The sequence below is a fragment of the Chiloscyllium plagiosum genome, unplaced genomic scaffold (genome assembly GCF_037043375.1).
Source record: "Chiloscyllium plagiosum isolate Xiang-an unplaced genomic scaffold, Cpla_swu_hap1 HiC_scaffold_19, whole genome shotgun sequence".
NCBI classification, from domain to species: Eukaryota; Metazoa; Chordata; class Chondrichthyes; order Orectolobiformes; family Hemiscylliidae; genus Chiloscyllium; species Chiloscyllium plagiosum.
This window is the reverse complement of record NW_028270157.1, coordinates 45,372,010-45,428,515: the sequence shown is the minus strand read 5'-3', so window position 1 is coordinate 45,428,515 and position 56,506 is coordinate 45,372,010. Positions and strand designations below refer to the sequence as shown.

The 56,506-nt window shown below is 40.7% G+C and overlaps 1 protein-coding gene across 2 annotated transcripts; it reads right to left on the bottom strand.

Moving 5' to 3' along the window:
- Window positions 1-1,277: 1,277 nt before the first annotated feature.
- On the bottom strand, window positions 1,278-47,192 carry slc23a4 (solute carrier family 23 member 4). 2 transcript variants are annotated; one of them, XM_043709380.2, is made up of 12 exons: window positions 47,049-47,192; window positions 40,712-40,858; window positions 39,379-39,536; window positions 37,785-37,944; window positions 32,133-32,314; window positions 21,371-21,491; window positions 19,388-19,544; window positions 16,231-16,484; window positions 9,002-9,166; window positions 4,885-4,993; window positions 3,142-3,237; window positions 1,278-2,245 (listed from the first exon to the last, which is right to left on the bottom strand). In XM_043709380.2, the coding sequence occupies exons 1-12, from the start codon at window positions 47,049-47,051 to the stop codon at window positions 2,019-2,021; spliced, it is 1,779 nt and encodes a 592-aa protein (XP_043565315.1). In that variant the 5' UTR covers window positions 47,052-47,192; the 3' UTR covers window positions 1,278-2,018. The 2 variants fall into 2 exon arrangements, with proteins under 2 accessions (XP_043565315.1, XP_043565314.1); XM_043709379.2 differs by lacking the exon at window positions 47,049-47,192 and adding an exon at window positions 46,101-46,480.
- Between the last annotated feature and the right edge of the window lie 9,314 nt (window positions 47,193-56,506).

The following is a 56,506-nucleotide window of genomic DNA, read 5'->3' as shown; positions in this document are numbered from 1 at the left end:
TAACCCTCCCTGTTAGTACTTGCAAGCTTTCCACATGAATGTCAGAAAGAGACCACAACTGCTAATGTTATCCATCTCGAAAACCCATCTCCTGAAATACCCCGAAAATACTTTGTAGTGCGCAGTGACGTCTTTCATCCAGAAACCTAGGATTCACTGTAATAATTTGGAGATACATCTGTGTCTATAGAAATGCTTGCCTTTCCTCAGACTATATCATCCCTTTTTGATACTACTAACTGTTCTTGCTCCTGGTCCCTACACAGCTGACAGTTGAGATAGTTAGGTTGCAGAGTTAGCTCTGACTACAGTCCCCAGAAAAACAATCACTCTTACCCATATTCAGACTTAAGGCCATGAATGTTCCTTCTCAACTACATGGTGGTCATGTTTTCCATTGATACTGCAAGGTTTCGAGCTGCAGAGATGTTTTCTACATGAAGCCCAGGCTCTTAGTTACACACAGCGGCACTAACTGCTCCTCAAGCTTCAGAACCTCCACACATGGTTGCCAAGAATAGAAGAACTATTCGCGAGTTTTGAAAAGATTTGTAGCTTAGGTTGGGGTTTTGGATGTAGGTTTGCTTGCTGATCTGGAAGGTTCATTTCCAGATGTTTCGATACTCTACTAGGTACGTCTTCAGTGGGCCTCCGGTGAAGCAATGCTGAAAATTCCTGCTTTCTATTTATATGTTTGGGTTTCTTTGGGTTGGTGATGTCATTTCCTGTGGTGATGTCACTTCCTGTTCCTTTTCTTAGGGGGTGGTAGATGGGGTCTAACTCGATGTGTTTGTTGATAGAGTTCTGGTTGGAATGCCATGCTTCTAGGAATTCTCGTGTGTGTCTTTGTTTGTCTTGTCCTAGGATGGATTTGTTGTCCCAGTCGAAGTAGTGTCCTTCCTTATCTGTATGGAAGGATACTAGTGAGAGAGGGTCATGTCTTTTTGTGGCAAGTTGGTGTTTATGTATCCTGGTGGCTAGTTTTCTGCTTGTTTGTCCAATGTAGTGTTAGACCCAATCTACCACCCCCTGAGAAAAGGAACAGGAAGTGACTTCACCACAGGATATAACATCACCAACCCAAAGAAACCCAAATATATAAATAGAAAACAGGAATTTTCAGCATTGCTGCGCCTGAGGCCCACTGAAGATGCTACCGAGTAGGGTAACGAAACATCTGGAAATGAATCTTCCAGCTCAGCGAGCAAACCTACATCCAATATAAGAACTATTCCAGAGATCCCACATAAAATAGGCAATGCACTCCAAGGGACAGAAATGTTTTGCTAAGCCTTTATTTATTTGACTTGTTTATTTGTATTAACCTGGTTAGATTTAAAAACTCACTAACTGTTCATCAATCAATTGCTTTGCTTATCATTCTTATATATTGAGATTAGCTGATATGGATAGTAAAAGTTGAGTAAAATCTTATATCTTCATTATCTGATGTGTTCCTGTCCTCATTTCACTTTTCATTTGTACGCTGATTTTGTATGTTTGTATGACATGAGCACTGCAGACTTTCCTCTCCAGGGTTTGAGTTTCAGGGTACGTAGAACAAAGATCTCTTTGCTACTGTAAATTGGGATGATCTGAATCTAGTTCTCACAGGTGGAAATTTTACAGTAAAGTTGTATAAATAACATGGAATTATTGCGAAAGTCAATGTTCACCTCAGTTGTACTTTCGTTGATATGCAATTGTTTTATTTCTTGATGGTCACAAGCAAGAAGCCATTGGGTGGTTGATTTTAAACATTTAACAAAAGAGTACAAGTATAAAATAACAAGTGAACTCAATCAAAGTACTTTTTCCAAAACTATGATAGTACCATTTGTAATCTTGTAGGAATGATACTCTAACCCTCATCCCAATATATTCTCTAAATCTTCTCCAAAGTATCATTCTTCTTTGTTACAATATAAACCAAACACCAGTGTCTGGGAATAATACATTGAAGATATTTGGCAAAGTCCAATGTGAGAATAGTCTGTTTAAGAGTTTACACAGTGTTGTTAAAATGGAGTTTCTTTAAAGATTTCCTGAGTATTCTCTTCTGCTCTTTCATCAGGGGGTCTTGGCTGTGGGCAAAAGGGGAAATATCTTCTCCAGGCTCCAGTGCAACATTTTGTGCCAATACCGAAAGGTAAATTGTAGCAGCCACTCTCATTTATTCCTTTGTCGTCATCCTCATGGAAGGTATTTTCCCTCCATGCAATTAACCCACGTTCTTTCTCTGTACCTGTAAAACATCAGTAATCACTTCTGACTTCTGTCTTTGTCTGCCTATGAATTGTCTTATCTTCTACTGGGAATGACTCCTATTGAGCTGTGTTTATCCACCTTGCAATGTACAAAGTAAATAATTGAGTGTAACGTAATGTGGATCATCCCCAGAGATAAAACAAGGCACTACATAAATGCATGTTTTTTTTGTTCTTCATTCTAAAGTCAGATTCCAATCTCTTGGGTTACTCAACTATCATCCAAATGAAGCATGGATCTCCCAGGAATTGCTGTTAGCAGCCAAGAGATTTTAATATTTAAGTTGCAGTAGTTAGCAAAAGATGAGACTTGTTAAAGGTGGTATCAATAAGGGAGCCTAGTTATTTTGTGCAAAGCCAGGAGATTTTGGCTGGCATTATGGATGGGTAGCAGTAGCAAAGTAGAATATTGGACCTGCTCCTCCCAATTAGTATAAACTCAGTGATTTGTACCAGTGTTGGTTATAAGGGGGATCAATGTTACCAGCATTACTGATAGTTATCAGTGCATTTTCAGTAAGTTATTTAGTTACTGATGGAATCAAAGTTCCTCTACCTCTGGTTTCTTCTTTCCAATTCTCAGCTTTTCTTTGTTATTTTCTCACTGCTGGCTTTCTGGTTCTTGAACCCATGAGCAATGGCGTGAACTACAAAGGTCCAACTTTTATAAAGTATATTCAATAATATTTGCAGCCATCCCCTGGTCAGAATGTCACATGATAATCAGATTTAGCAATCTTAACAGTATCAGTAGTGTTGAAAAGATTAATAATGGTTTCTCTGGTAATTCTATTTTGCACTAAGAAATAAGCAAGTCTTTCTAGGACATATGAAGAATACTGTAGCAGAATGGCAAGAAGGAAAAAAGGCTTACCTGGTAGAGTATTATCCAGAAAAAATCCAAAAAATCCTCCAACAAACATACTGGTTGTTAAAAGGACACGGATCATTTGATCTAGTGGAAGTACTCCTGTGAAACAGAACATTTCTTTAGCTTTCTATCAGTGTTAACATTCCTCCAGATTCCATTAAGTATACAGCACTAATTTAAAAATTCTAATTGCTTTGTATTAACTGGAAAAGCATTAAAGAGGCAGAGAGCCAGGAGAAAGATAGAGTCACCAAAGTTAGGGTGGTTCAAACATAGAGGAATAAGTGAGACCAAATACTTCCTGAGTAGAACAAAGTTCAGTGTGCAGCACATTCAAATATTTACTCTGGAATTTGGATTCACATCCATCTGTTAGCTGTAAAAGGCCTTTTCATGAGTATGGAGAGTTTGAATGTAGATTCACCTGGATAGGAATGTACACCACTTCCAAACTGACAGTTAGTGCTAAACTTTTAATTTAATAAATGTGAGTGCTGCATTTTGGGAAAGCAAATCTTAGCAGGACTTATACACTTAATGGTAAGGTCCTAGGGAGTGTTGCTGAACAAAGAGACCTTGGAGTGCAGGTTCATAGCTCTTTGAAAGCGGAGTCACAGGTCAGTAGGATAGTGAAGAAGGCGTTTGGTATGCCTTCCTTTATTAGTCAGAGTACTGAGTACAGGAGTTGGGAGGTCATGTTGCGGCTGTACAGGACATTGGTTAGGGCCAATGTTGGAATATTACGTGCAATTCTGGTCTCCTTCCCATCGGAAAGATGTTGTGAAACTTGAAAGGGTTCAGAAAAGATTTACAAGGATGTTGCCAGGGTTGGAGGATTTGAGCTACAGGGCGAGGTTGAATAGGCCAGGGCTATTTTCCCTGGAGCGTCAGAGACTAAGGGATGACCTTATAGAGGTTTATAAAATCATGAGGGGCATGGATAGGATAAATAGACAAAATCTTTTCCCTGGGGTCAGGGAGTCCAGAACTAGAGGGCATAGGTTTAGGGTGAGAGGGGAAAGATATAAAAGAGACCTAAGGGGCAACTTTTTCACGCAGAGGGTGGTACATGTATGGAATGAGCTGCCAGAGGAAATGGTGGAGGCTGGTACAATTGCAACATTCAAAAAGCATTTGGATGGGTATATGAATAGGAAGGGTTTGGAGGGATATGGGCCGGGTGCTGGCAGGTGGGACTAGATTGGGTTGGGATGTTTGGTTGGACTGAAGGGTCTGTTTCTGTGCTGTACATCTCTATGACTCTATGCAATCTTACTCAGAGGCCACAACATGACTGATTTAAGAAGTGAAAATGTTTAAGTGTAGTTCTGAATGTGGATCAAGTGTTGTTGGTCCAGCAGTATTGCTCTGCAGCTAGTTGTTTTACAAAACACCTATACAGTGTTTCATGCAGACAAGGGGAAATAGGAAACCTGTCTCAATGCCCAACTGTGATTTTTTTTTATCCTTGATGAACAGGTAAATAATATAGTGGTACACAAAGGAAGTTTAATAAAGTCAATCCAGAAAATTCTTGTGTGCATCCTTTCCTTCCCCAGGATCAGAACACAAATGAAGGAAAAATATCATATTGCAAGGATAAGACAGTTTCCTGTATAATGCCTACACAACACAATACTTCTGCCCGAACACCGAAGTGTGAAAGGTACTCCAGTTTCTTCCGTCTGCTCATCTAATTATTCCTTGATCTAGGTATATATTTGAAGTAATAAGCTGATTTCCTACCTGTTTGAATAGCAAGTGGGTGTTTATTCATCCAGTTGGGAATGACCATGCCAGAAAACATGGAAAATCCAAAAATAAATATATTTCTTGATGAATTCATATCAGCAAACTAAAAGGAGAGTAAATATAACTGCAATCAGCAAGAGTAGGAGAGTGAAAATGTTGCTTGACTCTTCATGCTTTCAGATAGATGTTCATAATTTGCTATTCTGAATTTGCCTTGAACTTTAAATTAGGAACATCGTGGCAGGATGAAGCAATTCAGCTCATCGGGCCTGCTGTGCTGTTCACTACAATCTTGGCTGTTCCCCCACTTCAATGCCTTTTCCCCCACAATATCTCCATACCTGCAATATCATTGACGTTTAGCAATCTGTCAATCTCCACTTTACATATAATTACTGAGTTTCCACAGCTCTCTGGGATAGATCATTTCAAACAGTAAACAATATTTCTCTTCATCTTGTCCAAAATTATACCCTTGGTTCTAGACTCCCCAACCAGGGAAACACCTTAACTGCATCTACCCTGTCTATCCCTTAAGTATTTTGTATTCTTTAATGAGATCATTTCTTATTTCTCAAAATTTAAAGAATCCAGGCCCAGTTTACTGAATTTCTCTTTGTAGGACAGTTTTGCCATCCCAGGAACAAGTCTGTGAATCTTTGCTGCACTTGTCTATGGCAATAGTATCCCTCCTAAGCTATGTAGAACATAGAAGAGTACAACACAGTATAGGTCTTCTGGCCATCAATGTTATTGCTGACCTTTTGTTCTACTTTTAAGATCAAACTAACCTACAGACCCTAGATTTTACTATAATCCATGTGCCTATCCAAGAGTCGTTTAAATATCCTTAATGTATCTACTACCACGGTTAGCAATGCATTCTACGCACCCACACACTGTGTAAAAAACCTACATCTGACATCTCCCCTAAACCTTCTTCCAAGCACCTTAAAATTATGCCCCCTCATGATAGCCATTTCCGGCTGAGAAAAAGTCTCTGGCTATCCACTCTATCTATGCTTCGCATCATCTTGTATACCCTTATCAAGTCACCTCTCATCCTTCTCTTCAATGAGAAAAGCCCTAATTCCCTCAACCTTTCTTCATAAGACTTGCCGTCCAATCCAGGCTGCATCCTGGTAAATCTCCTCTGCACCCTGTCTAAAGCTTCCACATTCTCCGTATAATGAGGCAATCAGAACTGAACACAATATTACAACTTTGATCCAGCCAGGGCTTTATAGAGCTGCAGCATAACCTCGTGGCTCTTAAACTCAATCCCCCTGCTAATGAAAACCAACACACCATACACAATTCTGTAGCCAGACAGCCAAATGTCCTTGTATCCCATGCTTCCCTATTTGCTGAATGAGCCAACCATGGGAAACCTTATCAAACGCCTTGCTAAAATCCATATACACCACATCCACTACTCTACCTTCATCAATGTATTTTGTCACATCCTCAAAGAATTCAGTAAGGCTTGTAAGACATGACCTGCCCCTCGCAAAGCCAGGCCGACTATCTCTAATCAAGCTATGGTTTTCCAAGTAATCATAAATCTTGTCTCTCAGAATCCTCTCCAATAATTTGCCCACCACTGTCGTAAGTCTGACTGGTCTGTAATTCCCAGGATTCTCCCTATTCCCTTTCTTGAACAAGGGAATAACATTTGCCACCCTCCAATCATCTGCCACTACTCCAGTAGTCAGTGAGGATGCAAAGATCATCGCCAAAGGTGCAGCAATCTCTTCCCTCGCTTCCTGTAGTAACCTTGGGTATATCCAGTCTGGCCTAGGGAACTTATCTATCCTCATGTTTTTCAAAAATTCCCAGCACATCCTCCTCCTTAACATCAACCTGTTCAAGCATATCAACCTCTTTCACGCTGTCCTTACAAATGACAAGGTTCCTTTCACTAGTGAATAGTGAAGAAAGTATTCATTTAAGGACCTCCCCTACCTCCTCCGACTCCAGGCACAAGTCCCCTTCACTATTCCTGATTACCCCTATCCTGACTCTGGCCATCCTCTTGTTCCTCACATAAGTGAAAAACCCCTTGGGGTTTTCCTTAATCCTATGCGCCCTTCTTGCTCTTCTAAGTCCATTCTTCAGTTCCTTCCTGACTACCTTGTAACTCTCTAAAGCCCTGTCTGATCCTTGCTTCCTCAGCCTTAAGTTACCTTCCTTCTTCCTCTTGACTAGATGTTCCACATCCCTTATTACCCAAGGTTCCTTCACCCTACCATCCCTTCCTTGCCTCAGTGGAACAAACCTATCGAGCACTCACAGCAAGTGCTCCCTGATCAACCTTCACATTTCTGTCATGCATTTTCCTGAGAATGTCTGTTCCCAATTTATACTACACAGTTCCTGCCTAATAGCATTGTAATTCCCTCTCCCCCAATTAAATAGTTTCCCATATCGTCTGCTCCTATCCCTCTCCATGACCACAGTAAAGGTCACTGAAATGCTCTCTCCCTGTGAGATCTGACACCTGACCTGGTTTGTTGCCAAGCATCAAATCCATTATGGCCTTCCCCGTAGTTGGCCTATCATCAAATTGAGTCAGGAATCCTTCTGAATACAGCTGACAAAATCTGCTCCATCCAAACTATTTGAACTAAGGCAGTTCCAATCAATATTAGGGAAGTTGAAGTCACCCACGATAAGTTAAGGGAACCAAAACTCTCTCAGCAATGACTGTAGTCAGATTTCCAGTGATCAGTCTCTTGTAGACCATTTGATGAGTAAATAGCTAAAGGGCATTGTGAACTTGTGTTTACAATTTATTATTCAACCATGTGGAAGAGGGAATGCCAGGACAGGGAGCCTCTGTGCCTGCCTCAGACAATTGAATTACTCCACATTCTATCAGAAAACTAGAGGACCCCCTTTAATTGCCAGCAACAAGTCTCTTAATGAACCTAATTAGTTCCCTCTCTTTGTGGAGCTGGTGCATTCAGATCAGACCCATAAGTGTCTCCCCGAAGTTGGTCAGCACCAGTAATGGGGTCAGAAGCTGATGTGCTAGTGCTAGTGTTAGTGTTAGTGTTAGTGCTAGTGCTAGTGCTAGCCCCATCTGCCTGGGGACATTGATGTGGCCCAAACATTCAGCCTCACATGTCAAGCACAGAGTGTAGAGAAAGACTTGATATCATTTTAAAATTTAACCTTTACTCTGTTTTCTAAATTATATTTTATCCCAAACATTGAAGAAGTTAAGAACATTGACATTGTAACACTCTCTCAGGATTCACGATATAATGCCTGATGCATGCAAGCCCTTCAAGAACTTCAGTGAAGCTGACCCTCCAAACAGCATCCCACTCAGACCCACCCCACTACCCTATCCCCGTAAACCATGCATTTCCATGGCTAATCCACTTAGCCTGAACATCCCTAGACACTATAGACAATTTAGCGTGGTCAATCCACCTAATATGCACATCTTTTGACTTTGAGAGGAAACCGGAGCACCCGGAGGAAACTCGCGCACACAGGGAGAATGTGCAAACTCCACACAGACAGTCATCCGAGGGTGGAGTCAAACTCAGGTCCCTGGTGCTGAGAGGCAGCAGTGCTAACTACTGAGCCCCTAAGATGCTTGACCAACACAAAATCCTATAACATGTAGCCATAACAGGGCAAAATTGAGGACAGCAGATGCTGGCGCTTAGAGCTGGGAGTGTGGTGCCGCAAAAGCACAGCAGGTCAGGCAGTAGCCGAGGAGCAGGAGAATTGCGCAGGAGAGTCGATTCTCCTGCTCCTCGGATGCTGCCTCAACTGCTGTGCTTTTCCAGCACCACACTCTCTATACAGCCGATATCTGTATCTGGGATATATGCAATTACACTGACAAAAGGAAGGATCAGAGAGCTCTGTATGAAAAGCATCTGGATGATTAAATTATTGAGCACAAATGTTCATTTATCTAATTCATCAAATCAATGACAGTTATTAGATTTACAATAAAACAATCAGTGAGATAAGCAGACAGGAAAAGGGATTATTTTTCCTCATCTGATGAATGAAATTTTCGATTCAAGAATAGAGAGTAACTTGGTGGTTTGGAAAACGAAAGGAAATGCTACTGAATCAACAATACCTGCAAATTTGAAATCCCGACAGCTGTAATGATTCCGAACATCACCAGCAGCATTCCACCAATTATTGGCTGTGGGATGGTGCTGAAAATTGCTCCAATTTTTACAAACAGTCCTACAAGAAGCATTAAGCATCCACTGGAAAGTATAACTCTGCGACTTCCCACCTGAAATCAACAGGAGTGAGATATTTCACCAGTTTCCACTTCTCAGTCTAATCAGTTTTGGCTAGAAATGACTAACAATTTATTATCAATCCATTATTAACTCTGTGCGGTGGTCCTGTTGCACATTTGGAACCAGGTGGCTCCAAGCTCATTTTATTTGGGAGTTTTACAGAGGCAGAAGAGAAGGCCTTTATCCCACTGTGTTACAGAGTTCAAAATTGTGTAGTTCAAAACTTACCTTTGAAAAACTGGATTCAACACTATTGTAAGAATAGCTTTAAGAGAGGACATCTGTGTGCCTGTGGTGAAGTTCCTGCTAAATATATTTAAAAGTGGGTGTTAATGGGTTGAGCTTGTTGGGCCTCAGTTTCTTGGTCTGGGCATTTCTCCTACTGCCTAGAAGGATGCACTTAAAACTGAATTCAGGGGGATCCAAGATGGCGGCGACCCAGTAAGACTGAGTCTATAGTGCTCCTCCCAAGACTTGGGCACAGTGGGTCACCTACCCCCTACCAAGCTCACCAAATCATTTATAAATCATTTATAATAGTTTAGTAACTCAATTAGTTGTGTAATATTACATTTAAGCAACTTTATCCTAAGTTAAAATGACTAAAGGGAAGGGAGCCCGCAGCTCTCAGCAAGCAGGAACCCCTCCCCCACACTCTCCAGCTGCAGCAGAGGCCTCCACAGCCGCCCCGGGGGACTTACCTACAGTAACAAGCCTTGCAGAAATGCTTTCCAAGCTTGACTCGAAGATCGATGCCTTTATCGTCGAATCCAGGAATCGTTGGGAGTCGCTCTCGGCCGCGCTGCAGAAGCACGACCGTGAAATTGAAGAAATTCAACGCCGAGTCAGAGGGGCGGAGCTAAAGGCCGCAACCTCCGAGACAACCGCTCAATCGGCCGTGGATCAGGTCCGGACTCTCGAGCAGCGAGTCCGGACCTTGGAAAATCATATTGACGACCTCGATAATCGTTTGCTGGGCCTTCCCAAACGGGAAGAGGAAGGCCAGCTTACAGCGTTCCTGGAGCAGTGGCTGCCACAACTTTTAAATCTGCAAGCTGGATCAGGCCAGGTAAGGGTGGAATGGGCCTACCGGGTAGCAATACGCGGGCCCGGCTCGAACCAGCGCCCACGCCCGGTCCTGTTCCGGCTGCAGAGCTACAGGGAGAGGCAGATACTCCTAGAAGCCTCTAGAAATCTCGGAAAAGACCCCCAAGCTATGATCTACAAAGGATCCAAGATCATGCTATTTCAGGACTTTTCCCCGGCTCTGGTTCGAAATAGGAAGGCATTCGACGAGGCGAAGAAGCGTTTAAGGGACTTAAATGTTCAGTACTCCTTACGCTACCCAGGGATGTTACGTTTTAACCATGAAGGATCCGTATATAACTTTGGATCACCAGAAAAGGCTAAGGAATTCTTGGACTCTCTTAGATAAACTGTAGGACATAATGGATGTTGGTCTGCCTTTCCCCCCCCCCGCTTTGGTTTATATCCCCTCCCTTTTTTTTTCTTACCTTACTGCTTAATATTATCATGGGGGGTGGGGAGAGGGATTTGATTTTCTCCCACCCCCCCCTTGGAGTTGTTTTCTGTTATTATTTTATGTATATATGAGGGATGTATGTATATGTGTGTGTGTGCGTATGTATCTATATATATATATATATATATATATATGTGTGTGTGTGTGTATGTGTATGTATATATATATAAGCTGGGGGATTTGGTTAATGTTGGTGGGGGGAGGTGGTTACCTTATTCGATTTTACCTCTGTCTTTAGGAGCGGGGTTGTTTTTCCCTTCGTTATTTTGTATTATCATATTTAATTATTATTTGTTGAACTGGTAATTTTATAGTTATATGTTTATATATGGTATTAACATTACCAAATATACCCAGGTGTTGATATGGGTGGGGGTGGGGTGCTCACTGTTAACTCTAGCTTTGTATTATATTTGAATTTTCCTCATTTTATTGAGGAGTGCCTGGGTCAAGGGTGGGGCATTGGTTGGGAGAGGATATGAGGGATTTTTGGAGAGGAAGTGACGCCCCCTGGGAACAAGGGGGAAAGTCTCCACTTAGATACATTTTATATTTTTTTTATTTAGAAATAGTTTTTTACTGTATTGTTGTGGGTGTATTAAAGAGGCTTTATTTTTGTAAATTTTACATGTTCCATGCTCGGGATGTTCTGGATAGGGTTCCCCCTCCCGAGGGGTCTCGGATTGGCCCAGAGGATTATGGTTGATCAATCGGTTAAGTGGTGCACCTGGAATGTCAAGGGGAGTAATTCGCCACTTAAAAGGAAGAAAATATTATCAAATCTTAAGAAGGAAAGAGTTGATATAGCTCTCCTACAGGAGACACACCTGTCAGATAAAGAACACTTGAAATTACGACAGTGCGGATTTGATCAGGCCTTTTTTTCTTCTTTTAGCTCAAAAAGCAGGGGAGTTGTTATTCTTGTTCGGAAGAATTTCCCTTTCAAAATCCTAAAGCAGATAAAAGACGAATCTGGACGATATATCTTGATTAAAGCCCTCATAAATGGAGAGGAATATGGGATTTTAAATTTGTACTGCCCTCCGGCACACCCCTTTAAATTTATAACGGAAGCCTTTTCAAAATTGATGGCTTTTGATGCCCGTCATATAATTATAGGGGGAGACTTTAATTGTATTATGGATCCGGAAATAGACAGGATTCCTAAGAATACTGCAGGAGTATCTCCCAGATCTAGACAATTGATGGATCTGAACAAAGAATTAGGATTAGTAGATGTATGGAGATGTCTTCATCCACAGGGTAGAGATTTTTCTTTCTACTCTAATCCACATAAATGTCATACCAGAATTGATATGTTTTTTGCCCCCTCGATTTTTTTAAATTCCATATCATCCTGTAAAATAGGTAATATAGCAATTTCTGACCACGCTGCTGTATATATGGAAACTAAGGCGAGGAACAGTGGGACATCCCCTCGGCATTGGCGTATGGACCCCTTCTTAATGAAAGATAGTAAATTTGTAAAGTACTTCTCTCAAGAATTTAAAACTTTTTTAGAAATTAATTCAGGTACAGCTAGCAACCCGTCAATGATGTGGGAGATCATCAAAGCTTACACGCGAGGCTTGATCATCTCCTACTCAGCGACCCAGAAGAAATTAAAGGGAGAACATTAAAGGGAAGAAATTAAAAGCGGCTGAAACAGCATACACTGATAGACCTTCTATTATTAAATTGCAAAGGATTACAGCTCTTAGGACAGCTCTAAATACTACACTTACTCAAACGGCTAAGAGGGAAATATTATTTGCAAAGCAAAGGTTATATGAATATGGCGACAAACCAGGTAGATACTTAGCATTTCTTGCAAAGAAAAAAAAGGCCCCTCAGACTATTATGTCTATCAAGGAAAGTACGGGTATTTTAACTCATGACCATAAAAAGATTAATGCGACCTTTAGAGAATTCTATTCTGAGTTATATAAATCACAGGATTGTGAAGATAGGACGAAGAGGATGCAGTCATTTTTTAAAAATTTGACTTTTCCAGACCTAACTCCGGAACAAGTATCGGTCCTAAATGCTCCTCTTACACCCCAAGAAATAGTTGATGCAATTAGGCACCTTCAAAATGGTAAGGCGCCAGGCCCAGATGGCTTTCAAGCTGAATTCTATAAAGAATTTACAGAAATACTGGTTGGCCCACTTATGGACATGTATAACTATGCATATAGTCAGGGCTGTCTCCCGCCTTCGCTGAAAGAGGCAAATATCTCTCTTATCCTTAAAAAAGGAAAGGACCCAGAAGATTGTACATCATACAGACCAATATCGTTGCTAAATGTAGATTTTAAAATCCTCTCTAAAACGTTAGCACTGAGATTAGAAAGGATACTGCCACATATTATAAAGGAGGATCAGACGGGGTTTATTAAGGGCCGTAGATCATCCAATAATGTTAGAAGGGCTCTGAATATGATTCAAGCTTGTCATCAGGGAAAGATACCAGGAGTAGTGGTTTCATTAGACGCGGAAAAGGCATTTGATAGGGTCGAATGGTCATATTTGTTTTACACATTGGAGAGGTTTGGTGTTGGACAGGTGTTTACCAAATGGATCTCAACATTGTATAGTGATCCCAAAGCAGTTGTGGTTACCAATGGATTAGGCTCGGATAGCTTCAGTGTGGGTACGGGCTGCCGTCAGGGATGTCCCCTCTCGCCATTGTTATTCACGCTAATAATTGAACCACTAGCAGAAGCTATACGAGCTGATCCTAATATAGTGGCCCCAAGGATTGGTACAGGTAAACATAAAATTACCCTTTATGCAGATGATGTTCTTCTATTCCTCAGTAACCCTTTGATGTCCATACCTCGCTTAATCCAAGTTATTAATACATTTAGTGCATTCTCAGGCTATAAAATTAATTTTTCAAAATCGGAGGCTATGCCAATGGGTGGCCTTGCTGTGATACCCCGCTTAGCGGACGGTTCCCTTTTTCCCTTTCGCTGGTCCCTGGAGGGTTTCTTATATTTAGGCATTTTTATTACTCCAGTATTTGGTCAGTTGTATAAGGCTAATTTTGTGTATTTATTGGAAAGGATAAGGCAGGACCTCCAGCGATGGGGAGACCTGCCAATTTCCTGGTTGGGTAGAATAGCATTAATCAAAATGAATATCCTGCCCCGTCTCCTATATCCTATGAGAATGCTTCCGGTGATGCTGCCGAGGATGACTTTATGTAAATTATACGGCTGGCTGAGTTCCTTTATCTGGAATCATAGGCGGCCCCTCATTAAGCTGAAGAAGCTACAGCTTCCACAGGCAAGGGGTGGATTGGACTTCCCAGATTTTAGGAAATATCAATTAAGTTCCCTATTAAGTTACATAGCTGATTGGGTTTTGTCTGATCCACAATCAATCTGGTTGGACATCGAGGCTTCTCAAGTAAAATACCCACTTATTAACCTTTTATTCTCAGACAAGAGGAAAATCATTACAGATCACTGTAAAAACCCTATAATACTGAATACAATCAAGGCTTGGAATATAATGCGGCAAAATGAGGGTAATTCACATAAAACATCCCCCTATGCACCGATAGTGGGAGCATGGGGATTCCAACCGGGGTTAACAGATGCCACTTTTAAACTCTGGAGATCCAGGGGTATCTCATGTCTCGGGGATTTATTTAAAGATGGGGTCCTGATGTCTTTCGGACAGCTGCGTCAGAAATTCGGATTACCCAATGGAGACCTCTTTCGATACTTCCAAATTCGAGATTATATACAGAAGAAGACTACGTTATTAGATAGTTTTTATAAATCCGATAGAGAATGTAGTGTCCTACGACCAGTGGGGGTATCTTCCGTCAGTAATATTTATCATTTACTACATGATGAAGTATCGGGAGATATGGATAATCTGCTTAAAACATGGGATCAGGATCTGGGACTAGAAATCTCCACAGAAACATGGAATGATATCTGGGAAAATGCTAGAAGAATTACTATTTGTAACAGAACCCAGGCTATCCAGCTGAAGATACTTCATAGGGCCCATATAGCACCGGTTCGATTGGCAAAATTTAAGGCAGAAGCATCTCCAATGTGTCCTAAATGCAAAATAGAGGTGGGCACTCTTGTACATTGCTTATGGACCTGTCATAAGATCCGTAGATATTGGACTAAAGTAGCAAGTACCCTGACAGAAATTTTAGGAACGGAAATAAAAGTGGACCCCGTATCTCTCCTCTTGGGCTTTTCGAACTTTCCCTCCCTGGACACGTACGGGAAGAGACTATTTTCTATTCTTTCTTTCTGTGCAAGGAAAAATATTTTGATGAACTGGGTGGCGGAGGGCCCCCCTGGACTTTCAAATTGGCACAGACTAATTATGGAATGTATTCCCCTTGATTTCCTTACAAATATGGTGCACCGAAAGACCGAATTATTTTATAAAATATGGCAGCCCTTTTTGAATTACATAAATACAGATATTTCGGCTATCCTAACAAGGGCTTTTATATAATTGAGACTACAGACCTGGCTGGTCCGCGGCCCCTCGGGGGAGGAATCCCGCACGAATACGGGTTTTATCATATCTGATGCTAACACATCCCGAGCATGTAAGAGACTTAAATATACACCCTGGTTAGTTGTAGGTTAGATTAGTAGATAGTTGAGTTTTGTTTGTTTGTTTTTTTTTTCTTTTCGGTTTTTTTTTGTTGTTTTGTTTTTTTTTTGTCAAATTTTGGCTATTGTATATTTGAGCTAATTGTATATCAATGTTTATATCTGAGAGTTTTGTTTATTTTTGTAAACTTGTAAAAATGTTAAATTTCTAATAAAAATATCTAAAAAAAAAACTGAATTCAATCCAGGGGCAAAATTATTTAGTGTTGGCCATGAAAGAATTAATGTCTCCTTATTTGGTTTAATGTTTTCCCCCGATGTACCTTGGAACATTCTTTCCCTGTTGATGTGCTATGTCATTTTAAGTTGTTGTAGTGAGTTGTTCCAGTCATATCATGGCATCAGAAAAATGTACTGAAATGAAGCAAGAATGAAGAGAGAGTTTCCTGGGCTAATACCTTATTTCACTAACCAGCTAGGCTCAGGAGGACCAATGTCCAAAACTACAGCACAAGGATGAACTCAGCTTCATTTTACCATGTTCCTGGTTTAAGTTACATCACACAGTTAATGCTGTGGAGGTGGACATCTCAGAGGTGGCAGTTTTTTGATGTCTACTGTATAGGAACTAGACACAAGCTCTTTTGTTCCACAGGTCAGAATATAATGTACAAATACAAAAGGAGCTCTCCTTTCAAATCCTCACAAAAAATACAGCTGGTTTTAATGGCAAAAACCTAAATCTCAAGAGTTATATTTGTGCATCATTAAAAGCTAATCATGGAGCAGCAAAGTAGACACGGTGAATAAAAATAAGAATCAATGGTTACCTTTTAACTAGTATTAAAATAAATAGAAACCTCTTTGTGTTTATAGATTGAGGAAAATAGCTTCCCAGTTAAGTTTATACCTTTGTAATCCCCAGAGCACCAACATTCTCGCTGTAGGAGGTTGTTCCGTTGCCTGTTCCCCAGGCTCCAGCAATCAGACAACCAATTCCCTCGATACCAATCCCTCGGTTTATGGCTTCTTTTGGAGGAGGTGGTGCACCACAAAGCCGAGCGCAGGCATGATAGTCTCCAACAGACTCAATCATTGATGAGATCACTCCAGCCAGAATTCCAAAAGTGCCAGCAAGGCTTACTGTTGGTAATCCCCATTGTCCTGAGCAAAGAAGGACAAAGTCAATGATATTACAGTTTCCAATATTGGACAGAGTGGTCATTCATTGTGTGATCTCACAGTCTGTGATAATGTACTGGTGTGCAACAGTGGGGCATATTAAAGTCTGATTTTAACACTGATGGTAATTGTATGGAGTGTCTGGGGCAGAGGGAGTGGGAGATGTATTTGGGGCAAGGGGTGGGGACCATTAATTATCCTGTGTTTGGTTGCATGGGGCCTGAGACACTAAAATGATAGCTGCCTGAAGGGTGAGAACAGAATATGATAAGTGGCCAGGAGCCATTCCAGTGATTGAAGGAACAGTTCCCACACTCACCAGGAGATGGCACTCCCGCTGCTCCTGACACCACAAAAAGGAAGGTACTGAAAACAAAAAATAGAGTCATAGAGATGTACAGCATGGAAACAGACCCTTAGGTCCAACCCATCCATGCCGACCAGATATCCCAACCCAATCTAGTCCCACCTGCCAGCGCCAGGCCCATATCCCTCCAAACCCTTCCTATTCATATACCCATCTAAATGCCTTTTAAAATGTTGCAATTGTACCAGTCTCCACCGCTTCCTCTGGCAGCTCATTCCATTCACTTACCACCCTCTGTATTAAAAAGTTGCTCCTTAGCTCCCTTTTATATCTTTCCTCTCTCACCCTAAACCTATGGCCTCTAGTTCTGGATACCCCGACCCCAGGGAAAAGGCTTTGTCTATTTACCCTATCCATGCCCCACATAATTTTGTAAACCTCTATAAGGTCACCCCTCAGCCTCTGATGCTCCAGGGAAAACAGCCCCAGCCTGTTCAGCCTCTCCCTATAGCTCAAATCCTCTATCCCTAGCAACACCCTTGTCAATCTTTTCTGAACCCCTTTCAAGTTTGCTGCCTCACAGCGTCTGAGACCCGGGTTCAATTTCCTCCTCAGGCGACTCTCTGTGTGGAGTTTGCACATTCTCCCTGTGTCTGCGTGGGTTTCCTCCAGGTGCTCCGGTTTCCTCCCACAGTCCAAAAATGTGCAGGTTAGGTGAATTGGCCATGCTAAATTGCCCGTAGTGTTAGGTGAAGGAGTAAATGTAGGGGAATGGGTCTGGGTGGGTTGCGCTTCGGCGGGTCGGTGTGGACTTGTTGGGCTGAAGGGCCTGTTTCCACATTGTAAGTAATCTAATCTAACATCTTTCCAATAGGAAGGAGACCAGAATTGCATGCAATATTCCAACAGTGGCCTAACCAATGTCCTGTACAGCCGCAACATGACCTCCCGAGTCCTGGCCAGCATACCAAAGGCCTTCTTCACTATCCTACTGACCTGTGACTCTGCTTTCAAGGAGCTATGAACCTGCACTCCAAGGTCTCTTTGTTCAGCAACACTCTCTAGGACCTTACCATTAAGTATATAAGTCCTGCTAAGATTTGCTTTCCCAAATGACAATAAGGAGAGGACCCAGCACCGATCCTTGTGGCACTCCACTGGTCACAGGCCTCCAGTCTGAAAAACAACCCTCCACCACCACTCTCTGTCTTCTACCTTTGAGCCAGTTCTGTATCCAATTGGCTAGTTCTCCCTGTATTCCATGAGATCTAACTTTGCTAATCAGTCTCCTATGGGGAACTTTGTCGAACGCTTTACTGAAGTCCATATAGATCACATCTACTGCTCTGCCCTCATCAATGCTCTTTGTTACTTCCTCAAAAAACTCAAATCAATTTTGTGAGACATGATTTCCCACACACAAAACCATGTTGACTATCCCTAATCAGTCCTTGCCTTTCCAAATACATGTACATCCTGTCCCTCAGGATTCCCTCCAACAATTTGCCCACCATCGACATCAGACTCACTGGTCTATAGTTCCCTGGCTTGTCCTTACCACCCTTCTTAAACAGTGACACCATGTTAGCGAACTTCCTGCTCCTGTGGATACAGGATATCATTCTTTTCACCTCCTCCACCATGGCCTACAATGCAGCCCATTCTCTCCACTGTTTTGCCATTTTGTAATGTTTCTCAAGTCAGTCTCACTTCCTGGGATGCTGAAGATCACATTGAAGAGTCAACGAGGCTCAAAATTAGCTTGCTCTCTCTCCATGGATGCTGCCTGACCATTGTGATCTCCAGCATTTTTTGTTTTCATTACAGATTCCAGCATCTGCGGTAACACAAAAACAAAGGTGACTTATTCTAATGGGTGTTTCCCAGTCCCGAGCCTTTTCCTACACCTTCAGCCTGGCACAGTTTCACTGACAGCCCCTGTGGCATCACTGGTGTTTCACCTCTACTCTTAAAAAAAGGTCCTCACTAATGTTTTGGTTTGTATCCTTACTATCTATTTTGGAAAACATGTTAAATTATGAATCTTCAGGGAGAGAGCAGGTCTTCATGTATCTGCTCTTTTAATAATTTCAGCATTCAGTAATGGCTGGGAGACTCAGCAGGGCACGTTATTGTAAGTGGTTAGCACCAGTCAAGCATACAGTGTAGAGCTAGCCCAACCCTTTGAAAGAGGAGGTGTAATATGGCTGGAGTGGATGCTCATGGGGCATCCCAGGAAGTGAGACTGACCTGAGAAACATTACAAAATGGCAAAACAGTGGAGAGAATGGGCTGCATTGTAGGCCATGGTGGAGGAGGTGGAAAAGAATGATATCCTGTATCCACAGGAGCAGGAGACTGTCCACACTCGAGTGCAGAAAAGCACCTCTGAGGTCAGAGCCAAGGATCAAGCCTGCAGGACTTGAATATAATGGAAGGTGTCACTTTTGAAAGCCATTTTCTATCAACTGCATGAATAAGATCAGCCACTCCTCAGTCTGTCACATGCTTATTACCCAAATCATACCTGATTTGGGTAATACCTTCATAATTTTTTTATCCTTCTTGTTTTACTTACCAGGGTATGGGACACGAAACCAATCAGCATGTATGATAACTTCACTCTTTATGTCCGTTCTTGCATAATATCCATAAGCATCAGGGTCATCAGGAAACACGTTAAAGTACGTCAGTAGAACACTAATAACCCATGAAACCACAATCCCTAGAAGTACCTGGGCATAAAATAAATCAGACAGTTTTCAAGCTGTTACAAACCCCTAGTTTAATGGAGATTTGAAAATGTTGAGGATTTTAATAATTACGGAAAGATTAATTCCTCTGATTTTCATTGGGAACTTGCTATAGCGGCTACTTAGAAAATCACTAAGTAGTCAGGCAGTGTCAACATGGCTTTGTGAAAGGGAAATAGAACATAGAAGAATACAGTGCAGAACAGGCCCTTCAGCCCTTGATGTTGTACCGACCCATGAACTATTCTCAGCTCGTCCCCTACACTATTCCAAAATCATCCATGTGCTTATCTATGGATTGTTTAAATCTCCCTAATGTGGCTGAGTTGACTACATTAGCAGGTAGGGCATTCCACGCCCTTACCACTCTCTGAGTAAAGAACCTGCCTCTGACATTTGTCTTAAATCTATCATCCCTCAATTTGTAGTTATGCCCCCTCGTACACTCATTTATTCACATTTCTTTTCAAGAATTAACAAGGAGCATATCTAAGATTACTACACAAGAGCATGTGGTGTAGATAAAGGATTGGTTTACTAACGTGAAATAGAGAATAAGGATAAATAGGTATTTTATGGGTTAGTAAGCTGCAATTATTAAATTCCACAGGGATCAGTGCTGGGGTTTCAAGAAGTAGAGAATCTACAAAGGGATTTGCACAAATTCACTGAGTTGGCTAAAATTTGGACGATGAAGTATAATGTGAAAAAATGTGAACTTGTCCACTTTGGCAGGAAGCATAGAAAAGGACTTTACTGTGTAAATACTGATAGATTACAAAGGTTGGTATCACAGAGAGCTCTGCATGTTCTTCTGCGCAAATCACAAAACATTAGTATGTAGTGAATGATCAGAAAGGTATCTGGATATTGACGTTTATTGCAATGGAGATAGAATATAAAAACAGTTTATCTTCAACTGTACAGGGCCTTGGTGAGACCGCAGCTGGAGCACTGTGCACAGTTTTGGCCTCTTAGGCTATAATTACATTAGAAGCAGTTCAGAGAATATTCACTCAACTCTTTTCTGCAAAGAAAGGTGGAGTTGAGACAAAAACAGCTTGACCGTGATCCTATCGAAAGGTGGAACAAGCTCAAAGGGCCACTGGGCCTATTCCTGCTCCTAAGTCCTGTGTTCCTGTGGCAATGACACACCATCAAATTAAAAATACTACTCGGCAAATAAAGAAGCGAAGAGGAAGTTCATTAGTCAGTTGTTGTTGGAATTTAGACACTGCTTTGCCGAAGGGCAGAGGCTATTGCTGCTTTCATGGGAAAGTTGGATAAGCATTTGATATGGAGTAAAGTACAAGGCTACAGGGAAAAAATTATATTGTGTTTTTGTTACCTATAGGAGTGCCATGTGAAATGAACTAAAATAGTGTCAAAATAGTTTTGAAATTGAGCCCATTGTATTGCATTTCGGCAATATAATATAGAGACAAAAAACTGCAAATTTCATATTCCAAATAAGAGGAATAAATGATCATCACACTTTTGAAGTAATGCAAGTTTTTTCTCAGGTTGAAGGTAAGCAACATTATTTAGTCAGAGTATAAGAAATCTTACTTTGCACTGAAATGTGTTGCATCCAGTCAGGGAGCGAAGTGCTTAATGTGAATGCAAATACATAAAATGGAAAATCTTCCAGTCCCAATATCCATCATTTATGAGCATTAATGTTAGCAAAAAAAAGTAAGAGCCATGATGTTTTCTTTTACATAGTTTAGAAATTGCTGGATATGCATGGCAATATTTGTGTTTTGATTTTAACATAAAGACTAAAATTATAACAGTAAATATTGTACCGGAAATATCTGAAATATGTTAGTCCAACAAATGTGACACTTCTTACTCCTGTTAAAAGCAGGTAAAGGTACTGGTACATTCCGTAAGTACTGGGAGAATATTACGATGAAGCTTGCAGTCCTGAAATAAAATGACAGTAACAAGGAATATTAAGATTTAAATCTATTTGAAACACTTGTTAAAGAAATTGTATTAATCATAATCCGAGGAGCTGGAAACTAGTTGCTTGAGTTTGCTGGTTGCCCAATGCATTCAGTCCAGATGGATATTGTCATAATGAGGTCCTCATGAATGGTAAATTAGGGGAAGTGGTGATGTTATGGTAATATCACTGCAATAGTAATCTAGAACTCCAGGCCATTATTCTAGCTTCATGGATTAAATCCCACTGGGTAGACATGATGTTTCAGTTCAATAAAAGTTTGAAATTAAAAGTTAATCTAATGGTAACCATGTAACCATTATTGTTGGTTTATTGTAAAAATCTATCTTGTTTATTAAAGACCTTGAGGGAAGGAAATCTGCTGTCCTTACCTCGTCTGGCATACACATGACCCCAGACTCACAGAAATATGGATGACTCTTAAATGCCCTCTGAAATGGCCCTAGCAAGCCATTCAAATTAAGTAGCAATTAGGAAGAGGCAATAAATACTGGCCAGTTGGTGACTCCCAGAAATCATGACTGAGTAACAGAAAACTTCTCAGACTTTCAAACCCATTCTCTCATTCTACTCGCTGTTTAACTACCAAGCCACACACTTTCCCTGTTATAGGGCATGTCCTCTATGAAGACCCTGTCTTAATACTTACTATCCTTTAACCAATACCCAGTGGTCACCCACAACTAGTCATTGTCCAGCAAGGAAGATCATATACAAACAAGCATTCAGACAAATACAAACATGAGTTTTAATTGACGGCCAGTGAAAGGGAACTCATAGAAAATGAATACGGGCTGCAGTTCACACCCACAATATGCATCATATACTGATATCCTGATCTTGACAATCCATGTCTTTTGCATCCAGCTCACATCTATAGGCCCTCCCCCATTGTAGGGAACAATGCAGTTGAGCTCTGTCAGCCACATGAAGGACTTCTTTAGCTGAATGTCTTCATGCTCCTCCTCAGAAGACTGCTCCAATTTCCCTGCCCCCATTTCTTAGCATCTATCACATTGTCTTGTTGCCTGCTCCAATTGTGCAGAGCGCAAAACACCAGGATGATGGAGCACTAGACTGGTGACCCCATCCCCCACCAACCATATCTTCAGCTCCACCGTCTGTTCCACCACAGCATGTGGTATTGCAACAACTTAGTGAGGGGTGCCCCAGTGGCTGAGTGACCAATGCATTGTATCAAATAGGGTGTGCCTGTTGCTCTCCACTGCCCTTGCCATCTCAGACCTTTAACCATTTCACCCTCCATTGAATTCATTAGAGTCCATCATCATACTTACATGACATCTGATGCAGCAATATCCCCTCATCCCACAATACCCCTGGAAGTTCCTTGAAAGGTTTAGGCTACTGCCTCTAACTTCTGCATCGCTGCGATGTCAATACTCATTTAGCCAGCACCAATGGCATGGTACAATCTGCATTTGACCAATAACAGATGCCTAAGCACATTCATTCTATGTGCATTGCATATCTGCAAAGAAACATTTGCAAATGAAATGTAACTGGAATTTGAAAATGCATGCATCATGTATTTGATTCTTTGAAGTTCTAGCATCCAGTAGATGTGGATCCCATGCTTTTGGCCATCAAAATGACACTGACTTCACCTACCCTCCCTGTCCCAGCCATTTTCCAGCTGCATTTGTGCATCAGGAGAACACCAAGTGAAGACACAATCAGCACCGGGTATACTTCCCCCCACCCAAGCTTCCAAGTCCTATTTCTTCTTAGACTACCCCAGCAGCCCATTCCCATCCATTCTCCCATTGTGGAGACACTCAACATTGAACTTTACATACATCAGTCCTCACTGTCTCCAAACCTGAATTATTGCTTAATGATGCCCCACCCTGCTCCCCTTATGAAGGTCATAGTGGTGGTCACTGACAATAACTCACCTCCAATAGCCTACCATACCCCCCCCAATGCTGTTTAGCACACACCCATATATACATTGAGTTTCGCACAATCACCTTTTGTGATCCTACCTCCAAAATGTCTTTGCTTTCCCTCACCCACAATTTTGACTCCTTGACCCCTGACCACCAACCCTGCTGACCTTACAGGACACCCCCTTTGCATCCTCCTTAACCAGTCTGTATATTCCAGACCTTTGATCGACTTCACCATGGCACCTAGACATGACTGATCAGACCCTGTCCACCATGTTTGCAGCCTCCTGCGTGACAATCCGTGGTTTTCCTCACTGCAGGCTTTGCCCACTGCCCACCTCCTGCACTGTAACCAGACTGATTGCCTTACCGTGAGGTCCCAGGCTCAGACCAAACCCTTGCACTGTGTGTGGGTTGTATACATGACTAATGGTACTGGGACGCCCCTCATCTTGGCCAAGAGCTAGTCTCCATCCACTTTCTGATATGACCATTTGGTCGAATACATGTGCAATGTGTTCGCACACAGGGACCTGGCACAATTGTTAGATGATAAACTGATGTCTCGGTGTGCTGTACATCAAGACAGCCCTGCCTTGTCCCATCCTGGGTAGGTGCCTACTGACAAGCATGTCAGACAACCTGGCTGTATGGCTTCACAAAAAGCTGACAGTGCAGAGATACTGACAGCCTTTGGATCTGGCTGAAGCACTAACACACGAACTGGCAAGGCAAGGCAGACATGGATGCTGTGAGCATAGCAGGTAGCTGTTAACTGAGTGAGTGCTAAGAGAGCAAGTGAGCAGTCCTGCGATGCAGTCTGTTCAAACCCAACAAGGTTGGCCCCAGCACACAAAATGCAGGACTGCAGCTTCTTATTGGTTGCTGATATACCTCACAATGAAGTTCTCTGCTTCCTTGGTGTCCTGCCATATTGGTCATGACAGGTCAGCAAGTGCCAGATGTCAATGTCCATGCATGAGGGATGAATGTGGTTGGAGCACACTGGGCGTGCCCTGAACTGCTGTTTGCTCCTGAGCAACATGGAGGCCCCTTGCAGGCAACAGTTATTTCACAATTGTTTGTGATGCTTTGTGGTGTTCTAGAGCTACCCTGAAGGTTCCTGTGAACTGCTTCTGAAACATGAAACAAGTCCGACACAGAGGATTTGTCCTTCAGTCCTTGAAACATTCTCCTTGCCACATGACCATAAACTAACTCAAAAGGACAAACAGTTGACTCCGGAGAATTCTCATGTGGTAAAAAATAAATTCCAGTTCTTGTCCCGATCTTGAACATATGAATGACCATGGGCTTGGTTCATTCTTTTGAGGATTGAAACTACTTTTCTGAAGCTGCTTGTGTCCATGGCTGTCATGCTGAAGATTTTTAATCATGTTATACCCACACTATTTGTAACTTCTTGAAAGGTTTTAGACTTGAATTGAAACCTAGCTCTAACTAAATCTCCACCAGCAATCCATACAGAGTGAAGAACTTTTCTATGATTATTTTAGCAGTAATTGTTGTCTCTGGGAATTGAGTAGCCATATTCATGACATTAAAGATATGTTGGTGCCCCATATTTGTTTTCAGTAAAGCCCCACACCCTACTAACACCCTACTAATGGTTCATCAAATACCGATAAGGAAATAAAAGGTGTTAATTGCATCTTGTGGTTTTCCCACCACTTGATAAATGTTACACGTTTTACAAAACTGTACTATGTGCTCCTGATGACAGATGTTGACTTATAGTTGCTTGGCTCTTCTTGATTCCCACATGTGTTGCCATAGGATTTTTCAAGTCAAGATTACAGTGGCGCTTGAAAAGCACAGCAGGTCAGGCAGCATCTGAGAAGCAGGAAAATCGACATTTCGGGCAAAATGTGATGAAGGGCTTTTGCCCGAATGTCGATTCCCTGCTCCTCGGATGCTGCCTGACCTGCTGTGCTCTTCCAGCACCACTCTAACCTCCAGTATCTGCAGTACCCACCTCCGCCTATAGGAATTTCAAGGGCTATCCTTAATATTTCTTAATGATATTTTGGTGGTACTGCAACCTGATGAACCACCATTCACTTTCATCCATTAACCGAGGGGAGGTCTCCACTTCCTCATCAGAATATCATTTTTATTATATAGTTGCATTCCAGAACTCCCTCAGCTTCAACTTCAGTTTGAGCTGCTTGGGCTATTTTACTAAACTGTGGAAAGCTTACAGAGCCTTGAACAGAGAAACTTATTAAACATTAATCTGGATTATCCAAATCCCTAAATTACGTTTCAGATGACAAATGTCTTTGTGGCGTCATTCAACCTTTGATGATTAACTTTATTTAGTCACTGCTGGAGTCACTGAAAAGGAAGGACAATTTTTAAAGAGTTTTTTTCCTGAAACTGCTCTGTGCCCTTGACCTCACTTAGACATTCCACAATGACTGAAGAACTTTACTGATCCAAATATATTCCTAGGAGTAAGTTAACTCTGTCTACAGATACAATATAGACAAACTCTACATTTTAGGTGCCCTCATTACAAAGATTGGGAAATACTCCCCTCTAATACTGTTCACTAAAATCTTGGCACTTATGTCACCTCCCGTGGAAAGACATTACTGTTCCACCAGTGAATGACCTCTTTATCTTGAAGTATTACTAATGAATTTCTTGTCTGATTGGGAAAATAAAGAGTACTTTTCCTTTCAACAGGAACTCCCTGTATCTCTCAGTTTACTTACCCTGCACTACAGCAATGTTTGTATTGGATCTCCTAGTTGCAGTCAGAACTTCAACTTGGTCTGTCATACTGTCAGACAGGGATTTGTTGGGTGTGATGAGGTCAAATTCCCTTGTCCCTCTTACTCATTGCAATTAGTGCTGAGTGATTGATGGCTAGAGTGATTTGGAGCAAGTCCATACATATATCCTGCAGGCGCTGAGTGTGTTGGACCTGGTTCTCCATGGCAGCTACCAACGTGTCCATGGAGGCAGCCAGACACTCATATGTCAGAGACAGCACTGTACAGATAGGACTGATATAGTCCTTCAATCTTTACGTCAACTTCCTGAATGTCTCTGTCAAACCTGCCTGCTGCTCCTGTCTCTGTGTATGTGGACAAAGTTGCCAATGGTCAGCACTATTGGAGGCCAAGCAGATGCCTGATTAGATTAGATTAGATTACTTACAGTGTGGAAACAGGCCCTTCAGCCCAACAAATCCACACCGACCCGCCGAAGCGTAACCCACCCATACCCCTACATTTACCCCTTACCTCACACTACGGGCAATTTAGCATGGTCAATTCACCTGACGTGCACATCTTTGGACCGTGGGAGGAAACCAGAGCATCCGGAGGAAACCCACGCAGACACGGGGAGAACGTGCAAACTCCACACAGTCAGTCGCCTGAGTCGGGAATTGAACCCAGGTCTCTGGCGCTGTGAGGCAGCAGTGCTAACCACTGTGCCACCGTGCTGATCTTTGGCAGTCCTGAGTGCCAGTGATGTTTGCATTTCTTCCTCAGTGAGCACACTTGCATGTGCTCCTGATTCTACTCTACGTAAAGTTTCTGAGCTGGGTGGATGGTGCAGGAGACAGTCTTGCTGGTGCTCCCTCTGAGGGATCTATGGCTTCTTCCTCATAGGTGGAGAAGGAGCGGATGTCCTGAGGGGCTGGTCTCTTCATGGGAGAGACTGTACGGATGCATGCTGTTACTTGTTCAGAATACATTCTCAGTGCTGGTCAAGGAACAGCCGCATAGCACTTGTCACTGAATTTTACATGGTAGCCAGGACATGGAGGTCTCAGTCATCACCCACTAGGGCAAAGGTTTGCTCCTTGTGGTGGGTTTGGAGACAGATCTCATTTACCATCCCACCTGTCTTGGCTCTCTCCCTGATTATGTGCCATTTCTCTTGGACTCAGACCAAAGGAGGGATTGAATGAGATGAAGGTGGCTGGCACATCAGTTAATGATGGTGCAGGTGGGGAAAAGTAGTGAGGCATCCTGAGTCAGTGTGTAAGCAGCACAGAGGCCATGCTTGGATTTTACTGCAGCGGTTGGAAAGTGTAAGAGCAAGAAGAAAAAGTTGCTGCATGTAGTAATGAGTGTGGAGGACCATGACCCTTGATGGGAGACAGGTTAAATAGCAGAGTTACAGAGTGTCAGGTATCAGATGGACGATGGTCGCACTTACATTTGCACTGTTAGGCGTTCCTCTGTACTACGGATACTGCACTGACTCAAGTGGCAAGTTCAGACCAAGCTAGAATGATCTGATGCCGTGATCTGCTCTGGTGGTCTTGAAGAAAGTGGATCACCTTCCTCTCAACCACTCGATTTATCAGGACCTCCTGCCAGTAAACTGAGGTGCCAATTTGCCACTGTTGTCCATTTCCAGATAATTACCCCATCTGCAACTGTGAAGGGCAGTTCCTGAACTTGCAATGGTTGACCTGGTTTAGCTATTGTGCAGATGACAGGAATCCATGAAGATCCTGGCAGCAGGGAGTGACTCCAACATTGGAGGGTAGAACAGCAGTGCCATATAGGCATGGCACATAATGAGGTGAGCAATATAAAATTGTGTAAGATATCTTGCCAGAGCTGTCAGAGAGAAATCCTCCATAAAACTCCCTGAACCTCAAACCGAGCTGGTATTTTTTGTAAAATTCAACACATCCTTTTCGACTCATGGTTTGTAAATCAAAAGGTAGACGTGAATGAATTCCCTCCTGCTTCTTGTTGACAATATCGAATTGCTGACAATGTGTGCCAATGGAACATTCTCAAAGTAAGCTTTGATTTGGATAGAAAATAGAGTGGTTCTAATACATTGGAAAATGGTCACAGTTCAGCTTCTCATGGTCATCAGGGTCATTGAAAATACTGAGATGTTTATCAGGTTTCCAATTACCTAGCAAAAAGAAAAGGGAAAGAGAGATCTTGCAACTTTCTTGCTGATTCTCTCCTTCTCCTTTCTAATTGTCCTTTGAATTAGAAGTCAAATCCAACCAGGGTTTCTAGGCAGTTTTTTTAACATGTACCTGAAGTCCATAAATATATGTATTTTCCCAACAGCTACTAGTGAGAGGTGGAATAGATTCTTTTAGGGACATAAAGGGTGAACAATTATCAAAGTAAGGACAAGACTACAATACGTAATATTTGCATCAGTGTTTGCAAAAGAAGAGGCTCTGAGAAAATAAGGTCGATTCAGAGATGGTGAAGATAATGGAGATTGTGAAAATTAAAAGAGCTACTGGAAGGTATGCTTAGGGTAGAAAAGTCTCTAGCATCCCAGGTTGCTAAAGGAAATGGAAGGGGAGAGAGTGCAAAAGTTCTCCTCAATCTTTCAATTTTCCCGACATATTGGGGGAGGGTTGCCCTGGTGTTGGAGAGTCATAAATGAGGCATCTTTATTCAACAAGAGTGAAAGGACAGTTCTACAAATGACTGGATAGTTAGTTTATCATTAGTGGCGAGTATGATCCTTAATCAGGGAAATATATCAACAAGCTTTTAGAGAGATTTGAGTTAATTAAGGAGAGCCAGCATAGATTTGCAAAAGGCAGATTGTGTTTGATAGCATGAACCAAGTGCCTGATGGACAAAGTAAAGGGCTGAGGCTCCTCCATTATTATATCCTAAATCCCCATCCCTGCATGGCTTAGAGTGACACTCGCTCATCCCTCACCATTGACCAACTCTTCTACTTGACATAAAGACCTCAGTACCTCTTGAAACAAAGCACGCAGTGGTAGTGTCCCTACTTCTGAGCCAAGAGGCCTAGGTTCAAGTCCCACCTGCTCCAGAGTTGTGTAATTACATCACTGAACAGGTTAATAAGAAAATATCTCTAAGTAACTCTTTCTTTCCCTAATGTTCTGTAATGTTTCTTGTTTCTGATGTCATTAAACAACGTTCTTCAAGCTGCTGACATCTACCACAGATAGTCCGGGTCATAATCCTTTCCACAATCTCTCACATACTACATCACCATTTCTGTCTGACTATTTATTTATCTGTTTGACTTAGTACATACTTTTCTTTTTAAATTGAATTGATTAGTTTTATTAGTTAACATGTCAATCTATTGTAAATCAGTAAAGTAGCAGCAGCTATAGTTAAAAAAAAACTGAATAATAAACTGTATCTCCTTCTCTTGAACCAAATTGCTAACTTTAACAAGCTGGTAACAAAGTACACTTTCACAACTGCTCTTTACTTCATTCTTTTTCCTATGTAGAGGTTATAGCATTACATTATTACCTGTGGTAAATATTTACAGCCCACCATATTGTTGCATTGCTTCATAATAATTTTCAATAGTTAGTCCCTGTATTTAACATTTTGTGTATGCTTACTTTAGCCTATATTTATGCTAATGTTCATCAAGTCCTATAATTTATTTAACTTTTTTTTATTTAACTTATTTTTCTGGCCAGTCAGTTACTATATACAAGTAGGAGTTAAAGCCAGGCCTCCTAGTCAAGAAGTAAAGACACGACCATTATGCCACAAAAGGGCAAAATCTACCATCCTTTCCAAGTGATCTCTCATCCAAGTACTCACCTGGCTTAGATTTGCTTAGCTTCCAAAATCACATAGGACTGGGCAATTTCAGACTATTATGTCTGCAGATGTGCAAGTCCTATATTACATTCTAGTGTGAAAATCTTAACCAGATGTTTAATACCTACTTGCATTCTACATTTCTAGCAATAAGCCTGAGTAATCCCTGTTAATTATTAGTTTTAAGCTATCATAAATACTTTAGTTAATATCCATTTTCACTATTCACAGTTACTGTCTCTGTTGGACGGTGGAAAATGATGCTGGAGAAGTAGTAATGGAGAACAAGGAAATGGCTGAGAAACTGAATAAGTGCTTTGCAGTGGAAGACATGAGTATTACCCAAAGAATTCAAGAGAATTGGTTGGGGGGAGAAGTGGGGGTGGGGGTGGGGGTGGGTGTGGGGGGATATTGGCAGAGATAGTAACAGTGGCCATCACATAGGCGAAGGTGCTAGAAAAACTGGAAGGTCTGAAAGTGGATAAATCACGTGAACCAAATGTGCTACACCCTAGAGTTCTGAAGGAGATAGCTGAAGGGATAGTGTAGCCTTTAGTAGTGATCTTTCAGGTATCACTGGAGTCAGGGAGGGTCCCAGACAACTGGAAAATTGCCAATGTAACTCCCCTGTTTAAGAAGGGAGGAAGGAAGAAGATGGGTAATTATAGGCATGATTAGCCTGATTTCAGTTGTTGGTAAGATTTTGGAGTCCATTGTGAAGATGAGATTTTTGAATACTTGGAAATGAATGGTAAAATAAGGCAAAGTCAGCATGGTTTCATCAAGGGAAGGTCATGCCTGACAAATTTGTTAGAATTCATTGAGGAAGTAATGATCAGGTTAGACCAAGGAGAGCCAATGGATGTTATCTATCTAGACATCCAGAAGGCCTTTAATAAGATGCCGCACAGGAGGCTGCTGAGTAAGAAAAAAGGCCAATGGTGTTAGAGGCCAGGTGCTAGCATGGATAGAAGGGTGGCTGTCTGGCAGAAGGTAGAGAATAGGGTTAAAAGGGTCCTTCTCAGGATGGAAGCTGGTGACTATTGATGTTCCACAAGGGTTAGTTTTGGGACCACAACTTTTCACTTTATACATTAATGACTTGGATGAAGGAACTGAGGGCATTCTGGCAAAGTTTGCAGATGATACAAAGATGAGTGAAGGGGCAGGTAGTATTGAGGAGGCGGGGAGGCTGCAGAAGGATTTGGACAGACTAGGAGAGTGGGCAGATGAAATACAACATGGGAAAGTGTGAGGTCATGCACTGTGGTAGGAAGAATAGAGGCATGGACTATTTTCTAAATGGGGAGAAAATTCCCAAGTCTGAAGTGCAAAGAGACTTGGGTGTTCTAGTCCAAGATTCTCTTATGGTAAACTTGCAGATTGAGTCAGTAGTTAGGAATGTAAATACAACGTTGTCATTCATTTTGAGAGGACTTGAATATAAAAGCAGGGATGTACTCCTGAGGCACTAAAAGGCTCTGGCCAGATCACATTTAGAGTATTATGAGCCCCATACCTCAGGAAAGATGTATTGGCCTTGGAGCAGGTTCAGAAGAGGTTCACGAGAATGGTCCCAGGAATGAGAGGCTTAACATATGAGGAACATCTGAGGACTCTAGGACTATACTCAATGGAGTTTAGAAGGATGAGGTGGGATCTGATTGAAACTTTCAGAATACTGAACAGCACAGACAGAGTGGACATTGGAAAGATGTTTCCATTGGCAGGAGAGATGAAAGCCCGAGGGCACAGCCTTTGAGTAAAGAACAGAAAAAAGGAGAAACTTCTTCAGCCAGAGAGCGGTGAATCTGTGGAATCCATTGCCACAGAAGGCTGCGGAGGCCAGGTCATTGAGTATATTTAAAACACAGATAAATAAGTTCTTGATTGCCAAGGGAGAAAGCAGGAAAATGAGGTTGAAAACCTTATCAGCCATGATTGATTGGCGGAGTACACTTGATGGGCTGAATGGCCTGATTTCTGCTCTTATGTCTTATGGCCTTATGATAGAAATTGATATTTATCATTTTCACCAGTAACAAGCTTTCTAGAAAGTGATAACATTAAGTAGCCCTTCTATTTAACAATAATAGTGAGTACTTACATGCCTGAAATGCCCCAGTGCATCCCTGCGTCATTCCCAACTGAATCAAACAAGGCCAGTCCAATCAGAGAGATGGTTGGAGCAATTGTTAACGGGCCAATGTACCGCATTAAAAATCCAATTAAACCAGAAAATCCCACAACTATTTGGAAACAGGCTGCCACCATGATTGCTCCTTGGATCTGCAAAAAAATAGGATTGTCAGGTTACCATGGCCATATTTATTTTGTATCAATTAAAAAAAAATGAAATTTCAACATTCTGACAATCATTAATTAAAACCATGAGAAGATCAGTTGGGAACACTCTCGCCTCTGAAAAGCTCTGGAGTTAAATCCCATTCTAGGACCTGAGTTTGAGAATCAAGGATGGGAGTCCAGCTCATGCTGCATGAGGGCAGCATTGTCAGGAATGCCATCTTTCAAATAAGATGCTCAACCAAGACCTCACCCACTCGTTTGGGGGGGTTGGACGTGAGTCTATTTGAAAAACAGCAGGTGAGCTACTCTGGTGTCCTGGCTGATAGTTACCTTCAATCAACATCTCAAAAACAGATTGCCAGGTCATGATTAGATCACCATTTATGGGATGTCACTATGTGCAAATAAGATTCACATTTTCTTGCCTACAACAGTCGGTATACTTCAAAAATCAGTTGTAACGTTCTTTAAGGTTTCAAGTGCTCAAGAAAAATGATAGGTAAATACATACCATTCTATTTATTGACTGCAGAAATAGAATGGGAAATATGCATTCAGCACACACTTCATATTTCTAGTTGAGTGGAAAAGTATGGATTGCAACACGAAATAAATTACTTTCAGCTGGACTCAGACAAAAGTATGATGTTTTAAAGTAACATAATTGAGACCAAGCCATCATTTTTTTCAGACATTGTACAAACCCGAGTGGACAATAAATAAACATTTTGCCGAGTGAAGATTAATGGGGCAAATGATTATAAGCATGTGGTTTGGGACATTGGATGAGGTAAAATAGCATAAATATCACAAGCTCCTCCATCAATAACACAGATTCATACAGCACTGACTGCAGTGTTGAAGAAGAGAGCTAAGCACAGCCTTCTCAAGGGCAATAGAGATGAGTGAGAAATGCTGGCCAGCCAGCAACGCCCATATCCAACGAGAGAGTTAAAAAAAACTGAAGATTGTGGAAAATCTAAAATGAAAGGTCACACTTGTGACAAACCAATTGCTTCAAATGTAGTTGTTATTGAAAAAGACAAGATAATCGAGGATTATAGTGTTTTGTGTCCAATGTGGGAATCTTCATATTTTCATCAGATGAAGCAAGGAACAAAATTAATCTTTTTCAAGACACGAGGTCAGCTTAATTGCTGATGGGGTAAATGAAGGAAACCCCTTTCAGAACCATGACTTCCAGCATATAGACAGGGACCACTAGGTTGATCACAGAATCTCTGACAGTTGATCTCTCACCCGTCCACATTCCCTTGCTGTATGTGTTTCTGATTGCTGATCTCACTGCCAGACCGCATTCTCTCACTCTGCACATGTTCATTGTCAAGCCCCTGTGTGACTTCTACTTCTGGAAGTTAGATTGCTAGAGAAAAGCACGTGTTTTTATTAGACTTTACCAGCTTGTTGCATCATGTTTTAGCTGTTTGGGATGAACTGTCACTGCAGGATAATGTAAGTTCCATAGTGGCAATTGTCATCATCATTGGCACTCACTTGCTAACATGTATGATTATCCACCCAGGAAATTCTGTGTCATTAGTCATGGGTTCTGGGGGTCCTTGTGTCGCTGATGAGCCTGAACCTAGAGCTACAGCTCCAACCACACATTTGATCAGTGTTTCCATGAGGGGGAATTGAGTTTGATGGCATTCCTTTTCCATTTTACCTCTTGCCAACTAATGTTCTCAAAGAATTGTGTTTGTTCATACAGGAGGTTCCTCTACATCTGTTTCTCTATTGAGGGTCTCCCACACACTGCCATCTCTGTTACATGTCTTGAGGGAAGCCTTCAGGGAGTCCTTGGAATGTCTCCTTTATCGTCCTCTCTATTGAGTTGAGTTGGGCGAAGAAGACCTGCTTTGGCAGTCAAATCTCAGACATCCTAAGCGCATGGTTGACCTGGCAGAATTGGTTTCAGATGATCATGGCCTCAATGACCATGCTGTTAGCTGCTTCCAGGACTCTGATGTTAGTACACCTAGCTTCCCAGCTGAGGTGGAGAATCCATCTCAAACAATATTGATGGTACTTCTCAAGTGCTTTGAGATGGCATCTATACATTGTTCAGGTCTTTGAGCCATATAAAAGGGATGAAGGCTGACTGCCTGAGACACAAGCTTGGCAACAGCACGGGTCTTACAGTTATTGAAGACTTTGATCCTTAAGCGTCTGAAGGCTGTGCTCATGGATTGAATGTGATGTTGCATCTCTGCACCAATGTCAACCTTAGATGAGAGGTAGCTTCCCAAGAAAGGGAATTTTTCCAAGTCTTGGGAGGATTTTTCCATTGATGTTGATGGAAGAATTTTACCTGGGACAGGTTGGTAAAGCATTGAGTCTTCTTGAGGTTGCAGCTGAGATCAATTCTTTGATACGCTTCCATGAAAGGGTTCAGTGAACCTTGAAGACTCTTTTCCGTGAGAACAGAGATGACATTGCCATCGACATGCTGAAGTTCCACAAGCAAGGTCAGTAATGTTTTTGTCTCAGATTTCAACCAGCCGAGATTGAATGAAAACTAATTAATAGGAAATCCATTTGGAAGTCACGCATGAAGACAATATATTACAGTGCTACAAACATAGTCGGCCATTCAGCCCATATTGTCCATGCGATCTCCCTGCAAGAGCAGCTCACTTAGTCCTGCTCCACTGCCCATTTTCTGTAGACCTGCAGCATTTTGTTCTTCAGTTGATCATCACATAGGCCAGTGCTGGACAAAGAAAAGTTATGGGAACACGACAATACTTCCCCCAACTATTCAATAGCTGAGCAACGCAAGCTGACCAGGAGCTCTGAACCAAATTGCAACCAGAGAAGTGACCTCTGGTGCCTCACAGTTGAAAGCAGCAACATTCCGAATGTTCTAGAGATATGGATCCAGAGGCTGACCTGCAGTATGAGCAGTAGCTGAGTGATGTTACAAACTACAAGGGAAAGCAATAATAATGACTGGGGAATCTGGGTCATTTAAAAAGAAGCCAAAAGTATATAGCTTCCCTGAAAATCAATTTCTGTTCATAACTGTAAAAGACAAGAATGTTTGCCTTCTTTTTCTCTGATGTGTACTGTGGACCTGTGTAGAAGGACATGTTTTGTTGAATGGATATTAAAACTTCAATATGAATACATGGTTGCTCTGGATAGACAAAAAGCAAGACAAGGCTGTACTAAATATGCAAATGAAAAGCAAAAATAAATTTTATTGGCATTATTTCATAACAAATTGTTAGTATTAGGGTGATTATGTCTTGGACAGTATAGATTAGATTACATTACAGTGTGGAAACAGGCCCTTCGGCCCAATAAGTCCACACCGACCCGCAACCCACCCATACCCCTACATTTACCCCTTACCTAACACTACGGGCAATTTAGCATGGCCAATTCACCTGGCCTGCACATCTTTGGACTGTGGGAGGAAACCCACACAGACACGGGGAGAAAGTGCAAACTCCACACAGTCAGTCGCCTGAGGCGGGAATTGAACCTGGGTCTCTGGCGCTGTGAGGCACTGTGCCACCGTGCTGCCCACCGTATCTTCAATATAAAATGGAAGAATGTAGAGGGTCATGTGACTTTCTTCAAATTTGTGGTTGGTTTAATTACTGTGGGGACAAGGAAGCCCAGGTCAGAAGCTATTGAAAATGTACTTGACATATTTCCCACCCTGAATACAAAGGCAAGAACAGCTTAGACTGATGTTTGGTCTCTGATTTCCTTTCGACAGAGATAGATGTCCTAGAGTCAAAAGCCTTCAAAGAATTTGGCCATCAGAGTCTTAAGGGTTACGTTTTCAGTAGTTTCGTTTGTTAGTTGCTGAATGAGTAAATTTTAGTAAATGTTCTTTCTACTTTTTTGTTACAATAAAATCTTAAAACTTGAATTGTCATCGTGCGGTTCCTTTAAGTTGGTGACTAGGATCTCAATTTTAAAAAAAACTCCTTGCCTCTGTGTTGATCATAACATCAACGACTGAGTGAACTTTAACATTCTATTCAAACCAAGACCAATAGAAATTACATGAAATCTGTCCCACTCCTTGTACAGACAACCATTGTTGCAAGAGAAAGCTTTCAGCTCATCAATATGGACTTGAGTCAAGCCCAAGTGCTAAAGGTGAAAGGTCATTAATCCACTGTGGTGAGACAAAAAATAGCTGCTGTTTTAGAAGTACCTCGCGTACTTCTAAAGCAATAATAATGACTGGGGAATCTGGGTCATTTAAAAAGAAGCCAAAAGTATATAGCTTCCCTGAAAATCAATTTCTGTTCATAACTGTAAAAGACAAGAATGTTTGCCTTCTTTTTCTCTGATGTGTACTGTGGACCTGTGTAGAAGGACATGTTTTGTTGAATGGATATTAAAACTTCAATATGAATACATGGTTGCTCTGGATAGACAAAAAGCAAGACAAGGCTGTACTAAATATGCAAATGAAAAGCAAAAATAAATTTTATTGGCATTATTTCATAACAAATTGTTAGTATTAGGGTGATTATGTCTTGGACAGTATAGATTAGATTACATTACAGTGTGGAAACAGGCCCTTCGGCCCAATAAGTCCACACCGACCCGCAACCCACCCATACCCCTACATTTACCCCTTACCTAACACTACGGGCAATTTAGCATGGCCAATTCACCTGGCCTGCACATCTTTGGACTGTGGGAGGAAACCCACACAGACACGGGGAGAAAGTGCAAACTCCACACAGTCAGTCGCCTGAGGCGGGAATTGAACCTGGGTCTCTGGCGCTGTGAGGCACTGTGCCACCGTGCTGCCCACCGTATCTTCAATATAAAATGGAAGAATGTAGAGGGTCATGTGACTTTCTTCAAATTTGTGGTTGGTTTAATTACTGTGGGGACAAGGAAGCCCAGGTCAGAAGCTATTGAAAATGTACTTGACATATTTCCCACCCTGAATACAAAGGCAAGAACAGCTTAGACTGATGTTTGGTCTCTGATTTCCTTTCGACAGAGATAGATGTCCTAGAGTCAAAAGCCTTCAAAGAATTTGGCCATCAGAGTCTTAAGGGTTACGTTTTCAGTAGTTTCGTTTGTTAGTTGCTGAATGAGTAAATTTTAGTAAATGTTCTTTCTACTTTTTTGTTACAATAAAATCTTAAAACTTGAATTGTCATCGTGCGGTTCCTTTAAGTTGGTGACTAGGATCTCAATTTTAAAAAAAACTCCTTGCCTCTGTGTTGATCATAACATCAACGACTGAGTGAACTTTAACATTCTATTCAAACCAAGACCAATAGAAATTACATGAAATCTGTCCCACTCCTTGTACAGACAACCATTGTTGCAAGAGAAAGCTTTCAGCTCATCAATATGGACTTGAGTCAAGCCCAAGTGCTAAAGGTGAAAGGTCATTAATCCACTGTGGTGAGACAAAAAATAGCTGCTGTTTTAGAAGTACCTCGCGTATACGTGTCTGCCAAACTTCTATAAAGATTGGATCACTGACGTTGACTAGTGTTTTGTTGTAGGTCCACTCCGGACATTTATATTGAGGCAAAGACAGCATGGCTAAGGTAGGGGTTAGGAAAGCAAATGTCCCTCCTTGAAGAATTGGCAACCTGAAACAAACATAACAAATTGGTCAACTCTCCTTGTTACAGTAAGCGCCACAAATTCATGTTTTTTTTTAATGGATTTATATATGAGCCTAAAAAATTGATCTCAGACTAGGTAATACTATTGGCTGTCAAAGAACAGTTACAGCTGACACTGTTTTATTTAAAGTTAACAAGTGCACCATTGGCACATCACCTATGCCCATCAAAACTGCTGAGGGAAATGAGAGATTCACAGATTTCATAAGCAATGTCAAACAGTCATAAATACCTGAACTCAAGCACTCCCATTTTTGTTTCAGTACAAATTTGATGCTCAGTAATTATTCCTGGGTCAGCTGGGCAAGGTCATACCCGCTGTCTTGCAATTGATCATTGGTTATAAATGATAGATGTTGCTAGTATGAGTCATGAAAAGATAAACAGATTTTAAAGATGTCAGCACTGATGGAAACTGCTTTGTTGCTTGCCATTGTATTCTTTGAAAATGTTCTCAACCATCCTGACGAGGAACATAGGGAAAGGCTGTTTCACAACTCAGGTAGCTACTGACTGATTTGTGCCTTAATTCAACCTGACTTCTTTTGTTCCATTTCCTATTATGTATTAGTGTCGCTAAATTTCATGAATCTCAGATTTTAAATTATTAATTGAACTGTTTTGCAAATTTCTCTGCTTGAAATTTTGTATTTTTTAGACTATGTGCTGCAGCGCTAGACTGATTTTTTAATTGAAGTAAGTTTTCATTTTATCATCTCTCCGTAGTTCCCTTCATAACTTGAACATATCAATCAAATCACAACTCAACCTTTTAGATTTTGAGCAATTCAACTCTAGTTTGTAGAATCTCACCTTGTAATATGAACGTTGGAATCCAGGCTATATTCCAGTTAATCTGTACCTCCAAGACTAATACATTATCCTGAGGTGTGGTGCCCAGAACTGAAATAATTATTTCAAGACTAGAGCTTTGTACAGTTTGAGCATAACTTGTTCTCTTTTTGTATTCTAGTCTTCTGAGATATAATGATTAACATTACAATATTCTAACAGGCTATGTCTGATGCACAGAAGTGGGTAGTGCAGATGCTGGATATTAGAGTCAATATTAGAGTGGTGCTGGAAAAGCACAGCAGGGCAGGCAGCATCCGAGGAACAGGAAAATCAACGTTTCGGGCAAAAGCCCTTCATCAGGAATTAGATGATGAAGAGCTTTCCTGATTCCTCTTGAAGGGTTTTTACCTGAAACGTTGATTTTCCTGCTCCTCAGATGCTACCTGACCTGCTGTGCTTTTCCAGCACCACTCTAATCTTGACTCTAAGATTGGGGGGGGGGGGGCACTATGCCATATTTTATGAAAGCTCTGTGATAAAATAGAAAAAAATTAGTTTTGATTGTTGACAAAGGTTGAAAATTAAAATACATTGATATCTTACCTAACCCCAAAAAGAACTTGAAGTAGCGTGCAGATTCCTGAGACAAAGAAGATGGTGCTGATAAGGTAGCTCTGTGTGATGAGGTCGTGTTGCAAACAGAGCTCCCGAGACAGAAGGAGAGGGATGGCTACAGTACCTCCCAAAGCAGTCAGATAATGCTGGAGAAAATGTCATTACAAATAGAATTTTAATCAAAAGCAAAATGCAACAGACTCTGAAAATGAAAACAGAAAATACTGGTAAATTTCAAAGGGTGGTGGGAAGGGAGAACAAAATGGAATGTCCATGATAAGGTGAAAATTATGAGAAACTAAATGATAATAGGATGATCTATCAAAATAAGGTGGCAATGTCACGTGTAGAAAAACAAAAAATGGTTCTTGGGGAGATGTAACTGAGAAATTAGAATCATTGCTAACAGCTGGTATTCTCAAACAGAACTTTAAATTCCTTCACAAGTTTCTTGAAAATCGCTATTGATGAGTATCTACTATTACTTATTTTGCTTCTTACATTTTAGTATCAAAGGAATGTTGTCACTTATAAAATTTGCAAAGAAAACCTTTATTTTCCCTATTCATCAATAAATACTGTTAAGGGTCACTGCATCGTTTGTGGAAATGGAGCTCTTAGTCATTCTCCCCTGTCTCCGAAATGTTCAAAGAGAGGAAGAAGAGCTGAATAGATCTGATTGTTGGTTCATTGGTGATCGAACAACCAGTGATCATTGCATCTCCTCTCCATTTTCTTTCCTTTTCTCTTTCTTAATTTTCCTCCCTTTGTTAAGTTTCCTTTCAGAGTTCCACTATGGCATTAAGCAGATGATTCAGTGGCATCAGTGGCTGGCATTTCAGTGCAGTGTTGAAGGACTAGAGAACTGTTGATAAAATTTTAAATAAAATCTAAAGATCCATTGACATATGATGTGCCAGCATTCTCAACAAAAACATGAGAGCAAGATTACTGAAATGATGTTTCTTTAATTTAGCTAAATATAAATAGGTTGCTGTGCTTGTATCTATGACAATAGTAACTATATTTTGAATGTATTTAATTGTTGTGAAGCACATTGCAATATATTTTTAAAAATTAATTATTGAGGTGTGGAAATTGCTGGCAAGACTTATCCACTCCTCGGAATCCCTGTACAGGTGGTGGGGTGTTTCCTTCTTGAACAGCTGTGATTAGTTTGATGCCAGTACACCTACAGTTTGGAGGGAATTCCAGGATTCTAAACCAGCAACAATGATATCACAATTATGTCAGCCTGAGTAAGGATGGCGTGAGACTGGAAAGGATTTTGTCTCTTGTTATCTCTCTCTCTGTTTTTTACCTGAGTGCCAAGAAGTATACATAAATACCAGGGAGGAACATCAGTGACATAGTAAGTCATCTTGTTCACATTCTTCTTCAATGAAGACAGTCTGTTGTCCTCCATCTTCTCCATTTTACTGGTTTGGTGAGTGTATCCATCTTCATTCTAATTGATAATTAAAAAGTGTATGACCCACAGAACAATTTAAATTATTTTAAAAATTACTTGCAATGAGTTGTCTTAAATCCTTTCTGACCAGTTTTAACCTGTTGCCATTTATGTTTTGCCAAAAGACATAGAACAATATGCAAAATATTTAATTATCAGGGTGAGTTAATTAGTTATTGAGTTAATCAGAATTTAGGTTGACTTGCAGATTGACTATGGAATTATCAAACATTTAATTTTAGATTTAATTTAAAACTTATTTTTCAGGACAGGTGTAGAAATTTAATATTGTGACATCTTTTTGAAATTAAAAAAAGTAAAACAAGTTTAGGGAATACTCTTCAGCCAACCTCCCAGCCCATTCCTACTTTCGGTTCCTGAGGCAGTGACGCATGTTAGAATATAGTTTCACAGCAACAGAAGTCCTTGCCAATAATTCAATTCTCATGCTTGTATCTAGGTGACCAGTCTTTTAACTGGTATCGTGCAGTACAGCACACTCTTGCCTCATGTTGAATGTGGGCATTTTCAGGCATGAGTTGTTAGGTAACAATCAAGAACAATCAAGACATGGAAATTGCTGGCAAGACTCATCCACTCCTCAGAATCGCTGTAAAGGTGGAGGTGTGAACAGCTGTGATTGGTTTGGTGACAGTACACTGACAGTTTGGAGGAAATTCTCAGAATTTTTAACCACTCAACAGTCAGTGGCCCAGAAGCTAATTCCAGCATCTCTGATTGAGGTAATGATATCTGGATTACTGGACATGAGCTCTCCCTGATCAATATGACAGCGTAAAATACGAACAAAACTTGCTGGAAAAATTCTGCACATCAAGCAGCATCAGTGGAGAGAGTCTATTATTAGATTAGATTACTTTATTATTAGATTACTTAGAGTGTGGAAACAGGCCCTTCAGCCCAACAAGTCCACACCAATCCGCCGAAGCGCAATCCACCCATACCCCTACATTTACCCCTTCACCTAACACTACGGGCAATTTAGCATGGCCAATTCACCTAACCTGCACATCTTTGGACTGTGGGAGGAAACCGGAGCACCCGGAGGAAACCCACACAGACACTGGGAGAATGTGCAAATTCCAGACAGAGAGTCGCCTGAGGCGGGAATTGAACCTGGGTCTCTGGCGCTGTGAGGCAGCAGTGCTAACCACTGTGCCACCGTGCTGCCCACAACCTGTAAAATTAATTGTTTCTTTCCACAGAATTTTTCAGCAACTTTTCTTCAGATTTTTAGCATCTGCAGTAAAGTCACCATAGTCCAACCTGACCATAGGGCTGATCTCTCAGTAGAGAGAGATGACTGTTGATGGATTAATTTGAGGGTCACCAACCACAGGCTAGTGGGGAGATTGAGAAGGAGAGTCCTTTATTATAACGTTAAATAGTCCAGGAATTCAACCCATGCTGTTGCCATTACTCTGATTCACAAACCAAGCATCAGACTAAGCTAACCCCAGCATTAGCAGCATTTTCCTTTGGCTGAGCCAATACCTGGTGCTTGCACAGGCATGCTGATTCATTGTGAAGCAACTCCACAGAGGCACATCACCAAGTCACCCTTTATTTACATGTACAGAGTCCTTAACACTGATCCAGCTCTCTCAGAGTGAACAGAACCTCTGACGCTCCTATCTATGTCTGTCAGCCAAGGTCCCTGATTGGGGCTGTTAATTTGGTTCAATCAGGGAACTCATATTCCATTAGATCCACCTGGCTGACCTCATTACAATCACTACATCCCCCCCCCCCCCCCCCCCCCCACCTTGAGTCAGAGGACATAGGCTATTTATTTTAATCTATGGCTCCTTCTGGGGCATTTTAGCAATGGGTCAGGTTCCTCCAACTGTGCTCAGATACAGGCAGCGTGTAATGCACAATTGCTTCCCTCTTGCACCTGGGGCATCTCCAAATATAACTCCGAATATGACCACCAAACCTTCCTTCTCTATCTGTGTGTATTTACACTCTGCATTAGCCAAACTTCTGGATGCATATGCTATTGGGCGTTCCTCTCCATTGGGCCACCTATGAGCTAATACTACCTCGATGCCGTATGGGGAGGCATCGCATGTCAATACCAGATCTCTTAGAGGATGATAGCTGTTTCTTCACCTCCCTGAGAGCTATGGCTTGGCAACACAACCATTTCCAAGGCTGACACTTTTTTTAGGAATTGATGCAAAGGTGCCAGGGTGATTGCCAGGTCATGTATGAATTTTCTGTAATAATTCACCAGTGCAAGGAAAGACCTAAGCTCCGGTACAGACGTGGGAGTCGGGGCACCTTTATTACCCTCACTTTATATTCCAACGGGTGTAATCCAGTCTTGTCAATTCTGGAGCCCAAGGAGGTTACTTGGGGTGCCTGAAACACACACTTTTCCCTTCTTAGGCATATGCCCTCCTAGGGGAAATGTCTAAGGACTATGTCCAAATTCTCTAAGTGCTCCTTATTGGTCTTTCCTGTTATTAGCATGTCATCTAGGTAAATCGTGACTTGTGGTATTCCATGTAAAATGTACTTCATCATCTGCTGAAAGATTGCACAGGGTGACGATATCCCAGATAGCAGTCTAATATATTGGTACAAACTCTTATAGGCATTAATTGTCACATACTTCTGGGACTCCTCATCTAACCACAATGATAAGTACACATGGCTCATGTCCAGCTTCGTGAAGATCAGCTTCCCCCCCCCTGCCCTGCCAGCATTGCTTAGAAATCCTCTATGTGAGGGATTGGGTCTTTATCCAGCTGCAAAAAGTGGTTTACCATATGTTTAAAATCCCCATAAAGGCAAATTGACCCATTGGGCTTCACAATCAGTATAACCAGTGCTGCCCATTCCACAAACTGGACTGGTTTGAAGATTCCTTCGCTTCCCAGCCCTTTGAGTTCTGCCTCTACTTTTGCACGTAAGGCAAATGGCACTGGGCAGGTCTTGCAGAATCGTGGAATCACTTTCTGGTCAACTTGCAAAGTGGTTTTGGCTCCTATGATAGTCTCTAGACCTTCCTGAAAAATGTTTGGGTTTTTAATTAGGACTTCACACAAGTAGCCATTTTCTAATTGAAAAATGTTAAGCCAATCAAAGTGAATCTTTCTCAACCAATTTTGCCCCATCAAGCTTGGACCTGAGCCTTTTATACAATCAGTGGTAACTGAACCTGCTGCCTGTCATAAGAGGCCAGAACCAAAGTTGACCCTTAATCTGTAAATCTTTCCCGGTGTAGGTTCTCCATCTCACCGAGGTCTTGTGCAAATTTAAGAGTTGGAGTCTGGGGCAAATTTTGTTTAAAGATAGCTTTTGCCATTGTTGAAACGGCCTCACCATATCGACCTCCATTTGAACCAGATAACAATTTAACCAGATGTTTATTTTGTTTGGTTCTGATTTGGATGTTGCTAAGCAATTTAACTGTTCCAAATGAGATGTAGTTGGACTTTCCAGGGTGTGCACTCTCCTGGATACCGGCCTATGATAGGTTGAGTGGGACCTTTTTGCTGTCTTGTGTCCACATACAAGCAGCAACTACAATAGCCTGCTGGCCCAGGTCCTGCAGAAAATTTTAACCATTTGACAAGGTTTGGCTTTGTTTTAGGATTTTGTTGTGGGCTGACCTAGAGTCCCTCTATTCAGGATATATCATGAGTAAAGCTATGCAATTACCTTCACTCAAGTGGTGTTACCCAAGCTTAATCGCCCTGGCAATGGAATCCACCTCCATCGGAATACTCTGCAACTCAAGCTCTACTTGCCGCATTTTCCAATGATAAAGCTGGTTGTAGATCCTGTTGGTAGTCCAGCTGGGCTTCAACTGATAATGCTTTTGCATTATTACATCATTAATTCCACATACCAAACAGTCTCTCAGTATCTCAGTAAGAGTTAAACCAAAGTCACATGCTTCTGCCTGTCATCTTAACCTAGTCAAAAATTCCAATATGGGTTCCCTTGGTTCTGGAGTTGCTGAGTAAGACCAATAGTGTCTCAGAATTAAAGGAGGCTTTGGGTTATAATATTCCTTAACTAAATCTGTCAACTCTTGAAAGTTTCTGGTGCCTCAGGGAAAGTCAGGCTTCTAATAACTGAAAAAGCAGTGGGTCCACAAGTGTCTCATTGCTTTTCAGCTATCCCGATGTCATTTGCACAGAAAAAATAACACATTCTTCCCACATTCTGGGCACAGTCTTCAACAGCAGGATCAAACAAGTCGAGCTTTCAAAATCACGGCATGATGCCAGAAATGTGTACCCCAACATAAAGATAACTATTGCGTGTGAATTTCTTCAGGAGTTTGCTTTTCTCTTATTGCTATTGAAATAACTCCACAGAGGCCAGTATCCCTCCACCAAGACACTCTTTATTTAAACACGGAGAGTCCTTGACACTGATTACTCTCTCTTCGAGCCAGCTCTCAGCGTGAACAGGATGTCTGACACTCCAGGGGTCCCTGATTGGACCAGATTAACAGCCCCAGTCAGAGAACTCATACTGTACAAGGTCAACCTGGCTAACCTCGTTACAATCACTACACACTGGGTATTTGAAAAGAAAATGTAGGGTTAGGGTTCAGGTTAAGGTTAAGGTTAGAGTTCCCCTAATGACACAGAATGAACTTCCTTACCAGAATTTTGAAAAGTGATCTTAAGATCATCTCCGTGATTACAAAATAAAAGCCTTATGATAGGTATTGCAGTTATTTCTGGTTAAAACCATCCCCAAACATTGAACAATGGAGAGAGAACAAACTTCTTTTGTATGTCTGTAGTTTCAAGACAACATTATGCAAGGCCTATGACTTAAATGCTGGTGTGTGAATGATGTCTTTATGGCTGAATTCGGCTTCACGTAATCACCATTTTATTTCATAGATTTATTGGAAATTGGGATGGCAGATCGTAGATTTGGTACCTAACAGAAAATCCTCCTGATTTCTTAAGCATATTTAGTACATATGGGGCAGGAATATTGAGAAGGGGTCAAGGAGAATATACTAAAAGGTATGGATTCCTACGTTAACATAAAAGGGAAGTTGGTGAAGAACACAAAAACTAGCAACTAGATTATTTTTCAGGAGTACAAATGAACAACAATTACATTTTATATCAGTAGCAGAAAAATTCTCATTACTTTTCATTAATATTTACTGGAACATCATCATATTTACAATATAAAGAAAAACACATTATTTCAGAAAATAATTGATACTTACTATATATCCATAATTATTTAGCCCATGGACTTCTTTCTCTGAAGACATAGCAATTCAGACCCAGCTGTACAACTGTAAGCGTTTACAAGCAACTCCTTCAGGAAGACATGCAGCAAATATTTAATCCCAGATAATCACAAGGACTGGAACTTTTCTTTTGAAAAACCTATTGTGCAACCTCAGGAGTTAACTGCTCACAAAAAGAAACTCTTCATAGTTCTCTAGATGAAAGATATCATTCCTTTGAGAGTATAGGGAAGGAAGAAGAGTAGCTAAAATTTGTAGTCATATCTTTAAGAAGTTCTCCCCAAAAATAGCAAACAAATATTGACTGTTTGTCTGATTAATCATTGAATCCTGCAAATTCGAACAGAGCTAGAACTCATAAGCACTCAGTCCACTGTTACAGAATAAACCTGGTACGTAATGATGCTCATGTGGCATTTCAGCCACTCCCATCCTTTCATAATAGAAAATAAAATTAAAATGCTTACAATACAAGACTGTAATGTGACAGTAATGCCATCATAAAAGTAATCTGCGATATGCAAACATGTCAAATATGACTTTTTTTTAGGAATTTAGATAAAGTGTGACTGTTAGATAAGGATGGAGATAATTTTTTACATTGATGGAAATGAAAGTTTGCCCGTTTATTTAATGGGCTGTGAACCACTACACCAATTTTACCCCTGAGAGAGCCCAGGTTGAAAACTTACCCCTATATAACAGAGATGTTACTTCAGGAATAAAACCTATATGCCACCCTTTGCATTGCTGCTACTACAGCCTGCCTTTTGATTTACATCTGTAAAAATGAGCTAAGAAACACCAGACATTGTTATACTTGCAGACATGTTTTGCAATATCATCTGGACAAATGATAATGGAATCATGGCACTGAAATCACATCTAACACTGAAGTAAATGTACATACATGATACATACCATTTGGACATTCCTATGTGTAAGACCATAACCGCGACTGGAAATGAAAACTCAGGAGGCAAGCAGGATTCAGGAAAGTGGAAGATGTTTATTCAAACAGAAGCCAGTTAATGCATGCTGAGGGCCAAAGTATCTTTCCCGAATATGACCTTGACATGAGAAAGCAATTTTTCTCTTTATCTTTAGCTCAGATCGGAAGAGAGATCGATGACACACTCTAATTGTATGATCACATACAATGTGGTTACAGCCCTTCCCTCTGAAGGCATGCACCCAATCCTGTAAAGCACCTAATTGATGATGGGCATTCCTATAGACAGCCCAGGCTCTCATAATCTTCTAGTGTTCAACAGACACTATAATCTCTAGGCTTTGGGATCTTTTGATGCATTGTATTCATTTGCATTCTAAAATCAATGGCTATACTCTCTCTGATCTGTCTCAGATTGGCTTATCTCTAAGGACAGTTTGAATTTTGTTGTTCATTGTATTCCATTCAGTTACTCTTCTTATATTTCCCACTGTCCTAATTATATATGTAAACATACAACAGACTAGTTGCTATGAGATTGTAATATTGATTTCTGTTCTGAAGTTAGTTATGAAGTGTAAAGTTAGATACAGCTATTTCTACTCTTTTTACTTTTTACTTTGGGCCGTGAACAATCTATTTTGTTCAGGGTGTTGGAGAAAATGTTTCCTAAAACTAATTAATTTTCACATATAGGCATAAGTGTTTTGGTTTTAAGTATCTATTTTTATGTTGAAAGCCATCCCTACGATTCTCTGGAGAATCTTTAACTAGAACTTATTGTTTAATATTGTGAGTAATTAATTTCAAAGAAACAGCTACTTACTACAGAATAACTAACTGTTGTTCTGGCAGCTGTCTAGGGAGTTAACAAGCCATATCTTGCACTTGTCATTCATTTACTAGGACAGTTATTCTTCCATTAATGAAGCTTGGTGTACTTACTTGTTTGTTTTATAGGTGTGTTCTTATCAAAATTGTCTGGGATGATTGCTGCTCAGGGCTTGTTTTACTGGCTTTGGAGTAACTCTGTTCAAAGGTACCATTGTTTCACTTAATGATTAGAACAGGCTCTTTGTCCTGTTTATCTCCTCTCAGCCATTTAGTGTTTTAGTGCTGGGGCAGGCTGCCCATCTTTTTTGTCAGCCATTTTGTATAAGCAGACATGTTGTTTAATTCTACTTTTCCCTTGTTGACCATTTTGTATAAACAAACATGGATATTTTGGTATAAGCAGATACAGTCACCCTTACAATATACTGCTTTGTTAACCTGGAAAAATGTGTTCTCCCGGGCCACCCCATAGCAAACCCTCACTCCCACCTCCAACTGCCATAAGCAGCTTTTAAATTCAAGCAAAAAAAATGGTTAACTTGATGGTAACTCCAGAGATGTATTGGGAGCCTAAAACAATTTTTGATTATTTCATTCTTGTAACCTATCAAATAATAGTTTTGATAGATTTTAAGAGACCAATTGCAAAACCCTTAAAAAACAGATATCTTACAATTAGCAGGCCAAGCAGTAACTTTTTTTAACCAAGACAACAGGCTTTCTAATTTAGCTAATCAATTTGAACCAGGTACTTAGATACAAAAACCTACTAAATTTAAAGCTGATGGTTTTGACAACATAGGACTAATCTTATTGTAGAAATATTGATATGTTATCAAAGGTATAAAAAGAAGGGGGCAGCTGGATAAAGACCACAGAACTAACTGCCATCAGCCAGACCTAATAGCCCTCAGTTCTTGAGAGAGAATTACTGGCTTTCGCAATCTCCTCTATATCTTAGAGAAAGCACCATCTCAATAAAAACAGTACCAACAGCACAACCAGTTAATATTCCTGACAGAAGAATCGACAGAGAAGGCCCAGAACATTGTGGAAGACATGTAACCTGGCTATAATAATTTTTTTTAATATGTAAGTGGGACTTATATTTATTGGAACAGTAAACTAGTAGACTCTTGCTTTATTTGGGAATAGTTAGTGGTTAGAGAGGATTTATTCTGTTTGTTAATAGTTTAGTTGATTTGTTCACTGTTAGAGTTAGATCAATATATTGTCACTTGTTGATTTTAAAGTGAGTGTCAGGGATTTCTTTTATTTAACCAAAGAAGTTTCTGAAAGCCAGATTACACCACTTTTCACACTCTTTTTACAGATTGTAAGGTGAGGTGCTCCTGTTTGGGTGTTTTGGTTTTAGTTCTTGGGGCGAAGGTTGGGGTGGGGGGTGGGTGTGACCTCCACTTTATAACAGCACTCGTAATTTTAGAGTCATAGAGATGTACAGCATGGAAACAGACCCTTCGGTCCAACCTGTCCATGCCGACCAGATATCCCAACCCAATCTAGTCCTACCTGCCAGCACCCGGCCCATATCCCTCCAAACCCTTCCTATTCATATACCCATCCAAATGCCTCTTAAATGTTGCAATTGTACCAGCCTCCACCACATCCTCTGGCAGTTCATTCCATACACGTACCACCCTCTGCGTGAAAAAGTTGCCCCTTAGGTCTCTTTTATATCTTTCCCCTCTCACCCTAAACCTATGCCCTCTAGTTCTGGACTCACTGATCCCACAGAAAAGACTTTGTCTATTTATCCTATCCATGCCCCTCATAAGTTTGTAAACCTCTATAAGGTCACCCCTCAGCCTCCGACACTCCAGGGAAAACAGCCCCAGCTTGTTCAGCCTCTCTCTATAGCTCAAATTCTCCAACCCTGCCAACATCCTTTCTGAACCCTTTCAAGTGTCACAACATCCTTCCGATAGGAAGGTGACCAGAATTGCACACAATATTCCAACAGTGGCCTAACTAATGTCCTGTACAGCCGCAACATGACATCCCAACTCCTGTACTCAATACTCTGACTAATAAAGGAAAGCATACCAAACGCCTTCTTCACTATACTATTTACCTGCGACTCCACTTTCAATGAGCTATGAACCTGCACTCCAAGGTCTCTTTGTTCAGCAACACTCCCTAGGACCTTACCATTAAGTGTATAAGTCCTGCTAAGATTTGCTTTGCGAAAATGCAGCACCTTGCAATTATCTGAATTAAACTCCATCTGATACTTCTCAGCCCATTGGCCCATCTGGTCCAGATCCTGTTGTAATCTGAGGTAACCCTCTTTTCTGTCCACTACACCTCCAATTTTGGTGTCATCTGCAAACTTACTAACTGTACCTCTTATGCTCTCATCCAAATCATTTATGTAAATGACAAAAAGTAGAGGACCCAGCACCGATCCTTGTGGCACTCCACTGGTCACAGGCCTCCAGTCTTAAAAAATTCAGCATCATATTACAAAATGGAAGAAAAAAAATTAGTTGTTGTATTAAGTGGGCTAATTGACTTTCAGCCTGTATTGTGCTATTGCCACAATAGTTTCAATCCGGCTATCTCCTGTTGCATTTATACCAGAATTACACCTGACTTAAGTTCAATATGTGAAAGAGAGGACTGAGCTACCTGCATAACCTGTTAAACCATCAAGAGGGTGCCTTCACAACTGTGATTATCCACAGCCTTTCAAACATAAGCCTGTCTGAAGTAAGTGGAAAAATCTTCTCAGCAATGCAACTAAGATTCAGCGAGTTGCTATCAGCAGTCTCACGCAGGAAGATCTCTTGCTTCCAAACTTTCGTTGTGGAGCCTTTATCATGGAGTTTACTTGGGACAATCTTATAAATATCCTCAGGATGGATGCAGAACATGATAAGGAGGAAGAGAAAATGCCTCGGATTAGATCACATTTAAGGAGAAGGTAAATAAGAAAATATCTTTCCACAAAGCTATCCAGATCTTTCTGCTCCTCAATAATGTTATGAAGACTTCTGCTTGAGGAGCAATTTGTTCATTAACGAAATGTAGACAACATTTGCTCCTTGTTGCAAATTGCTTCCAATAATAAAACATGGAATAGGCCTTCACAACACTGCACTTCATCATAAAACAAAGCTTCTCTTTGCATATATTTTCTTTTTATAGTTTGCCTACCTCTTGTCATTCTATGACTATCCTCAGCTTCTCCAAAAGGTCAGGGATGCCAATGGTCCCTGTGCTCTGAGGTATCCTGGTATAAATATTCAGCAGGCTCTATCACTAGAAGATATGGGAGCAATCAGGACACTTCCTTACCACCAACAAGTGGCAGCTGAGGATGCTGTTGGTTACCAAATATCATACAATGCTACCTGGAGAGAGGGTTGTTTAAGTAAGACAGATCCTCGCATGTGCTGGCTTCTGCCTCTGTGTACTAACTAATATATGGATATGATGGCACTATATCTGTTAACATCTTCACATCCTGAAGCATCAACACAGGAACAAAATTTAAATCCACTAAAATAAGCTGATACATAAATGGCATGTCAATACAAATGTTTCCGTTCAGGTGCTCTCCATGTACTTGCAAACTGTCAAGCTGCTGCTCACAGATATCCATTTTAAATCCCTAAACACAGACAAAGCACATGATCTTTTAAAGGGGCCATGCAATGCTTTCCCCCCTAGCATTTTACAAACACCAAATTCTAACCTCCTTCCTCCCAATCCGCAAGTACTCTACCCAACTTCACAACAGTACTCATTAGAGTACTGCTGCATTCATCTAACTTCATACCAGTAGCCATACATTACAGAGGGTAGTAAAGACCTTAGCTTAGCAAATCATGGCAAAATGTCCTCAGTAGTTGGCATGAGGCAATGAGATCACTTCACATCTTTATTGGCATCCTTTGGATCAGTTTTCCAGGTTTGTTCATTGATCCCATGCTGTTATTCCAAGACATAGGAGTTGATTACATCTTTCTTTTCCAGTTCCTCTATCTTGTGTTTCAGACTGGACTTAAGGACTGCTGGAACTCTGCTTCGCAGATGCTGTGTTACTGTTATACTCTCAGCTACTTGGAGATGATATTCAACAGGAAAACAGCCAAGACCTGTAAAAGCATTTTTGTAACCTTGTTGAATTTGTTCAGCAGACAATGATGTCCTGCCTTTAGAAATGCTTCAAATCTTTGTCGGTACCTTTAAGGTTGTCAGTAGAAGCTTTAAGCTTGTTTCAGCAGAAATGTGAAACTTGCTTAAACGTTTACTATCTGGAAATGTATATGTTTGTTCTTCACATTGTATTAGACTGTCAGTTTTGTTTATGCTTGTGGGATAATCCACCATCAATCTTTTATGGCTTCGGTTTGGGTCACTGCTTCAGCCACTTCACACGGGTTTGTGAAATTTCTGATTTTACATACCGCAATGTCTATTTGACATTTCATAGTCACACGATACTCTCTTTTTGTAGTGATCAATGTAACAGTCATGAGCTATCACCTTTAGATGAGATGATGCCAACCTGTATAGAGTATTTAGTTGGAATCAACATCTAACGACTCTCTAATAGCCAGTTTTAAAGACTTGCTTTGCTTCATGCTGTTAAAATTCTTATGTGTGAAGTGATTCCATTTCTTTTTCCTATCGCACAGTGTATTCCACACAATTTACGTTCCATGCACTTGATCTCTCTGCTACCCCTTCTGGAAATATATCTTTTTCCCATTACATTGTTCTTGTTAAACTAGACTATCTCTGCATAATGCATCATCTCATCTGGTTCCCCCATTAATATTCTCTAGATGATAATTGATGACCTCAGAGATTCTGCACAAATTAATAGCTTCCTTGACAGCAAGTTCTCTTCTCTCGCTAAAGGATTTCTTTCTAAGACAGCCCTAGCTCTGATGAAAACATTTTTTCAGTAACACAAATACATAAGATTCAGCTAAACGGCTCAATAAGATCACAAACTGAACAATACTTTTCCTCTCTTCCTGAGCTCTTTTATTAAACACAATCCATTCAGAAATAACATTGGAAGCTTAAAGTGGGTCTTAACAGCTTCCAAAGTCTCTACAGTCTGGCTGTTCTGCTCCTTAGTGAGTTCTCGAGTGCAATATGACTTGTAATGCTGTTTCCCCAGAACTGAGAATAGAGCTGCTGCTCTAATTTGATCCAATTTTATTTTTAACTCCGTGGTCACCTCTTAATTTTTGCTATTGAGAAGAATTTCCAATTATGTTTCACATTGTTTTTCATTTTCACTTGAAAATGCGAAGACATACTGATGTACCCAGTAATACAAAGTTGCAGACTGCAGTTCTAAGTATTCCATGCTGTTTCTTAAATAGCTGACTCTCATACAGCTTCAAAATGCACACAATTTCAGCTGCACACTTCTGACATGACGTTCCCTGTCTTTTAGTGGCTTCAGCTGTTAAACTGAAAGGAATGATACCAGAGGTCACATGCTTATGGCAATTCATACTGAAAAATGTATTCCTTCAAACAGTCAGGTATGACCCCAACACTGTGTTTAACAACGTCTTGTGGTACAGGAAGAGATAGGATCTAGGACAAGGTGATAAACTTCCTTTGTGGGACCTGAGTGAACACAACTGCTTCTCCCAGCTCCACAAGGAAAATGTGAAAATACTTCTAGTTCTTCTGTATCTTATCTTCTCCTGGTGGGGAAATTGCAGTGATTTCCTGGTCAGGTGAGATTTAAAATTGAAGGAGCAATGATGTAATTATGTGCTTAAATAAGGACTGAGTCAGCTTAACCAGACTTGCAGAAATGCTGGACACTGCAAGATGTTGCAGGGTATTGATCTACCTGTGATTTAATCTGCTTGCTTGCCTAGTGTCTGCAGGGTGAATTGTGCTATAATCATCCTGTACATTGCTACCTTGTACTATACACAATGAGTTAAGTTGGGTAAGTTGTTGTACAAAGATTCCCGCATCAAACAAGCATTCTGGTGATAATCTCTGAAAGCCCTTAAATTAACTTGTTGGATTTATTATTCATCATATTGAACATAAAACATTATTTTGTTCTTTGGTCCTGATCATTGATATGTGCAGGAAGTGAGCCAAATAAGTTAAAATGCAAGTCAGATGCACTGAACACGTGCAAGCATACATTCATTCCTCTCTAGTTGGGTCAGCTGAGAAAAACATTTATTCAATTAGAATGCAATCATTGACTGCAGTCAGTGACTCCACTTTCAGTATTTCCTGCTGATCTATTTTTGAACTTGGCCTTCAATGTTTAAATTACAGTATTTGAAATTTTTGGAGCAAGATACGCTGCTCATTTTAAAATTTATTGGACTCTTTTTATGCAAAATTGAACTCCGTATTTTCCAGTAGATCAACAATAACTCCACTTGGGAATAATTCTAGAATGATTGTTGCTCATGTGATGTCTAAATGTTAAGAAATTATTTTTAATTTTCATGAATTCATAGTTTCTGTCAAGAGACCATAACCACATATATATTATCTTTAAATTAGTTTTTTTAAAATATTTCAACTGAGACATTGTATCATTGAAATAAGCATTATTTTGAAAAGCATTGTCATAATATGAAAATAAATCATAAGCATTTTCATTGACAGAGGTAGATGCCCTTTTGAATTTTCCTAAAGATAATGTTACTCAGATTCTGTTGCCAATCCCACCTAGTTAAACGTAATCATAGGACTCCAAATACATGGCAGAGTTGGGATATCTGAGTACCTAGGAGACAAAAGCTACAATGAAGATAATCCAATGACAATTCAGAGCAAGGGGAACTGGGGAATGGGCAATAAATGCTGGCCCAGCCAGCAATACCCACAACAAATGAATGAATAAGAAAAGCCTCTGAAATTCTAGCAGATCCTCAATGTGAAAGCAGCTATAACATCTGGCCTAATCTGTAATCTTGAGATGAGGTCAGCATAGGGAATGGAAGTTGCTTCCCACCACTTGTTTATGAGTATTTCTTGTTTTAATTTTCATTAGCTAAAATGTTAATGCAAATTTTTTACAGCTGTTCAAAAGTTAGGAAATTGAAAATTGATATGTTGCAACTAGGCCAAACTTTTTATGGGAAAAAGAATCTGCCAATTACCTGTTGGTGGATCAGAAAACCGATAGCACCCAAAAGAGTAATACAAGATCGTTGCTGAGTAATACGCCAGCTATAATAACACTCAACATTTCTCAATACTTAAAAATATTATTTCCTCGGGTGGCAAGTTTCTAAAGGATGTTTAATATTAAAAAATGAAGGAAAAGATTGTAATTTGGAAAGTTTATACTTGTGTGCTTGTACTGAATTCCTGCATGTATTATTTTTATGCACACAGTAAGCCAGTTACCCTCTGGCATGTTGAAAACTGGACAAAGCAACTTCTTTGAGTTTTAACTGGGTCAATGGCTACATAATCTAATATGGATGTATTAAGCTTTTGTGAGTGATTCTTTCTAATCTGACTCTCTATTCACGTTTAATGGCTGAAAAACTTATTTTATTATTTCATGTTACAAACAAGAGAGGGAGATAATGGGATAAGGTCCCCCTTTCTCTTCACCTTCAACAAGGTAGACTGCTTTCTCAGTCATAAACACAAAATAGGCTTTCAGGTGCATTTTTAATCAGAAGAAGAACTCATGTTATTCATATAATATTCCAGAATTCATATTTAATGAACACAATCACTGCCTTAAGCACACAGACATAAGCTGGAGCAATGATGGATTCTAGAGGTCAAAACATGTAGCTGAGTTATCAACAGAATATAAAAAGCAAATATGATTCAATCCTTTAAAGTGAAGGACAACATAAGTTCTCCTCTCCTGGTACCCTAGAGAAGAATGAAGTTAGAAATCTCTGGATTTCCTACTGACATTATGGCCAAGTATCTATCGAGGAGAATCATTTCAGGTGAAGATAAATGAAACCCCCTTGCACTGCTCAAGTTGACATGTTGTAAGACAGGGAGGAATTGTCCTTCCTGTCCTGTTGGGTTCCAGACTTCCAGGTTTCACCATGGTTCTTAAGATGCATGATCTGTACCTGTAGTCAGTTCTAGTCACACGATCTATATTTCTATCGTCTACTGAGAATGATTTTGCTAGAAGCCATTGCTATGTGATTGAGAAGGGATGGTGGAATTTAATACCAGTGTCTAATTTAACTGGTTTCTTTATAGCTCTCATTGTTAAGTCTTGAGTTGGCAGACAATCAGACAAGAAGCCCCGAGGTTTTCAATTTTGGATCAGCCCACAAACAATGGAATAGGTGAATTGCATAATAATTTACATTTATGTCCATTCAAGGGAGGGCAACCAACACATAGATATTTAAATCTTATGAACTTTCAGCAATATGTTCAGACATGAGTTAATCCTGTTTCTGTGTAAATGTCATATAAGGTCATCTGATCCTCAGTCACCTGATCCTCAATCACCATCTTAGTTTAATTAAATTGTCCATTTGCCTGTTGTTCTTTTATTTATAAAGTAAAACCTGTCATTTGTCTTCATGTGCTCAGGGATATATGATGCAATAATGGCAATGAGCAA

What these genes read in the sequence shown, in the direction of transcription:
- slc23a4 (XM_043709379.2), bottom strand. Translation starts at nt 46,148, where the DNA reads ATGTCTTCAGAGAAAGAAGTCCATGGGCTAAATAATTATGGATATATA. An exon ending in GTGCTCTGGGGATTACAAAG is followed by an intron (nt 9,167 to 16,230) that starts GTATAAACTTAA and finishes TGTTGATTTCAG; the next exon opens with GTGGGAAGTCGCAGAGTTAT. An exon ending in TCTGGATAATACTCTACCAG is followed by an intron (nt 2,246 to 3,141) that starts GTAAGCCTTTTT and finishes GATGTTTTACAG; the next exon opens with GTACAGAGAAAGAACGTGGG.